The following is a 72089-nucleotide window of genomic DNA, read 5'->3' as shown; positions in this document are numbered from 1 at the left end:
GAAAACCAAAGGTTAAAGGAGAAACAACTCTAGCACGCAAACTAGTATCACACGTAAAGCGTGGGGACTAGTTTTGCAGAGTTGCTAGATGTCACCTTATATAGTCTTTCAAATCAGGGTTTCGCCTTGGTCACAAAGAAAACAATATTCATTGTTAGATGAAAACCTGATTTAGATTCAAGATAATATTCCTCAACCGTTAGATCGAAAACTTAGCTTGCTATACACAAATGAAATGGACTCTTCTAGGTTTGTTAATTGTACATAAACATGTACATTATTGGTTCAACAATAGTTAACCAAAAGGTTAGCCATAAGAGCATTTCATACCAAACATATTCTTCTTCACCATAACTAGTTCAAATGACTCAAATGAACTAGTTAGAGAGTTGTTCAATTGCAAGGAAATCTTATGTACTACATAAGACACAATTGAAGCAAAGATAATTTGATTCACTTGAATCGGTTCATGAACTTTATAGCCACGGTTTGCAATTTGCATTCCTTAGTCTTTGTAAGTTTAAGTTCAGAAATCATCTTCAGATATATAACCTTCTTAAGTTCGCACACTAAGTTCGTGGACTTAAGCAACCGGGCATAGTTTACAAACTCCAGCAGAAAATCTCGGCAAAGACTTTCCGTCGGTTCGCGGACTGGTACTCACGCAACTAGTTTGTCAACTCCAATGGAATTTCTCGAGATGAGAAGTTACGCAGTTCGCGGACTTGGTAACAAGCCATTCTTCCGGTTTCTCTTGATCAACAAAGTTCGCAAACTTTGGTTCAAGGGATAAGACTTATGCACATATGTGTTTCCACAACAATACCTATGTCCATCATTGGTTATGTAATCTAAACTCTCATTCCAACCATTGAAACATTCTTAGAGGACGTTATACAGTTGTTACACCATTTCTCGTCAAAGCAATTTTCCAAGTGATTGAAACATATCATGACCTTCGTCACTATGTAAAGATAAACATGGTCTAAGTGAAACGCTTACGAACACATATTTCGAGATATAGATAGGCGAGGTATACTTGGGTCGAAATACCAAATGTGTATAATCTAAATCTATGTATAGCATACGACTTTTTGTCTCAAGAAGTAGGAGATAGAGTAGATATACTTTTGAGTGACAGATAAGTTCAGGTCTTCACATACCTTTTTCTCGAAAAGTTCCACCGGTTCCTTGAGTAGTTCTTCTTCTTGTATGATGAATCTCCATGAAGTCCTTGAGCTCAACCACACTTTCTATCCTAATCCGAGACTTAGCTATAGTAGACTAGAAATCAAGACTTATAGTTTTGATCACTAACATTGACAAACATTCTTGAGATAGCAATGCATGCGAGTTAGACCGAGCAATTCTCTAACAATCTCCCCCTTTTTCAATTTTAGTGACAAGACTATCAATACATATGGAATACAAAAAAGATAAAGAAACTTTAGTAGCTCCTATTCCACATGTATAATCTTCAACATTCCTCGAAATCTTCGTCACTTCCAAGTACTCCAATGATCCCAAAGGTTGTAAGTTTAGCATCACCGTTGTTGAAGATCCATAACTATAACAATGAGAAAGCATCGGTCTCGATCATTGTTATATAGTGTCATTGTATTATTACACAGTGTCAAAGTCCAATTGTATCAAAACTTCAACAATAATACTATGGTGATATGTATCACTCCCCCTTAGTCAATACTCCATCTCACATGGAAACCACTCCTCCTTACACAATGATCCAAAAACCATATGTATTTGTAGTGTGAACTACATATTAATTCTCCCCTTTTTTGTCAATAAATTGGCAAAGGTACAAGAACGGGATCATAATGAAATTTCCGTAAGAGACATTTCATGACTAAAATAAAAAAATACATACCATCTACTTTACATGCAATCATATAGCCGAAGCTAATAGCATTCATCAAGGAGTTTAAAGATACAAGATAACTCCTTTAAAATTCCACAGCCGCACACTCCTCAAGATATGACCATTAAGCACAAGTTCAAAAGAACTAACCCCCACTTGATGTCATTTCCAAGGGAATAACAAGGGAGACCTTAATTTCAAAAGAAAATAAGGATTTCTATTGGAAACCAAAAAACCATGAGAATGATTTTCTATATCCAAAAACTCAATCAAATTAATCACAAGTAAACCCATGATTAATTTAATCGGAATACACAATGAAATTAAACACAAAAGTGATCAATTTAATTGATTATGCTCGACATAAGAGAACTTACGGAACATACGACTAACATACCCATTAGAAAATGAATAGGATAGTCGTTCATATACTCAACATAAGAGGAATCTATGGAGTAATAAAATACTCAACTATATTAATTACAAGAGAACCCATAATTAATCTAATTGTAATACACAACCAAACTAATTACAAAAGTAATCAATTTAATTGTCATTTGTTTTGCTCGACATAAAAAGACTTATGGAGCAATAACTAAATAACCAAACAATATGATTAATTTAGTTCGAAAATGCTCAATATAAAGTACCTTACGGAACAACCAACAAAGCTAATCAAAAATTACAACTTGGTTGTATCGTGCTCAACATAAGATACATTACGGAGCCTCACAATATTACATAAAATATGGATCAGTGAAGATCAATACAAAAATCACTTTTCAGTGAAGATCACTGATACAAATATGGATCAGTGAAGATCAATACTGTGGAATACATAAGGATTCATTCTATCTTTTATCACTATTTGCATAACGATTTTTAATAGACATAATCCTTGAATCACAAAAGATTTTAACCTATCTTCCATCAAAGAATTGACAATATAGGCTTAACTTTTGTATATGTCAAAAGTCTATTCATCCTTAAATCAATACATGAATACCGATCATGAACGACTTTACTTTTGACAAAATATGGGACAACATAGTTCACGGACGTAAACACCAATATCCCATAACAAATTGCAATATAACAAATCATAAAGATTAAATACTGCAAACCATCATCCTCCAAATATTTTTAGAATTTAATACCAATAAACCTAAAAAGAACAAGAAGATGAAAAATAATAGCTACGTGTAGTCAAAATCGTTGTTATCCAAGCACTAGTTATTCTTCCAACTAAACCAAAAAGAAGACATACTAGGCAACAAAAATTATACCTCAGTTTTTTAATAACCAAAGAAACTAAGCCTTATCAGCAACCAGAGATCGAACATGGACGAGTTCATCAGTTGCCTTCTTTGGTTCATCTTTCAGAAAAACAAGATTTCTTGTTGCAATCCCGAGATGTTCTCGTACTACTTCAAAGTCTTGAAGAAGATTTCCTACCAGTTGTGAAGACATCTGAACCGGTAAGTTGTTTTCATGATCAAATGCATGAAAGCATGTTATGGATACATCAATCAACTCACTGGTTTTGCCATGCTCGACTTCAACAATCTCGTTGCTTCCATCCATTATGCACAAAAATTCAATAGAATCTTCTGACCTTATGAAACCCAATATTTATAAGGTATTCCAAAAACCTTAGGAACCATGGAGTTCGTGTGGGTCTGGTACGTGTGCTTGCGGTCAAAGCACATGTGACACCAAGGAAAAAGGAGAAGCAAAGAAGTACAAGAGAGTGTTGTCAAGCGTCAGCCACTTAGTGAAGGGATGAAGAAAGATATAGAGAGAAAAAAAGCTTTAAGCAATAACTTAGTACACTCCTGCTAGCTTTCTCAAGATGAGCATCTTGAGAACAAATAACATCCTTTTTTGTTAAAAGAATGATGCAACCTTATGCAGTCATGGTGTACTAAGATGAGCATCTTGCTCATTAATATTCACTTCTTCTTTTCCTTTATCAAGGATATTTAGAGAGACATTACTTGTCATAGCTGAAGAAGTTTTATCAATAAAAGGGTTAGAAGTACCTGAGTCAACTGTTTTCCATGTTTCCTTGATACTCCGTTTGAGTCTGTTTACACTGATTTTTAGATCTGAGACTCGATTGTTGATATGTAAGAAGTCTTGAGCGGAAGTCTTGGATTTGAAGCTTTCTTCAGGGAGAGATGAGGAGCTCAACTTTTCTTTCTTTCTCCTATGCCTTTTTTTTCTTGCAGGGTCAGTCACCCTTTCGCCACTCTTCCTTCTTCCATTGTAGGCATTTTTTGTTTTGAACATACAATTAAGAAATGACTTATCACAGTACATTCCTTGAGTGTTTAAAATGCCTTTTCCAACAATGTGTGAAACCGGTTTAATGACTTCTTTAGACATCCAAGTAAGAATTTTATGAAGCTTTTCATTCCTCAACCGATAACGACATCTTTGCTCAGAGTGTCATTTATTCCCGCAGTAGTAGCAGTTAAAGGAATTATTTTTAACCGTCCTCTTTTGAGCAGGTTTAGAAGGAGCAGAATTCTTGTTTTTGGGACCATTGCAAGCTGCCAAAGGTTTTTCACATGGAGAAATATCACTAGCTTTAACAAAGTTGATCTTACTAGTTTTTGGAGCGTCTATTCCTTTATAGCCCAGACCACGTGTATCATGGTGTTATTTACATGCTCCAAGCATAGAACATAATTTTGTAGATCTAGAATTGAATCTACTCAAACTCTCTTTCAGTAATTTTACTTTGTTAAGAGCAGATGCAAGCTCAGTCTCCAAGGATTTTTCTTTGGCTAGAAGACTGCGCTCTTTGTCGCAAAAACGCTTTTGCTGAGAGTCATATCTTGCTTCAGTTTCTGCAAGTCTTTCTTTCAACACAGAGATTTCGAAAAAGATTATGACATTCAGATTTTTTTGTGCGTACATCTTCTTCACGATCTTTAACGATAGTTTGTAAGAGTTTATATCCACCATCATATCCTTTAAAGAGTTTTCTCAACTTTCTGTTTTCTTGACAAAGAGGACCCATGTATTTACTCAAGCAGGTTGTTGTTGACTTCTTTTCTTTCAAGGCACGATCAAACAACTTGATATATTGAGAGACTTCCTCATCAATACTTTTTCCTTCTTCTGAATCACTATCATATGAAATATCATCCAACTGTTCCTCAACAGATTTTTTCCAGTCGAAAGCATATTCAGTCAATGAACAAGTCTTTGAGTTTTTCTCAGAAGTTTCAACCCTTTGAGACTCACGTGAGTAGCTCTGAACTGGTGTTGCGTTATAAGAGATGTACTTATCGTCCATAGAGTCAGATCGCTATAAACACATATTTGTAAGGTCTTAAACGTGTTTGCCTGCTCTGATACCAATTGAAAAAGCGGGGGTGTAACAATACCACCCAATATTTCGCTTAGCAATCTGTATGGACAAACTCGAATATACTTTTAAGAGAATCAACAAGACTCAATCAATTAAAAGTCTATCAATGAGTTTATATATCTCTCTCTCTTGATTTGATTTCCTCAAACAGAAACTACGAGTACTAATCAAATACAAGAAATAACTTGGATGGTACCAAAAAGCAATATCCAAGGATCAATCAATGACAATCAACAACCAAAGGTTGGATTACTGTAATTGATGATCTAACACACAACCTGTATTATTTCAATTATAAAGATAAAAAAATATAATGCAGAAACTGAAATAACACAGACACCAGAAATTTTGTTAACAAGAAAACCCCAAATGCAGAAAAACCCGGGACCTAGTCCAGATTGACCACACACTGTATTAAGCCGCTACAGACACTAGCCCACTCCAAGCTAACTTCGGACTGGACTGTAGTTTAACCCCAATCAGTCTCCCACTGATCCAAGGTACAGTTGTACTCCCTACGCCTCTGATCCCAGCAAGATACTGCGCACTTGATTCCCTTAGCTGATCTCACCCACAACTAAGAGTTGCTACGACCCAAAATCGCAGGCTTTGACAATAAATAAATCTGCCTCACACAGACAAGTCTATGAAAGGATCAATCTGTCTCCCATAGAAAAACCCTACAGTTTTTGTTCCTTATTTTGATAATAATCAAGGTGAACAGGAAACAATTAATAATCTGGTCTTATATTCCCGAAGAACAGCCCTAGATAAATCAATCACCTCACAATAATCTTAATCGTATGGTAGCGAAACAAGATGTTGCGGAATCACAAACAATGAGACGAAGATGTTTGTGACTACTTTTTATATCTTGCCTATCGGAGAAATTAATCTCAAGCCAATCAATCTGATTGTACTCGTACGATAGAAGATGAAAGATCAGATCACACAACTACGATAAAAGTAGTATCGGTCTGGCTTCACAATCCCAATGAAGTATTTAAGTGAAGAAAACCAAAAGTTAAAGAAGAAACGATTCTAGCATGCAAACTAGTATCACACGTGAGGTGTGGGGATTAGTTTTGCACAGTTTCTAGATGTCCACTTATATAGTCTTTCAAATTAGGGTTTCGCCTTGGTCACAAAGCAAACAATATCCACCGTTAGATGAAAACCTGATTTAGATTCAAGCTAATATTTCTCAACCGTTAGATCGAAAACCTAGATTGTTATACGCAAATGAAATGCACGCTTCTATGTTTGTTAACCGTACCCAAACGTGTGCATTGTTGGTTCAACAATAGTTAACCAAAAGGTTAGCCATAAGAGCATTTCATACCAACCATATTCTTCTTCACCATAACTAGTTCAAATGACTCAAATGAACTAGTTAGAGAGTTGTTCAATTGCAAGGAAATATTATGTACTACCCAAGACACAATTGAAGCAAAGATGATTTGATTCACTTGAATCGGTTCACGAACTTTATAGCCACGGTTTGCAATTTGCATTCCTTAGTCTTTATAAGTTTAATTTCAGAAATCATCTTCAAATATATAACCTTCTTAAGTTCGCACACTAGGTTCGTGGACTTATTCAACCGAGAAGAGTTTACAAACTCCAGCATAAAATCTCGGCAAAGATTTTTCGCCGGTTCGCGGACTTGGTTCACGGACTGGTACTCGCGCAACTAGTTTGTCAACTCCAGCAAAATTTCTTGGATGAGAAGTTTGGCAGTTCGCGGACTGAGTTTGCGGAGTTGGCAACAAGCCATTCTTCCGGTTTCTCTTGATCAACAAAGTTCGCAAACTTTGGTTCAAGGGATAGGACTTATGCACATATGTGTTTCCACAACAATACTTATGTCCATCATTGGTTATGTAATCTAAACTCTCATTCCAACCATTTAAACATTCTTAGAAGATGTTATATAGTTATTACACCATTTCTCGTCAAAGCAATTTTCAAAGTGATTGAAACATATCATGACCTTCGTCACTATTTAAAGATAAACATGGTCGAAGCGAAACGCTTACCAACACATATTTCGAGATATAGATAGGCGAGGTATACTCGGATCGAAATACCAAATGTGTATAATCTAAATCTATATATATCGTACGACTTTTTCTCTCAATAAGTAGGAGATAAAGTAGATAGACTTTTGAGTGACAGATAAGTTCAAGTCTTCACATACCTTTTTGTCGAGAAGTTCCACCGGTTCCTTGTGTATTTCTTCTTCTTGTATGATGAATCGCAATGAAGTCCTTGAGCTCAACTACACTTTCTATCCTAGTCCAAGACTTAGCTATAGTAGACTAGAAATAAAGACTTATAGTTTTAATCACTAACATTGACAAACATGCTTGAGATAACAACGCATGCGAGTTCGACCGAGCAATGCTTTAACAGTTTCGGATGATGTTTCTTCGCATCAATATGGTACAAAGTAATCCAAGAAAATTTACCGACAATAGGTTTAGGACCAGGAGGTAGTTCTGCAAAACTTTGTTAACTTTGTACCAACCACCTCTTGGTTTTTTTAGGACCGCTACATCGCTTAACTTTTGTAGACAGATGACCTTGGGCTTTGGTTAATTCTCGACCGTAAAATATATTGGGATTGTTCTTTTCATCAGAATCTAATTTTTTTACCAACATAAGTTGACTGGTGTTTTCGTAGGTGGATTTCTATTTCTTTGACTGATAATATATTGAGAGTGAGACATGTCCATTGAGAAATTCAGAAAAGTTGAATAAGAATTGGAAAATAATTTAGTGGACAAAAATTCAAGACAAGAGTGAATTTTGATGTGAATTGAAAAGTTAAATGAGTATGGTATTTATAGGTACTGAAAATGTGACAGTATTTTGGCTGTTCGGATATAGCTGTTGTCGTAGAGAACTGAGACGGCTGTCTCGATTCGCAATGGTCGACTCTATTTCCTACGCTAAACTCTTTTTCTACTTTTCAAAACTGCCCATCCACCTGGCCTATCAAATTAGCTTATTTGATTTATCACATTAAACCTTTTTTTTAATCGAATATCCCATGGGACTTGCTTTAAATGAATCATATCTCTCCCCTTACTTGGAATGGGATTCAATCACATCTCTCCAGAAGTGATAGAGCCATAGAGGAATTTGTCCCGACAAATCACAAATCCGTGGGCCCCACTACTCAGGGAGATTAACAGGGGCCACTTGTTTGTGGCGGGTCCCACATAAATGTGAGAGAGCACTGGTTTTCCGGGACAAATTCCTCGGTGTATCTCAAATTTCTGATATCTCTCCCCTTACTTGGAATGGAATTCAAACTGGTCATTGAAAGGTTAGTTTTGGGTTTTAATTATTGGCATATCCATAAATGGGTTTTAAATATTGGCATATTGTTGGGACCTTAGTCCCATATTGCTTAGATCGGGCTTATTTGGGTAGTTTATAAGTCAATGGGATCCCTTAATTTCTAGACCGGTTTTAGAGTTGAGTTCTACCCATGGGCATATGACGACTTAGGGTCAGTACCCTAACATTTGGTATCAGGGCGAACCACCATGATACATTCCCGCTCCACGGAACGGGTGACCTATAGGATAAATTAAAGTGTGAGTGCACCTATGTATGGGCGTAGTTTCCACCACATTGAATACTGGTAGTTGAGTGGAGACGCCATAAAGGAAAGCTACCGTCGGGCCACTGTCAATGGAGTGGGCCAACAAGGACGTTGGGTCTGGAAGCATGGTAGGATGCTGGGACCTTAGTCCCGCATTGCTTAGATCGGGCTTACTTGGGTAGTTTATAAGGTTTTAAGTTGAGTTCTACCCATGGGCATATGACGAGTTAGGGTCGGTACCCTAACACATATCCCTAAAAAATGACAGAAAAATATTGTCATAACACAACAACTAGACGAGCAAATGGATAAAAATGGTGATGAACACCTCATGAATCGAAGATTCAGACCAAGATTTGTGCCAATTTAGCGCACCCAAATAGGTTTTATTTCATTTAATTTTCAGATGAGAAGAATAAGCTTCTCTTACACATTAAGTAGCCAATGATTTAACCCTAATCCTCCGCAATGGATGAAATGCACGTATCTTTAATTAGATGGATAGTTGACAACTAACAGAAATATGTTAAACACACTCTAATAATTATTACAGGAAGACTATTTGGAAAACCCCTACTCGGCACACTATGACATTGCCTTCCCCTGAAAAACATCCTTGTCCTCAAGGATGAACTTTGGATAGTGAGTGCGAATGTTGGAGAGATCTTCCCATGTAGCATTCTCTGGAAATGAGTTAGTCCATTGTGTCAACACTTGCCGGACCAACCTATTACCCTAGATAATTGTTCGGATTATTGGTGTTTGGTACTCATGTTTTCTCCAAAAGCAGTGTTTGTTCTAACATTTATGCAGCTTTGCTTTTGGTACCTGAAATTGACGTTGACTGTGTTTGACCATATTTTAATTTTATAAAATAAATTACATTGAATTTATAAATTTTCCCTTGGTATGGGCCTAAGATACGACGACTCTAATAAAGTCAAAGAACCTAAGGTCGTGATGTAACAAGACCCTTTACACACAATAGAAAGAAAGAAAAAAATAGAAGACGACAACCCTATATTTCTTATTCTCTTTCACACCGTCACGACATCTTCTTTTCATTTCAGCCCATTTGCTATTAGAACAGAGCCGAGAATCATCAAAGCCATCGCTTCATCGAGTTCGTGGCAATAAATCAAGAAAACAAATTTCGTTTCTAGGTGGTACCCACGAACTAGATAATCATAATAATACCGGGAGTCCAACTTTCACCAGTATAAGTCTCAAAACTGATCGAAGAAACCAATTGAAGTCCCATATTTTAACAACACTAAATCAGGTTTTCAAATCATCGATGAACCATTGTTTTAGGCACACCTTTCATGAATTGATGTTTATTTCAGATCTTGATTTTTGATGCCTGATTTTTGATGCCTGATTTGACCAATAGTTTTTATGATTTCACCAATAGTTTCTTTTGACAATGAAAGTGATACGACAACAACCCAATATCGCTTATTCTCTTAATTAAATTTACTTTATTTAGTTTGCATGAGTTTCCTAGTTTAAGTAAATTTCTTTTATTAGCATTTCTTGCTTAACAAGCAATCTTGTTAGATATAAATATCTTGCTTGAGTTTGTAACGAAACACAACTTTAATCAATACAACTCAGTTCTATTTCTTTCTTCTCTTTATCTTCAAAGCAGAGGTGGCTAACCCCCAATTCAAAGGGTTTTATCTAGGGTTCTTTACCTTTAATTTATGTTCTAACTAGTGTTTTGGTCAAGGACCCTAACACCTGGTTCAGGGAAGGTTAAGATAAGTCTCAAAATTCTATCAATTTTTTTTGTATGATGTCTTATACAGAGATTCTAAAACTCGTTCATGACAGCCTTATGGATATTTTAGAAAAACTTAATACTCTTGTCAGAAGTATTAATAACCATCATCTTCATGATGAAGAAGAACGCAATACGAAGAAATCTAAAGACAGCCAACTACGTGAGGAAGATCGAGTCAATAGGAGGTTGGACCTAGCTGAGCATACACAAAGCTTATCCACCACTCTCACAACCAACCTTACAAAAACTTTAACCACGCTTTGAGTAATTCTTTACGTTTGGTGTTTAGAGAATTTATTCCTCAGCTTAATCAACGTAATGGTGCTGCTCCTCCTCCACCACCTCCACCTCCTCCTGGTGGTAATGAAACTAATATTCGAGCTGGCTCAATTATTCTGAAATTTCCAACGTTTGATGGTGAGGACCCCGGTGGCTGGATTTTTAGCGCTGATCAATATTTTTACCTTGCATATGGTTGCTGATAATGTTAAAATCACCATTGCTTCAGCGCACCTTAAGGGTGATGCCAATGCTTGGTATCGCTGGAAAAAGACGCTGTTCTGAATACTTGGGGTGGAGTTCTGTTCTCTTGTTCGTGCTCGTTTCTCTCATATGAAATTCGTCGATGATAGAATGGCGATTAGCACAATTAAACAGAATGGTACGGTTCGTGATCACATACCTGAATTTGAACGTCGTTAAATTTTGTCGCAGACTTACCTGAGGATCACTTAATCAATTGTTTTATCTATTATTTGAAACCGGATATTGGTTCTGTTGTTAAATTACTTGAACCACAAACTTTACCTGCGGCTTTTACAAAAGCCATCAATCAAGAAGATGCCTTATTAGCAGTTAATTCTTCTACAAAACAACCTTATTGTCCTCCTCAGCTTAGACCTTCATCAACTCCTTCACCTAATCAGTTCAAGAGAAATACCTTACCTCCTGAAGCTAAAAGACTTTCTTCGGAAGAACAAAAAGAAAAAAGAGAGAAGTGTCTTTGCTTTAATTGTGATCAATTGTTTACGATTGGTCATTTATGCTTGAAGCCGAAATTATTGTTCTTAGATGGAGCTCCAGAGATGGTTGAACTTGATACATAAATAGTGAATGAAGAAACTCCGATGGTGCCTCAAACTAATTTAGAAGACGTAGCTGAAGCTACTATCTCGTTACATTCTCTAATGGGTTCTTCTTTCCCTAGAACTATGCACATTAAAGGTTTTTATAAGGCTCAGCCTCTTACAATTTCGATTGACTCAAGCTCGACTCATAATTTTCTTCATCCTGCACTAGCTAGACGATGTGGTTATTCCCTGCAAGCTAAAGATCATACATTATGTGTCACTGTTGGTGATGGTGGTCAGTTAAATATATTGGGTACTTGCTTTAATGTCCCAATTCAAATGCAAGATTACTCTTTTACAACTGATTTTCATGTCTTACATATTAGTGGTTGTGATTCTGTGTTGGGAGTATAGTGGTTACAAACGTTAGGACAAATTTCTTGGGATTTTGAAAAGTTGACTTGGGTTTCAACATTAATGGCACAGACATCCAATTATTGGGTCATAATACTCCTACTGTCATAATCTTGGATAGTGTGCCCATGCATCGTTTACTCAACCATGAATATTATGGTGTTTTTCTACAGTTTTCTGCAATAACTACTTCTTCATTGAGTGTTATAACGGCTCCAACACCTGAGATTCAACGGTTATCATCTCAGTTTGTTGATATTTTTAAAACTCCAACTTCGCTTCCACGAGGACGATTACATGATCGTCGAATTCCTTTGATACCATGATCAGATCCAGCTAATGTTCGTCCTTATCGTTATCCACACTTTCAGAGGATGAAATTGAAAAGATTGTATCTGAATTAAGCCAAGCTGGGTTTATTCGATCAAGTTCAAGTCCGTTTTCTTCTCTTATTTTGATGGTACGCAAGAAGGATGGTTCATGGCATATGTGTGTGGATTACCGATCTTTGAACAAAATTACAATTAAAGATAGATTTCTTATTCTAATGGTGGATGAACTATTAGATGAACTCCATGGTGCAATTATATTTACAAAGATTGGTCTTCGCTCTGGCTATCATCAGATTCGTCTTTACAAACCAGATATTCAAAAAACTGCGTTGCGAACACACGATGGTCACTATGAATTTTTGGTTATGCCATTTGGATTGTCAAATGCACCAGCTACATTCCAGAGTCTTATGAATCATATCTTTAGACCTTATCTGAGAAAGTTTGTTCTCGTCTTTTTTCGATGACATATTGATTTACAGTAAGAGTATGTCAGAACATTTGAAATACTTATCCATAGTGTTCGATATTTTGCGTAAAAATTATTTTTCTGTCAAGGAGTCCAAGTGTACTTCTGCACAATTATCAGTTGGTTATCTTGGCCATGTTATTTATTATGAAGGTGTTGCAGTCGAGAGTGACAAAATTCAAAGCATTCTTGATTGGCCAATTCCAACAATAATTAAAAGTTTGAGATGTTTTCTTGGTTTGGCAGGCTATTATCGCAAATTTGTTTAGGATTTTGGTAAGATATGTGCTCCATTAACTCAGTTGTTAAAAAAAGATTCATTTGTGTGGAATGATGGAGCTACTGCTACTTTTCGAGCACTACAATAAGCACTTACTACTATACCAGTCTTGATATTACCAGATTTTTCAAAAGAGTTTTGCTTAGAATGTGATGCTTCTGGTACGGGATTGGGAGATGTTTTAATGCAATCTGGTAGGCCAATTGCTTACCATAGCAAGGCCTTGGCAGGTAAGAACTTGAACTTATCTATTTATGATAAGGAAATGCTTGCTATAGTCTCTGCAGTGCAAAAGTGGAGACCATATTTACTTGGAAGACATTTTAAGATCTATGCAGATCACTGTAGCCGGAAATATTTTCTAAATCAACGAATATCTTTGATGGAATAACAATGATGGTTACCAAAATTGTCGGGTTAAGATTATGAGATCATTTTTCAACGAGGCAAAGAAAATGTTGCTGCTGATGCTTTGTCAAGAAATACATGCCTCATATTTTCTGCTATTTCTACTCCAGTTTTTTCAGGAGTCAATGAAATTATTCAGGAAAACAAGAATGATGAAGATTTATTAAACTCATTGAACTGATGCGCCACAATCCTAATCATAAGCCACATTATTCTTATAATGATGGCATTCTGCGTTACAAATGAAGGATTGTAGTATCTTCTACTTCTGAGTGGTGCACTAAACTTTTACATGAGTTTCATTCTACACATTTAGGAGGTCATTCAGGATATTTTCGCACTTACAAGCGCATTCAACAAAAATTTTATTGGAAGGGTTTAAAACATTCAATAAAGGAGTTTATTTCTCATTGTGAAGTTTGTTAGAAGAACAAATATGAAGTTGTCGCTCCTCCAGGATTGTTGCAACATCTACCAATACCTGCAGATGTTTGGATGGATATCTCGATGGATTTTATATATTGATTTCCACAATCTTATCGTAAGACTTATTTTTTGGTGGTTGTTGTATCGGTTATCAAAATATGCACACTTTATGGCTCTTGTGCATCCATACTCTGTCGCTGCTATTGCTGATATATTTGTTCAAGAAATTTTCCGTCTACATGGAATGCCAAGAACCATAATCAATGATCGCGACCCAATCTTCATGAGAAATTTTTGGGAAGCATATTTTTCTCTATAAAATACACAATTATGTCGCATCTCATCTTATCATCCACAAACAGATGGACAAACAGAGGTGACAAATCGAACACTTGAGTATTATTTACGTTATTTTGCTAGCTGGTAGGCTTCTAAAAGAAGCCTACGACTATGTCTAACTGCAAGTGCACAGTGTCGATATGCAACACAGGGCAAGCACAGGTCGATCCTCAGGGACAAGGTGGGTGTAAGTTGAAACTACAATTTAACTACTACTGATTCAAATTGAGAGTAACCAAAAGGGGGGGTTTGTGTCGATACGACAAAGATGTTGGCAGAGATTACAACAGTAAAATAAAGATGCAATAACAAAGATGTTAACACTGAGAATGGAGATACTAGGATTGTCAAATCCACCACTAACTCACACTATATATATTCAGCTAATTATACTACTCTTGTCCTTGTTACAGATAAGGGAGAAGTGTCAAGTCTACCACTTACCTTAGGTGTTTCACCAATGGATGATTCAATCACAACTAAAGTATCAATCCGGAGCACTAACTATCTAATTAAGCACAACTAGTCAAGGGATTAACAATAGTCTCTTAAGCATGAGTTGCAGCACAATCAACACAGTTTTTATTCTAACTACAATGGATGCCTGACATACACTGTGAGAGCAAAGTATTGAGCACTAAGATCAAATCTATCATACAACAGTTTAAGCATTCAAGAGCAATATAAATAACGTGAATAATATAGCAGAAAGCTAGGGCTTCATCTAAACCCTAGTGAACTATTTAGAACATCATAACATCATAAACATGAACTGATATTGAAAACAAAAATTGGAATTGAACTGGACCCTTGAGCTTGGCTAACCCAAGTCTCAATTGGTGCTCTGGCTAGCCCAGGCATACCCACAACAGCACAAAACACCTTCTATTTATACCCAAATTAATCAATTAGGGTTCCTACACAAAAATCCCCAAATCAGGGCAGTTAGGGTTTCGAAATCTTACAAAAAGCAAAATTGACATACCTAACTCTCTGAAATCACTCAATCTTCTTCGACCCATGCCTTTATTCCTTCTCCTGCGTCTACCCATGCTCTAATTACAACTCTATTTCAACCTATTCTACCAATTTCACATCTAGGGTTCATGAGATTGGTGAGGCGTGAAATTGGTGGAATAGAAGTCTATAGAGTTGGTGAAAGTGGTAGTGATGATGGGTTTTAGGGTTGGTGTGTTATGACGAAGGATGGTGGTGGTTGAGAGGCTGCAGACGGAGTTGGTGGTATTGGCAGCGACGGCATGGGAGGGAATGGGTGAAGAAGATGGAAGAAGAAAGTTTGGATCGATAGTTTTAGGGTTAAGGCATGTTTGGCTAATGGGTATAGAATTGGGTATTAGGGTGGTGAGCGGTTTCATCAAGTCTCGATGCTTCGCAAAGATGAGCCGTGGGATGCGGAAATGATAGATTGATCTAACGGCTACAAGTGAAGAGACTGGTACCGACCGTCGGATTTCTAATACAACGAAACTGACGACTCAAGATGGAGTTAGGTGTTGTAGTGTTAGACAGGAGCTTCAGACTTTGATGTACTGGCGATGCTGCGACCATTGGATTCAGATGTGGTCCAATCTGACGGCTGGCGAAGGAGACAGGTATGGATATTGGAAATGGGTTTGGGTGAGGGTTTTGGGCCTTGGGTATGCCAAGCCCATATCTTGTTTAAGAACAATTCTTCCTCTTCAAGCCCACTTCTAGCCTTTTGGTCTTGTGCACAACATTCTTCGCGGATTCCTTGCGTAATTCCTCCCGGATTTTCACTACTTTTCTGCTCTTTTCCGCTCCGCAATTCATCTAACTTTATTTACTACCTAAAAATGCAAAATTAATTAATAAAAATATTTATTCTTGAAAACAAAGAAAATACAGAATATGGGATAAAATGTAGAATTAATGCACAAAAGATGAGTTAAATGCTAAGAAAAATATATAGAAATATGCACTTTTTAGGACTCATCAAATACCCCCAAACCTGAATTTTACTTGTCCTCAAGTAAAACAAAACTAAGGAAATCCTACCTATACCACTGTCGCTGGTCTCTCGAATGCATTTAGCGTATGCACTAAGCCTTTTAAACCACTAAGTGTCCCTAGTGGACGAGTGAAGTCTCGTGAAGGTTTGCTTAGAACGTACCTACAAAGTTCTAGGACAAAATATAAGCTCAGATTCCATGAAATGTGACATGTGCAAGACAGTAGAAGCTCACAGCAAAATGGAGATGTCAATCTAGCTATCAAAGGCACAATCCTAGCACTGATAACAAATAAAGACATGTGATAAGAGTGTAAAGTGTATCTACACATGTGTAAAGAAAAATCGGATGTTATGACTACTAATCACCAAGAGATAGTTTCTCAGGCTAAGAACCAAGGTCGAAATCTAGCTAGCTGTCCGGACTTTACGAGAATTGTGAATGAGTTGGAGGTGTTTCACAATTACTTGCGTTGTACATCAATGGCATACACCCTCCTTGCTTATTACAATGAAACAACAAAAGATGACTCTTTACATGACTCTTATTTACATTGACTACTCTCTTTTATTTTTGGAACAAGAGAGGATGGAATTGATAAATACTTGATTAATTTTTTCATTTTTTTCATTCTTTTATTTTATTTTTATTTTTATTTTTTGTTTTTTTGATTTTTCTGAATTTTTCTGATATTTTTTTTTTTTAAAGAAATAACTTTGATCTTTACAACATAGTGACACTTTTGATACATGAACCAAAAAGAAAAACATAATTACATGACTCTTAGCAAGAGGTGGCCCTTATCGAATGCATCCGGTCAAATTCTATGGTGGCTTTTCTTAACGTATCCTCCAACTTCTATCCCAGCCAACCAAAGAAAAAGCTAGTCAAGTCTCATTCAGTATTCTAAAGTGATTGGCAATCTAACTTCCTATCAAACACCTTGAAGATCGAGGCTATACATGTATTGGTAGATCGTGCGTGTGCAAGTTTCTTATCACATGTGAATTGTGCTAGAATCAGGGTGCCTAAATATCTATACTAAGAATCCTTATGTTTACATACATGCACAAGAGTCAACATTTCAAGGTAAATGAGCTCCATTTTTATGATTTTTATGATTTTTTTAATTTTTTTTTTTTTTGGAATTTTTTAATTTTTTCAAAAAGAGTTCAAAAAGAAGGAGTTCTTGTTTTCAATTATGGCATATTATCAAAGTATCTACTTTTCACCCCCAAACCTAAACTAAACATTGTCCTCAATGTTTCAAAATATGAACAAAATTATAATACAACATATGAAGAGGATCATGTTGAGTAGAGAGAAAGGAAAGAGAATACCCGATTTCGGCGAAAGCAAGATTAGAACTCCGTTATTCAAGGAAAAAAAATCCAACATATTTCAGCCGAGATCATATTGGATTAGCAAAATATATACAAAAGGAACAAAAGGGTTTTAAGAAATTTTATCTACTGGATTATATACAAAAAATTCACCATACACTAACAATCTAAAGAGTTGAGGATCAACCCAAAAGACAAAGTGTAGAGGTTTCAACAGCTTTACACAAATATAACAGGAAATAAACGCAAGTGAAACTGTGAAACAAAATGAGCTACCCCCAAACCTGGATTTTTCAACAGATAAAATTTTGGATACAAAATCTCGCAGTTTTTGGGGTTCATCATGCACAAGGTCTAATTTGAAATGAACTTTGCTAGGGACGGGTACACATGCTAATTCCAACTGTGGTTCCTCAAAGATATTATACTTAGATGCAAAATGGTCCAAGAGGACTTGGGAAGCACACAGTTCCAAACCTAGATTAGGCATTCTCAGAAAAAATGGTTTTACAATATTGGTACAAACCAAATCTAGGTTGGGTGGAAGGCCATCAGATTGTGACTCATGTAGGAGAATAGGCACGTCATTATCAATCAAATCAAAATCTCCTAAATCATCTACACATGTCACATCATGCTCACAATCATCAATCAAATTAGCAAGTTCACAATCAGAATCATCAACATCATCAACAGATTTGTCCTCATGCATCGGCAATTCAATGGAAACATCATATGGAATACTAGAAGAGATATCATTCATTAAGGTCTGGGCAGAGAAGCCTAATGTATTTGAACCCAAAGGTTCCATAACATCATAAGTATAGACATGTTCTTCTAATATAACATCACAATTATTATCATCCTCAACAAAACAAGAGTGTCCTTCCCTAAAAACTATAGTGTTTCTATTCCACTCATTTACCTCTAGATTAGGTTCATGTTCAATATGACTATCATGAGTATGGTTAAAAACACTATTTTGATAATTAATTTCATTAGGGATAAAAATGCTGCTATGATCATTCAATGTATGCATTTCTAAACTAGCAGTGTTTTGTTTGAGGAGATTGATGTTTTCCATTATAGATTGCATACAAGGGCTCATGTGAAATTGTTCGTCCTCCCCTTGTGGTGATTGATACATGGGTGCATGGTCGTTAGGGTCTATAATGGTTGATCGCAACCTTGAAAAGGTTGATTATGGTCCCAATAACCACCATCATAATAATCTGTAGGTTCTACAAACCTTGGAATTTCTCCAGTCCGCCTAAATTCATGGAAAATATAGCAATTCGCAATAGTGTGGTCTAAGCCATCACATGCGGGACAAGGATAGATTTCAGGTTGCCTAGGAAAGTTAGATGTGACAGATTCCTCATGTGCTTGCTTTTCTAAAGCTGCGACTCGAGCTTCTAATTGATCCATAAGTGTAGATTGTGTGAGTGAGGCTCTAGCAGAATGTTCATTTTCACGTTGCGATGAATGATGCATGTATGAATAGTCATTAGGGTTCATGTATTGCGGCTCGGGACTTTGAAAATGTCCATAATAATTCCTATGACTATTGACATCATGGTCCGTGGAAGGTTCATAACGTGAAGTTTGTCCATATGCAAGTTCTCTAAGGGATTTGTTGTACTCCCCAACTGTAGAAAAATATCTATTCATGATTGGCTCAAAAGCTAAGTAAAGAATGTACAAAGCTCAGAATTTGGTTTTTAAAGGGTTTGGATTTTTGGTGGGAGCAAAAAAAAAAAATTTGGTTGTTAATGTGGGAGCAAAATAAAATTTGGTTTTAAAATTTGGGAGCAATTAAAAATTTTGGTTTTTGAATGGGAGAGAAAATATTTATTTATTTATTTATTTATTTTAAAAGAAAATAAAATTTGGTTTTTGAATGGGAGCAAGCCCACTGTTGGTTTTGTGTTTGCTTTGGCTCAGCTGGTTTGAAAACGTTTGGTGAAACTGAGTCCAAAATCTCGGCCTAGAATTTGGGTACTCGGCCCACTAACGAGTTAACCTAGCGTGATCGGTTACAAGCTCAGCTGGGTTTAAAAACCCATAATACAAAATACAAGTCCAAATTAAACAAGCTCACAAAAATTAAATAAAAGCCCACAAATTAAACAAACAAGCCCACAAAAATTAATTACAAACCCAACAGAAAATAAAAAGCCCAAAAATTGGCTTTAATATTACAAGCCCACAATTAAAAATTGGAAGCCCACAATTCGGGTTCTCTGAATAGGTTTACCTTTTTAGCACAACCCAGCTGCTCTGATATTGTTGCAAAAACCCAGTTGGGCTTTGGTTCTTTTCCTTGGTGGCGTCCCAGCAGAGGAAAAACTGGTTCAGAACAGTAGGTCCAACAGCAAATGAAGTGAAGCAGATGCAGATGCAAATGCTATGCAGTGAAATGCAAAAATAGCTAATAAAACTACTAGAGAAACAAACCCGAGTCCCCGGCAGCGGCGCCAAAAACTTGGTGGGCTTCTAAAAGAAGCCTACGACTATGTCTAACTGCAAGTGCACAGTGTCGATATGCAACACAGGGCAAGCACAGGTCGATCCTCAGGGACAAGGTGGGTGTAAGTTGAAACTACAATTTAACTACTACTGATTCAAATTGAGAGTAACCAAAAGGGGGGGTTTGTGTCGATACGACAAAGATGTTGGCAGAGATTACAACAGTAAAATAAAGATGCAATAACAAAGATGTTAACACTGAGAATGGAGATACTAGGATTGTCAAATCCACCACTAACTCACACTATATATATTCAGCTAATTATACTACTCTTGTCCTTGTTACAGATAAGGGAGAAGTGTCAAGTCTACCACTTACCTTAGGTGTTTCACCAATGGATGATTCAATCACAACTAAAGTATCAATCCGGAGCACTAACTATCTAATTAAGCACAACTAGTCAAGGGATTAACAATAGTCTCTTAAGCATGAGTTGCAGCACAATCAACACAGTTTTTATTCTAACTACAATGGATGCCTGACATACACTGTGAGAGCAAAGTATTGAGCACTAAGATCAAATCTATCATACAACAGTTTAAGCATTCAAGAGCAATATAAATAACGTGAATAATATAGCAGAAAGCTAGGGCTTCATCTAAACCCTAGTGAACTATTTAGAACATCATAACATCATAAACATGAACTGATATTGAAAACAAAAATTGGAATTGAACTGGACCCTTGAGCTTGGCTAACCCAAGTCTCAATTGGTGCTCTGGCTAGCCCAGGCATACCCACAACAGCACAAAACACCTTCTATTTATACCCAAATTAATCAATTAGGGTTCCTACACAAAAATCCCCAAATCAGGGCAGTTAGGGTTTCGAAATCTTACAAAAAGCAAAATTGACATACCTAACTCTCTGAAATCACTCAATCTTCTTCGACCCATGCCTTTATTCCTTCTCCTGCGTCTACCCATGCTCTAATTACAACTCTATTTCAACCTATTCTACCAATTTCACATCTAGGGTTCATGAGATTGGTGAGGCGTGAAATTGGTGGAATAGAAGTCTATAGAGTTGGTGAAAGTGGTAGTGATGATGGGTTTTAGGGTTGGTGTGTTATGACGAAGGATGGTGGTGGTTGAGAGGCTGCAGACGGAGTTGGTGGTATTGGCAGCGACGGCATGGGAGGGAATGGGTGAAGAAGATGGAAGAAGAAAGTTTGGATCAATAGTTTTAGGGTTAAGGCATGTTTGGCTAATGGGTATAGAATTGGGTATTAGGGTGGTGAGCGGTTTCATCAAGTCTCGATGCTTCGCAAAGATGAGCCGTGGGATGCGGAAATGATAGATTGATCTAACGGCTACAAGTGAAGAGACTGGTACCGACCGTCGGATTTCTAATACAACGAAACTGACGACTCAAGATGGAGTTAGGTGTTGTAGTGTTAGACAGGAGCTTCAGACTTTGATGTACTGGCGATGCTGCGACCATTGGATTCAGATGTGGTCCAATCTGACGGCTGAGAATGGAGGCGGTTTTGGTTATAGAAAATGGGTTTGGGTAAGGGTTTTGGGCCTTGGGTATGCCAAGCCCATATCTTCTTTAAGAACAATTCTTCCTTCTTGAGCCCATTCCTAGCTTTTTGGACGTGTGCTCCATTCTTTGCGGCTTCCTTGCGTAATTCTTCCCGGCTTTTCACTACTTTTCTGCTCTTTTCGCTCCGCGACTCATCCGAACTTCATTTATTACCTAAAAATGCAAAATTAATTAAGAAAAATATTTATTCTTGAAAACAATGAAAATACAGAATATGGGATAAAATGTAGAATTAATGCACAAAAGATGAGTTAAATGCCAACAAAAAGGGATAAATATATACATTATTTGGCACTCATCAAATACCCCCAAACCTGAATTTACTTGTCCTCAAGTAAAACAAAACTAAGGAAATCCTACCTATACCACTGTCGCTGGTCTCTCGAATGCATTTAGCGTATGCACTAAGCCTTTTAAACCACTAAGTGTCCCTAGTGGACGAGTGAAGTCTCGTGAAGGTTTGCTTAGAACGTACCTACAAAGTTCTAGGTCAAAATATAAGCTCATATTCCATCAAATGTGACATGTGCAAGTCAGTAGAAGCTCACAGCAAAATGGAGATGTCAATCTAGCTATCAAAGGCACAATCCTAGCACTGATAACAAATAAAGACATGTGATAAGAGTGTAAAGTGTATCTACACATGTGTAAAGAAAGATCGGATGTTATGACTACTAATCACCAAGAGATAGTTTCTCAGGCTAAGAACCAAGGTCGAAATCTAGCTAGCTGTCCGGACTTTACGAGAATTGTGAATGAGTTGGAGGTGTTTCACAATTACTCGCGTTGTACATCAATGGCATACACCCTCCTTGCTTATTACAATGAAACAACAAAAGATGACTCTTTACATGACTCTTATTTACATTGACTACTCTCTTTTATTTTTGGAACAAGAGAGGATGGAATTGATAAATACTTGATTAATTTTTTTTTTTTTTTAACAAGCAATACTTTTGATACATAAAAAAAAGAAACAAAAGGGGGGGGGTTTGTGTCGATTGAAATGGTTTCCTTGGGAAGAATGGTGGTATAAAGCCTTAGTTTGTGTCGACTCATCACTAGCATAAAGCCTTCTGAATGGAGCAAATGGTTTCCTTGGGAAGAATGGTGGTATAACAGAAGCCATCACTCAGCTATCAATATGTCACCTTATGAAGATTTGTACAATAGTGTTCGACCATTTATCTCGAGCTATTTACCCGGAACCACAACTGTCAATGTTGTTGATCTTAACTTGAGAGCTAGAGATCAAACACTCAAGATCCTTAAATTTCATCTTCAAGATTCTCAAGCTAGAATGAAGTCTTTTGCTGACAAACATCATACTGAGAGAAGTTTTGCAGTGAATGATTGAGTATTTCTTCGTCTGCAACCCTGTAGACAATTGACAGTGGCTAATCAACCATATTTTACACTTTCTCCTCGCTTTTATGGACCTTTTATAGTCCTTGAAAAAATAGGAGAAGTTGCATATAAGTGACAGTTACCTGCTGAGAGCCGTTTTCATCCAGTTTTTCATGTTTCACAGTTGAAATTGAAAATTGGATCTTCTGTTACTACTGAAGCAGATCTGCGTAATGTGGTTAACTATGAAAAGTGGGAACCTGAAGCTATACTAGAACGTAAGATGTTCAAGATGGGAAATCAAGCTGGAACTAATGGATTATACAATGGAATGATCGTTCGAAAGAAGATGCAACATGGGAGGATGCAGATGATATTCTCTTACGTTTTCCAGAAATTGAGGCTTGGGGACAAGCCATTTTTCAAGAAGGGTGGAATGATACAACATCAACCCAATATCACTTATTCCCTTAATTATATTTACTTTATAGCATTGCCTGCTTAACATGCAATCTTGTTAGCTATAAATATCTTGCTTGAGTTTGTAAAGAAACACATCTTTAATCAATACAACTCAGTTCTATTTATTTCTTCTCTTTATCTTCAAAGCAGAGGTGGCTAACCCCCAACTCAAAGGGTTTTATCTAGGGTTGTTTACCTTTAATTTGTGTTCTAACTAGTGTTTGGTCAAGGACCCTAACCGAAAGGGAATAGATTGATCTTCTTAAACAATTCCTAATGTATTATGATTTGATGACTTATCAAGTAATTGTGAAAACTTTGAGGTATAATACTGAAACCCTAGAATTTTTATGATGGTGACACAGGTGGTGAAAAAGATGAAGGAGGTGGTTGTGGTTGCACAGCGGAATAAGAGAATGTTGGTGATTCCGGTGAATGGGAAACTAATGCTTCTTTTCATTTACTAATTATTTTCATTTTCATCCGACACGTGTAATCATCTTAAAAGCCATTGAGGTTATTATGTAAATACTATTTAAGTGAAGGGTAAACAGTAAATTCATTTTATTTAGCAATAAAAAGTTAGATTTAATGGAGTCAAATGAAGTCAACGTTAATTCCAAGTACCAAACGCAAAGCTGGACAAGTGTTAGACCAAACACTACTTCTGGACAAAACATGAGTATCAAACACCAAATAACCCGAATTGTTCTGGTGCCCAAAATGTTTTCAAGTAGCATGATAATCTGACCCTTATGATCAACCACTGGAAGAGATGGAGATGGGGTGTGTTTCTGACCATTGTGCTTCTTAAGTTGGGATACATGAAATACTGGATGAATACGTGAATGTGATGGCAAATCCAACCAGTAAGCCACTTTTCCAATACACTGAAGGACTGGGAAAGTACCATAAAACTTGGATGAGAGCTTAAAATTCTTTCTCAAGGATAGAGAAGACTGACTATATGGTTGGATCTTAAGGTAAACCAGGACTCCCACTTCAAAAGATCTATCTTTTCTTGACTTGTCAGCATACAATTTTGTCCTCTCGTGAGCTTTATGAAGGGTTTCTTTGAAAATAACAAGTAGAGAAGCTCTTTGCTTAAAGTAAGTCTCAACTGCAGCAACTGAAGTGGTAGTAGCAAAAGGAAAATCTAGGTGAGGAGGTACATACCCATAAAGTGCTTGAAAACGAGAAATATTTAAGCTTCTGTGATAGCTGGTATTATACCACCACTCTGCAAGATCTAAGAAGTCACTCCATTTTCTTGGTTTATGGCCAATAATGCATCTCAAATAGTTTTCCACACAAACATTAACCTTCTCAGTTTGGCCATCTGTTTGGGGATGATATGATGTACTGGGGTTAAGGTTAGTACCCAAAGCTTTGAATAAATCCTGCCAGATTTTACTGGTAAAAACCTTATCCCTATGAGACATAATAGAGGAAGGTAATCCATGTATTTTGAGCACTTGATCTAGAAATGCATGAGCTATAGAAACAACTGTGTAGGGGTGCTGGAGAGCCAGGAAATTAGCATATTTAGTCAACATGTCCACAACCATCAAGATGACACTCTTCCTGTTACTTACAGGGGGACCTTCTATAAAGTCCATTGTAATGTGTTGCCATGCATGCTCAGGTATTGGCAGTGGTTGGAGCAGTCCATCAAAGTTTGTGTGATTAGTTTTGTTCCTATGAAAAACATCACATTGTGATACAAAGGAAACTATGTCTCTATGCATGCCTATCCAATAAAAGTGACTTATGTCCCTCACAGAAGTAGCTTGAATGCCTGAATGGCCCCCAATGGCAGATGCATGTAAAGAATTCAGAAGTTTGTGTCTGACTTGACCACCTTCACCTATGTAGAGCTTATTTTTGTATCTCAGAATTCCATCTTTGAGTGTGTAGTTAGGAAGGCCATCAGGGGTGAGAAGGAGCTGGGATATTAGTTGGTTGGCCCTTGCATCATTTGCATAGCTATGTTGAACTTCTTGCACCCAAGTTGGTGTAGACATGACTAAGAAGTGGCAATTAGCAGAATCTGAAGTTTTTCTAGAGAGTGCATCAACAACCGCATTTTCAGTGCCCTTCTTGTATTGAATGTCATAATCAAATCCCAACAATTCATGAGCTATATTTGTTGTAATGAAGTGGTAACTTTTTCTTCAATAAAGTACTTGATACTCTGATGATCAGTTTTGATGATGAATTTTGTGCCATGTAGATAGTGCTTCCATCTCTGGACAGCTGTAACAATAGCTAGAAACTCCTTCTCATAAGTAGATAGTGCTGGAGCTCTAGGACCCAATGGTTTGCTGAAGTAAGAAATGGGTTTGTTCTCTTGAAGTAGAACAACTCCAATGCAAATGTCACTAGCATCACTTTCAAAAACAAATGGTTTAGTCAAGTCTGGCAAAGCTAAGACAAGTGTAGTGCTCATGGCTTGTTTAAGTGTCTCAAAGGAAGTTGTAACAGCTGAACTCCAGTGAAATGAATTTTTCTTAAGAAGTTTAATGAGAGGTTTCCTGATAAATCCATAATGTTGCACATATTTTCTATAGTAGCCAGTGAGACCAAGAAAGCATCTCAGTTCCTTGATATTCTTAGGTAGTGGCCAAGATTGCATACAAGCAATTTTAGTTGGGTTAGCACAAACCCCTTCAGCTATGACTATGTGGCCCAGATAATCCAATGAAGGTTGTACAAACCAACATTTAGATATCTTAGCAAAGAGTTGATGTTGTCTGAGTAAATAAAAAAACATCCTAAGATGTTCCAAGTGTTCACTCGTGCGGTGACTGTAAACGAGGATATCATCAAAGAAGATCAACACAAATTTTCTTAAATATGGTTGAAAAACTTTATTCATCAGTGCTTGGAATGTAGCAGGTGCATTGGTGAGGCCAAATGGCGTGACTTTAGTAACTCATTTACAATGGGTGTAGGAAACTTGTCTTTGATAGTAATGCTATTGAGTTTCCTATAATCTACACAAAACCTCCAAGAATTGTCCTTCTTTTAAACCAAAAATATGGGAGAAGAAAATGGACTGTATCTAGGATGAATTATCCCAGTTTGAAGCATTTCCTTAATTAGTTGTTCAACAACTCCTTTTTGTACACATGGACATGTATATGCTCTTTGATTGACAGGTGTTGAGAGAGGTTGTAAGGGAATTGTATGATCTAGATTCCTTTCTGGTGGAAGTTGACTGGGTTCTTGAAAAATATCATTGAGTTCTTGTAATAAGGGAAGTAAAATGTCAGGAGTTGGAGGGGGCGTGGAGACTTGATATATGGAGAATAATTGGGCTACCATGCCATGTGAATTGTTGTAGAAAAACTTTTTGACTGCTTCTCCGCTCATCCTTAGGAATGAGTGTTTAGGAGTAGTTCCCTGCAAGGTGATTTTCTTGTTTTTGTATTGAAAATAAATATCGAGTTTTGCAAATTTGAAAAGCACATCACCTAGTTTCTTGAGGCAATCTTCTCCCAACACAATGTCACAACCTCCCAATGGTAAATTCTCAAATCCTTCACAAATGTGTGTCCATGCATGTTCCATTGGAGTTTAGAACAAATACCTGAACTTACTGTTTTTTCTCCATTAGCAACAATGAGCATCATAAGTGGAGTTGGTGCAATGGAATATTGAAGTGAAGAAGCTAAATCACTATCAATGAAGCTGGTGGTGCTACCCGTTTCAATAAGGATAAAAACTGTTTTCTTGTTGAGGATACCAGGAATTCTGATTGTGTCACCAGTGACAGTACTTGTGAGAGCATGTAGACATATTTCAACATCAGATTGTACTGAATATTCAGTTGCTTCTTCAAAAATTTCCTCTTCTTCTTTAGTATCATGTGACTCAGGAGTATCCATGCGAATCATGCAAAGATTTCGCTTCCCTTTACACAAATGGCATAGTTTATATACAACATCACAATTATAACACAACCCTTGAGCTCTTCCTTTGTTCACCTCCTCTTGAGATAGTCTTTTAATTATTGAAGTTAAAGGGTTAAACTTTTTTGTAGGAGTGAAAAAATATTTTGGAGTTATAGGTGTAGATTTAGGTGAAGTGAAAATTGGTTTTGGGGACAAAGGTGCAGGAGAGTATGGTCGATATGAGTTGTAAGAGGTGGTGAAGGATTTGGTAAATGGCTTAGTGGCTGCATTGGCTAGGTGAAGTTATTTTCTTGTAATCTATCCAATGAAAAAACATCAGCTAGAGTGTGTGGGTGAAACATAGATACAGATTTGTCTATTTCATCCTTCAACCCATTAAGGAAACTCATAACGAAATAGGTTTCACTGAGAGATGGGTCCATTGCGTCACATTAATACCTTTAGTGACTCAAAATCTTCATAATAATCATCCACATAAGAGGTTTGGACTAATTTATTGAAACTACCAACAAAATTTTATTCTACAGGATTTTCAAATCTAGCACAGAGATGGTGGGACAAATCTTGCCATATAATTCTAGGTCGATTAACTTGAAAATTTAAAAATCATTTTTCAGCCTTACCCTCAAGATAGATGACTGCAATGTCTACCTTCCTGTGTTCTTCAATGTCATTAAGCTGAAAGTATCACTCACTTTTCTGTATCCAACCTCTAGGATTATCTCCATCGAATCTTGGGAAATCGAGCTTTGGAATACGATGATGGTGATGAGGGAAACCATGTTGAGGTTGTAGAATAAAACCCTGATCATCCATATCAAAAGTATGAGACCCATTTGCATATTCAGGATTTGGTTGTTTTTGGTGTTGGTAAGGTTGTCTGAACAACTTGATGAGATTTCGATTGTTCTCGTGTAAGGTACTATTGAGATTTGTTGTAAGTGAATCGAACTTAGTATTTAGTTCAGAGGATAAGGTATCGAAATAAGACTGAAGTTTTGATTGTGAAGCTTCCAATTGAATTGCATCTTCCTGAACCTCCTTTAAAGTCATGGTAGATATTTTTTTGATGAATTTCGAACGGCTTTGATGCCAATTGTTGTGATAACACAACAACTAGACGAGCAAATGGATAAAAATGGTGATGAACACTTCCCGAATCGAAGATTCAGGCCAAGATTTGTGCCAAATTAGCGCAGCCAAATAGGTTTTGTTTCATTTAATTCTCAGATGAAAAGAACAAGCTTCTCTTACACATTAAGAGCATCTCCAAGAGAAGGTGCAAAAAATCCTATGTGGATTTTTAATTTAGTCATTTTATTTATGGGGTCTACACATAGAGTAAATATAGGACCTCATGTATAAAATACCATCTCCAACAGTGAGAATTTTAGCCCTTAGAATTAAAAGAAAATTAGTTAAAAACATGACGTGGAGGTGCAACCGGAGGTGTAGATGACACTTTCTTGAACACCTTCAAATTTGATAATTGGTCCCTCCTAACTTGTAGGACCCTACTGTTGGAGATGAATTTATGCCAAACGGGGGCCTAAAATCCTATGTGTCACTGAGAATAAATAAATCTACCCTCTGTTGGGGATGTTCTAAGTAGCTAATAACCCTAATCCTCCATAATGGATGGAATGCATGTGTCCTTAATCAGACGGAAAGTTGACAACTAAGTGAAATATGTTAAGAGAGAGGATCCATACACATTCTTAGTTGGACACTATCATACATGGTTTGCGTCATTTTTTCCGCATAATCCAAATGACAATGAATTTGAGTCTAATATTTATATGATACATTCTTCTTATAAGGATCTACATTCCTACCAAAAATGAGCACAATTCGAGATGTATAACACCACCATCTATCCCTTTAAATATTAACCGTTAAAAATTAACGGTCGAAATTAAGATCGGTAAATGATGAGGTTTGGTATTTTGAATTACGCTCATTTTTTTGTAGGAATATAAAGTCTTATAGAAATATTAGAAGGTACATGTCATCGAAATATTAAATTTAAATTGGTTGTCGTTTCAATTTTGCATTGAAAATGTCGCAAATCATGCATGATAGTGTCCATCAAATAGTGTCCATGGATCCTCACTCGTATGTTAAACACCCTCTAATAATTATTATAGGCATACTATTTGCACAGCCCCCTCCTCGGCACACTGTGACAAAAAAGTCTTTTATCACCTACGAAATCATATTCCAGTTCCTCAAAGTGTGGAGACATTTTCACCTGATACTGCATCATTAGCTTTATCTATCAGGTTCTAAGGCAGCAGAGCAGAGCAGATCGATCTAATCTAATTTTCAGAGGCATCTTCATTCTTTTCCTTTCGATTTCACCGCTGTTTCTACACAAACCCAAGGTAGGGGGGGCTTCTTTCAATCTTCTGAATGATAACCATCAGGCAATTTGGTAAATGATTATGTGGGATGTTTTAATAACCATGAATTTAACAGTAAAATGATCCCTGACTTTGGCGACTTTGTACAGTTTAAATCTTATATCTTCTCTGTGTTCAATCCTTGCATTTGTTCTGTGATTAATTTCGAATTTTAAGAATGGTTTTATGAAAGATTGAAAATTGCTATGCAGCTATTAAGTTTGATTTTCATCCTAATACAAAATTCTTAAACTAACCCTTTTAGCTGTTTGAGAAAATGACCCAACGAGAGATACGTATTTGAGAACTCCACAGGCAGCTGGAATTTTCTTGCCTATTTGGAGAACATAGCCAAAGGCCCAAAGTGGTGTTGTTGATGCTTGCCCTAAATTAGTTTTGTTCATGCTTTTTTGTGTGTTAATGCTTTGCTGATTTCCTAAGTCCCAACGAGATTGAAAATTTTGAGAATTTTATTATGCAACTTTGATTTTCTTGCCAACATTGCTGACATTGCCTGAAGGGAATTTGGTTTGGAATTTTCAGGAACTTTGTTAGTTATTGAAAAATATTAAACCTTGGTGACATGAGTCTAGCTACTTATTTTGAAAAGAATCCATTCCCATGCAGTATTTTGCTTTGGTCTCCACTTTGGTTTGACAGTATAATTACTTGCTACCTAGTTATCAATGTAATACTCTTGCGTTTTTTGAAGGTATCCATAAGTTTCGTGACGTGACACAGGAAGCTTTGGTTTGACTAATCAGTGTTGTACTTTATCAATATCAAAAGGTGTTTGGGTAACATGGGATTGGATCTCTTGTAATTGTACTGTTTTCTAATAGCTTTTGTATTTAGTCTTTTTTTCTTAAAAAAATAACTTGATACGACATTATATCGGATTATATAAATGGGACTCTTTTCCTGTGCATGAAAAGCTAGTTGAATACTTTGAGTTCTTCTCATATTTTTATGAGATGAGTTCTTTGTTCTTATTTTGTATTCACGTCGGCACCGGCAGCATCACCTTCCACTTTGGCTAGTGATTTAACTCCCTCTTTTAGGAATGAATGCATTTACTCTTGGTGTGTACACTGTACTTCAAGTTGGTACTTTGCTTTTGAAGCAGTCTTTTGGTAAGGTTACTGCATCGCTGCCCATGACTTTTGTGAATTTGTTGTGGTTTAGAAATGATCTATTAATCGAGAATCCATTTGTGATTGCTGCCAGTATGCTCTTTAAGTATTTTGGATTTTCCCTATTAATTAGCTTACAGATCTACTGGGTCAACTGAGCATGATAGGAAGTTATAGACCCTCTTGATCGTATCAGAAACTTAATTCAAAACTGGGTTATGGATTTTAAGGCTGACATCTCTTCAAGTCTACATTTTAGCTTAAATTTTCTTTTGAATTCTTTAACCGAGTTTTGGAAATTGTCGGCATTTGGATTTGACTTTACAAATGTTTGGTTTCCTGTTGTATTCAATTTTTCTTTGCATGTTGTTTTTGTACCTTAGCTTATATGGGCTTCTGCCGAACAAAAATTGTATCTTTTAAATGACTTCATAAGAAAGTTTATGTAACTGTCATTTATTTATTTTCGTACTGGTACTAAGAAATTGTAACAATTTTCTTTCTTTGGCTTTGCTGGAGCTACGGCAAGTCTTTTATTTTATTTTCCTTGTTTCCATTCTTTCCAAGAGCATACTGTTGCCTGATTTCTGAAGTATGCCCCTCCATCTTTGTGCTTCTTTATATGCATTTTAATCTACCTCGAAACTAATTTAACTTAAGTATTGAACTGTCTACATGAGCCTCATGTACTAATAGTACGTCAAAACCTTGTACAGAAAATTGAATTTGGTTTTGTTTTACTCCTGTATTAGCATAATTACTTCCTTATAGACTGATATATGTATTCACTTTTGGTTAAGCATCAATCCTACTTACGCCTCAAACTCTTTTGTTTGGTTTTAGACCTCTACCATTTACCTGTAGTGGTTTAGTCTCTTGACGTAAGTGCATTTTTGTAACCTCGGATGCTGTTCATATAATCATTTTATTTTATTCTATATAAGTGTTTTGTAGTTTCAGTCTTCGAGCGACGTAGCAGGGGCTTTTTCCTTGCTAATTTTTGAAATTTATTCCATTAGAGAGGGAGATTCCTGGGCCGTCACGTCAGTGATATCCCTTACTGAAGATTTTCAGTTTGTAGTAGTAGTAGCAATGCTTGAACAAAACCCTAGTGTTTTCAGTTGATTATCATGATTGATTATAGCTGTGCAATTCATGGAAACGAATAGTGTTAATTTGGCTTATTTCCTGGCTGTTTGTTTAGGCTACCATCAGTCTTCTATGATGCAAGCAGTCATCTAGTTCTATGTTCAATGAGAGTTTTTATTTAGCTTGCATAATTGATATCTGCAATCCTTTGAGGATTTCTTTCCCTTTCTCTATTCTAAGTGAATTGATTTGAGTATTTGTTAAAATATCAGATAAAATTTTGATGGAAGGATTGGTGAATGCACGAATCATCACCCCATATTCTCCACATTCTACAACTTCCAGACATTACTCTCCTGTGCTTCGTGCTATTTCTCAGCCTTTATTTAAAAGTCATCTTAGGCTGACGGGTCGATTTAAATCGTTAACTCCAATTGGTATATCAATGCAACCTGTGGAGGCTTCATCTATTTCTCACTTTGATAATACTCTACCTTCCAAAGGTTCGGTTTTAATTCCAACAAACCTGAGTATATCATAAGTACTTTTATTTGATTTGAAAATATTGTATGGGTTTTCTACTAGATTTTGTTTAATCGTCGTCGTGCATTATGATATGGACATTTGGGTTTGTTGTTGGGTACAGAAGTTCTTGAGATATGGCGAAATGCCGATGCTGTATGCTTCGATGTGGATAGTACTGTCTGCTTGGATGAAGGAATTGATGAAATTGCAGAGTTTTGTGGAGCTGGAAAAGCTGTTGCTGAGTGGACGGCTAGGTTTGTGTTCATGTAGTTTTTTTAAGGGAAATGTTTTAGATTATGATGAAAAGTTAATGCTGATATTTGAATGTATTTTAATATTTTTCATCTTTGTATCTGTTGGTAGGGCTATGGGTGGATCTGTTCCTTTTGAAGAAGCTCTTGCTGCTCGACTTTCTCTGTTTCGTCCTTCTTTGACACAACTACAGGAGTATCTAGAGAAAAGACCTCCCAAGTACATTTCTCCCTCTTATCTAAGTGTATTTCATTTGGTTAAGTGCTTCTTTCTCTGCATTTGTTTTGTTGTATGTTGGAAAAATGAATTTCCTCCTAGAAGTTGAACTTTTCTGGCTTGTTTCGACTTTCTCCACTCCTTAAGTTGCTTCCTAGTATATCGGCATCATGCCTAATTGGTAAACAGAAGTAGCCTAACATTAGTGGATGTTAAGGCTTTGGAAAGCGATTGACTGTTAAAATTTACGCTAGTGGAATCTGGATCTCTTTTTAAAAAATCTAAGTTAAGAATATAATCTTTTTAGTGTACCTTACTGGGCAGTTATAAATGTTACTGAATTTTATACTTCAACTTTTGCATGCTTCTAGCTTACTTAGTGCAGGGGTCTTATACAAGCAATTCTACATAATATGCTAGTCTCACATAGGAAGCACTCATAGCTTCATTAGGCTTCAAGATTCCGTGATAGCATATAAAGCTGAGATGTTCAACTTTTCAGCGAAACTGGTGTTAAGGGCGCGATTGTAACAAACTCTATGCAAGCATGTGTTCAGGTGTCTACAAGCATGTTCGACTCTCCCTTGTTTTTATTATGTATTCTGTTTTGTAGGATATCTCCTGGAATTGATGAGCTTATCAAGACTCTAAAAGCTAAGAACACCGATGTCTTCCTGATTTCAGGAGGCTTTCGTCAAATGATCCATGTATAACACTTAATTTGACTCTCATAAACCTCTTGTCTTGTCACTTTGTTTCTTAAATTTCCCGCAGAATCACATTTATTTCCCAACTAACACTTTTTTCTGACTAACATTGAAGCCGGTGGCATTAGTCCTTGGAATCCCTGTAGAAAATATTTTTGCTAATCAGCTGTTGTTCGGAAGTTCTGGGGAGTTTGTGGGGTTTGACGAGAATGAACCTACCTCGAGAAGTGGTGGAAAAGCCACAGCCGTCGAAAATTTAAGAAAGGTAAAAATCCCCCATACTATTCGATTGTATGTCTCAGGTTGTTAAATTGTTCCACGGCTATATATTTGATCTCCTAATTTTGCAGTCACATCAATACAAGAAAATGGTCATGATTGGAGACGGGGCAACTGATCTTGAGGTAAGGAAATTCGTGTTATTCTAACAGTTGATCCTTTATTTTTCTGCGTATGTTAGCATGAACATGAAAAGCAGTTTGTATTTCAGCTGGAGCGATTACAAATTTTTGTGACATGCATGTGTTGTGGTTTGCGAAATTAGTGAACGTTCTCGGCGTATATTAGTTAGACAGCATAGTTGTTTTTACTTATAAGAGTTGGTAATCATACTGTGTAAATTGTACATCTTTTTAGGCTCGCAAACCAGGTGGTGCAGACATGTTTATTTGCTATGGCGGAGTGCAACACAGAGAGGCAGTTGCAGCAAAGGCTGATTGGCTAGTTTTTCATTTCCGTGATTTGATCAAGTCCTTGGAGTAGTGTGTAGTAGAAGAATTCACTATTTCCCCTATAATTCATTTTTCTAAAAGATTGTACAAGTTCCATTAGAATTTTATTGTTTGATATGATTTTAACATTATAGCTTTCCTCTCTTACAGTTTGATTTGTTAAACAGCTCAGATTGTGGATTATAAATAAAGATCGGGTGTTTCAAGTCTTATGATTTTATTTTAAAACTAGCATCTTCTTTCCCCCAGTTCATATTAAAATTCTTCTTCTTGCAAAAAAGCCACACTGTGCTAAATAAGATTTCAAACCTGGGATTGTAGAGAATTTAGAAAATACTACTTATTCCGTTTCTAGAAAAGAGTTACTACCACATTTTTCAATTCGATATGTTTTTAAAACATTACGAATGAATTTCAAGACATTAAATCAAATACAACTATCATTAAAGGTTAAACAAGGATAGAAGGCCACTTTGCACTTTAATCATTCACAGCAGCATGGTGCGGACTAGTTTGTTCCACATCTAAGCACTCTTTTTTTCTCCATCTGAAGATTTTTTCCTGGCATGAACCGGTGATGAGAGTGGAATCAACCCCTTAAGAGTTGTAATTAGACCGAAAACCATGAAAGGTACATAAAGACTCATAAGCGTAGAAGGCCTTGAGGACATGACCATATCGAAGAAAATTGCAACCTACAAAGGAAAAAAAGAAAAGAAAAAAGTCAACCTCAAATGCTTTTGTTAGTTTGATTCGTTGCAGGTAACCCTGAACCCTGAATATTAACGTTAACATAGTTGAGCCGTAATACATACCATGACCGTGACCGTAGAGACGCCATATATCAAGCAGGTCGTTCTGACCCAGGATTTTTTAGTGAGCAGCCCGTAGAAATTGGCGATACAAAGAGGCCACTTGACGAGGAGCTCAAGCCAGACGATACCCACGTAGAAATGAGGTTTCTCCAGTTTCAGGTAATCTCCGTACCATGTGTAGAAATGAAACAGTAAATTCCCATAAGAACTAGTAGCAGGCAGAAACATGTACAAATCCAGGAGTGGAGCTTTAATCACCATCAATGGAAAGTAAATCAACAGGATCCCATTGATGAATTTTTCAAGACTCATCTCTTCTCTCTCTATGGTCTCTTCTCTGTATTACGATGTACTTAGATCTACTATTTTCTTATACTAGGATCGATCATTGACAGCTACTATAAAACTAGGATCGTAAACGACTATCATAAGAAAATATTACGAGAAAAAAAGTGTTGACTCAATCGGAGCCGTTCATACTTGCTTAGTGGCAAACGTTGACAAACGGAATGGTTGATAATAACTTGATATTTTGGTTGCGTGCGAGTCAATAATATCCTCGAAATTTTATATTCCGGAGAAGACCGGGGATGGCATCTGAGACTTTTCTGCGTCTGTGAGGGTTTTCGACAAGGCTTTGGACAGGGGTGAGCATTTTATCTGTAATCCGCCGATTTAACCGGAACCAATCGAATTTGTGAGGATGGATGTCCGGACCGTTCGTTAATGGGTTGGACGCGGATGAGATTTTTGAAATTCAATGGATTACGGATTGAGTCCGGATGTAACCTTGAAAATCCGTTGGATATCCATATCCGTTAGATTAAGGGCATTTATATAGTTTCTAGAAAATATATAAATAGTTTTGGAATTTTTAAGGTGTTTGCTTGGATTGTTGTCCATGCCACTTCTATATTTATATACATATATAAAATGTGTAGGTTATATAAGAAGTCAACTGTATTGGTTTTATTTTTCATTATAAATTTTAACTAACACAAATCCATTGGATTATCCGCACCCAATCCGTTTATCCGTGCATCCATTGGATGTTGGATTGGATGCGGATGCCAAATTTGAAATCCGTAGTTGATTGGACTGGATACGGATAAGGCTGCACAAGAACCGGTTGAGATGACCTGGACCGGCCTGGAACCGAAAATACCGGATCGGAACCGAACCGGTAACGGGACAAAAGATTAAGAACCGGCTTAGGCCGGTACATGGACCGGTTCTTGGGGGAATATCTGCCTGTACCGGACCTATTGTACCGGCTAACAAGAGCCATCGATTAGAGTTTCATAGATTAATTTTAACCATCTACTCTAGGGTTGGTACAAGAGTTTATAAGAAAGTTTCACTCTTTAACTTCTTCTATTTCATCTCAATCTCTCACCTGAAGCTGAAGAACAGCAACAACGACACAAGTTAATCAAACCAATCCATCCCTTCTTCTTCACCACCACCATCTTATTTTTCTTCTTCGCCAACCAACTGAAGAGAGTTACTGCTTCTTCTTCTTCTTCAATCAACAAGTCAAGAATTTTTGTTGAAAACTAATTAAGAAATTAAGATGATTGCTGCCAATGATCAAGATAAGGATTTGAATGGGTTGTTGATATTGATGGTCTGTGATAAGAAATTGGTTTGAAACTGTTAAGTTTAATACATTGTTGATGTTAATACAAGATGTGAAGAAGAGATGGAGATCTGAGAAATACAAGATGTTGATGTTGTTCAAATCTAGGTTAGAGAATGGGAAAGTGGTGGATCTGTTTGCAGATTAAGGTTTGTGGTTTTTCAAACCAATCCCATCGTGGGTAATCGATCAATGTATACAACCACCAAATCACGACAGTACTGCATTTGTTTATCTCCTTCCCTGCTGATTTCACTTTCGAAAGTTAATTTCATCTATCTCAGTTAAGGTTTTGAGCTAATTATATTAATTTCAATTTCAATTCCTGAATCTCCAATTTCTAATTGAAATTTGATTTCATTAATTTCAGATTCATAGATCTTGAGCTAATGATATTAGGTTTCACAGGGTTAACAGGAAGGAATTAGATGGAGGAACAGTTGAAGAGTAATTGAAGTGGGAGTTTATTTTTGTTTCAAATTAAAGGCAGGGATAATGTTTATAATTTTTGTTCAGTATGCAAATTAGTGTGATTATAATGATTTTTGCAAATCAGTTGAGGATGAATTTTAATATTTTTTCATTGTAATTTGGTTTGTTCAATTTGTAATTACTATCAATGAAGATATAAGAAAAGAGATAGGGTAAAAACCCGGTACCTGAGTGGAACCGGTCAGTCTTACCGATACAGGTCCAAGTCCAGGTACAGGTACAGGGACCGGTCCTCAAAATGAGGTACCGGTCAACACCAGGTACAAGAACCGGTTCTAACAGAAAACCGGACCGTACCGGCTCAGGTGCATCCTTAGATACGGATGAGGTAAAAACCAGTCCATACCGGCCCATGCTCACCCCTAGCTTTGGAAGGGGGAGCAGTGACGTAGCCGAAGACATTTCTCAAATGGGCCACAGATTTACGTAATAAAAGTTCTTGTTCCGGATTTTCTTTTTGTCTTTTTCATTAACTTTTTAAGTAATATCAAAGCGGCGATCATATTTTAAGAGGAGCGGAAATCATACGTGCGCTGTATTCGGTGTAGTTTTATCGGCCCCATATTAATTTATAATTTTGACCCATCATAGACATGATTTTTTTTCTTTCTTATATTTTCCCCTACAAGCAGAGCCGGTCCTGTATCTAGAAGGGCCCTGTGTGAAAAATTTCATAGGGCCTTTATAATGTCATATATATTTTTTTGATAATATTTTGATGACTGTAAGCAAAAAATGTCGGTTGTTTGTATAATTGTAGACAATGGAGCACTTGATAAAAAGCTAAGTCAAACGGAAGCAATAACTCTTTTGCTTAGTGTCCATTTACAAGAACAAAAATACCAGAAGGGAATTCAAAACATATAAAAGAACCGGTCGAGTCAAGCTCCGCGACTCGGCGATCAACTCAGTAACCTATCTCGTTATTAATGCAGCTCAATTAGCTCCGCATGTTTCCAGATCTGTTTAATTAGTTACCGTTATTGAAATTAAATGCAACCTAATGATACTACTCGTCATTGAAACAGTTTTCTTTTAATTTCTAGTGTTTCTCCTTTTAAGATTCTCTCTTTAGTTTCCCAAAACTTTCTCACCCGTCTCTGTCTCTATGTGTTGCATGCTTTAAAGTTACTTGAATTTTCTTGTCTTGGTTAAGACTTTGGTAGTGTTCAATGGCGTTTTTCCCAGTCCAAGAGAGTTTAATCGAATCAATTGCAACTTCGGCAACTCCGTCACCTAGATTAAATGAGATGCAAAATCAATTTGATAACAATACCTATTGTTCAAAAGAAAATGGCAGCACCGTTATGGCAAGGTATACACGTTTCCAATCAAGTCGAACACGTAGAAAGAAAAGATTCAAATTTCGTTCTGTAAATTGGTGCTGGATTGAGTTATTTATCATCATCAATATTCTAAACACTCAGACAAAGAAAACTTTCTCTCAGCATTCCAATCCCATGGCTTTTGAAGATATCAACAATCTTGCCAACCAATTTGACTCAGCCTCAATTGAATCTTCGGATGACATAAGAGAAGTTATCAACATTTCTCAAATCAACCCCACCCTTGTTCTTCAAGGCCAAAGTAATAGCATTATTGGCAAAGTCATATCCAGTAACAATATGAGCCGAAGCTCTGCTGAAAAACACGTTAGGTTACTATGGGGCAACAAAATTGGTTCTTTTGAAATAAGAAAGAAATGCAGAAACATTTTCACTGTCAAGTTTGAAACTAAGGAGGAATGGAGATGGGTGTTATCTGAATCTCCGTGGTGTTTGGATGGATTCCCGTGGATCATCAAACCATGGAATCTAACCCTGAACTACAGAGATATGTCTTTCGACAAACAGAAATTTTTGGTAATTTTCAAAGACCTTCCTCAGGAATTTATGAATGTTTTCGTTGCTAATGAAATGGGGAAAATTCTTGGGAATGTGTTGGAATTGGATCCAAAATATGCAAAACCAGTTGAGACTAATGATGTTGGTGCTCTCGTTAAAATTGATATTGCAAAGCCGCTGATCAGAGGAGTCTTAAGCCAGAATGCTGTTGATTGTACTCAGTGGATCCCCTTCTACTATCAAAAACAACCACATCAACTTTTTCCTTCGTGATTCATTATCGACCATGACAATGACAACTTCAAGAATAAGGCTAAGGAGGTGAGGGAGTTATCTCAGAAGTTGTGCAGATTCCTTTACAATATTCTATACAGCATGACAACAAATGAGTATTGGAATCTTAATGAGGCTCCCACAAGAATCTCTCCAAAAAAGAGCAACAAAAGCAGGAGAGCCAACCATGGTCTTATTTGTTAGTCCTGAGGATGGTCAATACTGCAACTCTGTTTACTCTGAACATAATGGAAATAAGGATAACTCTAATGCTTTCTCTGCCAGTCAGAGAGGAGAAAGTAGTAGGAGGGGAGTCATAAGAAGGTTCAAGAGAACTAGAGAGGCAGAAAGCTCCAGAGATGGATCCAATAACATGACTGAACCAATTGAAGAAGAAGAAGAGAATGACCACCAGCTGAATGCTCGAGGAGTTGGTGACTGGGACAAGCACATTGCAAACTACCAAGGACCAGAGGCAGGACAAGGAAATTCAATGATAACTATTCATAACTCACACTCTCTTTTTACTTTACATTTCCTGCACATATATAGAAAAATTAAGAACTACCCTCATTATATCATAGAGATGAGAATCCTTAGCTGGAACTTACAAGGTCTTGGCAACAAACTAACTAGAGATCATCTAAATAATTATATTTTCAACCACATCCCAGATATCATATTTTTATTTGAAACCAAATCCACAAACAAAAAAAGAAAATTTCCTGCTAAAACATATGAGATATCCTAATATTTGGTGCAACGAGAATAGAATTAAAGTTGGTGGTCTTGCTTTATTATGGAAATATGGTATTGACCTTGAGTTCATACGTTCTTCAAATTACATGGTCAACATTATTATAAAGAACAATGAAACTAATGTTGAATGGTTCCTTACCTGTTTGTATAGTTCTTCTTGTGACAATGAAAGGAAGTTACAATAGAGGTTTATACATGAAATGGGTGAAAATATGAATCTACCTTCGGTTATAATAGGTGATTTCAGCTCAACTCTCTACAGTTATGAGAGGCAAAGTTATTCAATACATCCAACTCAGTCTCACCCAATCATAACCAACACAGTCTCTGAACTGGGACTTATACCCATCCCATTCACTGGTAGCCCTTTCACATGGTCAAACCACAAAAATCATCTCAGCCAAGTTAGAACAAGACTAGACAAAGCCTTATGTATATCTACCTGGATGATCATTTTCCCCAATGCAATCATAAATAACCTCCTCCCTTGTGGTTCAGATCATGCACCCATTTTTCTAAACACAAACCCTCAAAATGAAAACCTCAGCAAACCATTTAGATTTTATGAACACTGGCTCTCAAACATCACCTACAAATAGGAAATCAGGAGAAGATGGAGTTGTTCAAAAAAGGGTTCTGAAGCTTTCAAATTCGCAAACAAATTAAGAGAAGCTAAAAGGGGTCTGAAAATCTGGAGAATCAAAGAATATGGAGATACTGATAATAGAATAAAATATACTCAGGTCCAACTGCAAAAAATCATCAGTTATCCTCAAATAAATATGGAAGAGCACCAAAGATGTCAACAACAACTGAAAGCTCTATATGAAGTAAAAAACATAACTGCCTACCAACAGTCAAGAGAGAATGCTATAAAATACCAAGATAGAAACTCAAAAATCTTTCATGCTCAAGCCAACTACAAGAGAAGATGTAATCAAATTCACTCATTAAAGACAAATAATGGTGATTGGAAGAATACAAGGGAAGACATATCAAGAATACTGTTGGAGCATTTTCAAGAGATAACTACCACTTCAAATCCTGAGGAGGATGAAGAGATTATGATCCTTATAAACCCATGCATCTCTACAGAAGAAAACAATAGGATGAGTGAGGTTCCATATTCTCAGGAAATCAAAAGAAATGTGTTTCAGATAAAAGTTTGGTCTGCCCCAGGACCAGATGGGTTCTAAGCAGGTTTCTACCAGCAAAACTGGGAGATAGTTGGCAATGATGTCATCCAGATGGTGCAGAAATTCTTTAGAAATGGTAAACATCTAAAAGAACTAAATCACACCTTTCAAACTCTCATACCAAAGCATAACTGTCTTCAAACCCCTTCTGATTTCAGACCTATAAGTTTATGCAACATCTCATATAAAATCATCTCCAAAATCCTCACAAATACACTAAAACCAATTCTTCATAAAATCATTTCCCTTTGGCAAGCAACATATGTTCCTGGCAGAAATATTATGGATAACACCATCACTGCCCATGAGATTATACAATATATGAAGAATACAAGAGCCTAGCATGGAGCCGTTGCTGTGAAGTTGGACATGTCAAAAGCATTTGACATAATGGAATGGAGCTTCATCATAAATTTTATGCAGAGGCTTAGATTTTGTGATAAATGGTGTCATCTAGTTAATCAATGCATCTCAACTACCACAATATCAATTCTTCTCAATGGCTCCCCTATAGAAACAATGGTTCCATCAAGAGGGCTGAGACAAGGTGATAGTCTATCTCCATATATCTTCATAATATGCATGGAAGGATTAATCAGAATGATTCATACTGAAGTGGAAAGAAAGGAAATTTGTCCCATTTACCCTGCTAGATATGGTCCTCCAGTTTCTCACTTATTCTTTGCAGATAAATGCATTCTATTTTCTACTGCCAAAAGACAATCCATAGAAAACTTAAAAAAAAGATCATTCATAATTTTGTAAAGCCTCAAGTCAGATGGTTAATCTCAACAAGTCAAGTCTGCACTTCAGCAAGAGATTAGATGAAGGAATTAAGGATGACATCAGTGAAATGATGGGTATGAAGACTATGCCATTGGATGAGAAGTATCTGGGTATTGATCTGTTCATTGGTAGAAGGAAAACTAAATGCTTCAATAATATTCAAGAAAAGATGGGAAAAAGAATTCAACAGTGGCAAGCTGGAATGGTGAATCAAGCAGGCAGAAGCACACAAATTCAATCAGTCACCAACTCAATGACTCAATTCCAGATGGGGTGTTTTATTCCCCCACAACAAACTATAAATCAACTAGAAGCAGTTCAAAGAAAATATTGGTGGAATAATAGTAATGGTAAAGGTTACTACTTCATTTCTTGGGGTGTTGTTTCAATTCCAAAAAGATGGGGAGGCTTAGGTTTTAAAAATCTGAAAATCTTCAATGAAGCTATCATCACAAAGCCAGATTGGAGATTAATTCAGGAGAAATACAAAAAATGGGACATTATTCTTGAATCAAAATACTTCAGGAGAGACAATATCATTCAAGAATACATTTTAGACAAGGTAACTGCTATATGGAAAAGCATTTGCAAAGGCATTGAATGGATTAAAAAGTTTCATATATGGATGATTGGAGATGGAAGATCAGTTTATGCCTTCAGAGACAACTGGATTCAGGGCTATACAACTTAGCAAATTCAAGAAAATTTCCATCATAATGAAGATATTCCTCACCACATGAAGGTTGATGATTTCATTGATATGAATACCAGAAATTGGAATGTTGGTCTGCTGCAAAGATACTTCACCCAAGATCAGATGGAAATAATCTTAAACATAAAACCTTCCATCTAGCATGAAGACAGTATTCAGTGGTCCCTCACCATCAATGCCATGTTTACTGTAAATTGTACATATAAAGCTATTATCTGTCATTACAACCAAAGCCTCAACAACAAAGAAGGGGAAGCCAAATTCTGGCTAGGACTATGGCATCTCAAGATTCCTCACAAATGTCAGCTATTTCTTTGGAAAGTTGCTCAAGACATCCTCCCTGTTAACTAAATATTGAACAGATTAAATGAAAGACAAGAAAACAGTTGTTTAAGATGCCAAGAAGCTGATGAAACCATTACACATATGCTAGTCCATTGCTATTGTGCAATAAGGGTTTGGCAAGTCATTTCTCCGGAAATTGCTCAAGAAATCAACAACATCCAAGATATTCAGCATTGGTTAAAGTCCTGGGATAATAGGAACTCAAGAATCAACTTTGGTAAACAGGACAACGTAAACCTCATTGTGATCACAATGTGGTTTATATGGAAGTCTAGGTGTGGCATGGTCTTTGAAGGCAAAATATGCTCTGTTAACAACATGAAAAATATAACCATTTCTTTTTGCAATGAAAATAAAATCACAACCAACAGAAACTTGAATCAGATTCAAGTTTTAACCAATAGTAACAGGGCAGTGGAGAATATGAGACTATACCTAAATAGCTGGATTCCTCCTCACAAAGGAAAGATGAAAATTAATATTGATGCTTTTGTTTTACCTGGTAATCATATTGTTGGAATTGCACTAATCATTAGAGATTTTACAAGTCAATTTTTGGAGGCATGGACATTGGTAGAGAGAGTTACTCAGGCAGAAGCTGTTGCTGCTCTTAAAGCTCTTCAATGGATTTCTCAACTTCAAATTCAGAATGTCATTATGGAATGTGATAACAAAAAAGTTATGGGTAACATTAATGGCCCGAGTCATATATCTCCCTGGGAAGACAGTAACCTCATCAAAGAATGTAGGCATCTGGTGCATTGTTTAGGTAGTGTTGTGGTGTGTTTTAGGAGTAGAAAGTGTAATCAAGTGACAGATCTTCTTTCCAGGTTTGCTAGGATTAATAACTGTACTAGGAAATGGAATGTGCATCTTCCAGACCGTGTTAGTGTCAAGCTTGAAGCTGAAAAAACTCTCATGTAACTCTTAATTTTTCTTCAGGATTTCAATGAAAATCTTTAGGTTTTTCTTTCAAAAAAAGAAAAAAGAAAAAAAAAAGAATTCAAAACATATAACCATGGCACATGGTTATACCAATATTTATAAGTAATGGGTGGTGATAATATGATAAAGATGCAAGTATAATAGTTCAGGGGCTCATAAATAACAAAAACAACTCTATGGCATATTAGAAGAAACTTAATATGGGGCTCCAAACTTTGGTTTTTAGAGGCTCACAAGATGATAAAATAGAGAGTTATGAAATAATAATCAACAAAACCCCTTAACCTATTAATTTTGTTAATGGTAATATCCACCATTAGTTAGTGCTAATAATTAGATTATCTAAATTAACTATGATTAGTAATTAAATTAGACTAATTTATAGTTAGGGTTTTAAGATCAAAATTAAAACCTAATATTATTTTTTAATTCAACATACAGTTGGGAATCTCCAACTTTCCCAACCGTAACTAACATATACGGTTGGGACTCCCAACCTTAACAAAATCCAGGTTAAAATACGGTTCGGAAACTTTTCCGACCGTAACCGTGAAAAAGTTCAGGTTAAAATACGGTTGGGAGTTCATATTTTCCCAACCGTATAATTATTTTACGGTAGGGAAAACCAATATTTCCCAACCGTAAGTAATTCTGAAACTATTTAAATCCCTAATTTGATCAAATCCTATCTATTCATGCGATCAAAATCAACAAAAAAAAGGTGGGTTTTCGATTCTTACCTAATTGAAGTAATTATTTGAGGAGAATCGACAAAGTATAATTAACTAACTGAAGTTGCGGAGGAAATCGTCGTTTAAGAACAACCAAAAAGAAAAAAAGGAAGAACAAAAAGAAGAGACGATGGAGAAAAAGAAGAGGATTAGGTTTAGGTTTAGTTTTTGGCTTTAGGTTAATTATTTAAGAATATTTTATTTTTTATTATACGTTAAATATCCCCAACCAAGGGTCTCGCGTTCGATCCTTATAGCAACAATTTTTTTTAAATGTTGAATTGGACTAGGCTTGGAGAGAAGTGTGGGGAAAAAGGGCCCTTGACAGAGCTTGGACCTGTGCAGTCGCACGGCCTTAGGCCCGGCTCTACCCACAAAAACGGTAAATTTCTAAAAATTAAGACTAATTTAGTCAATTTATAAAATTAAGTGGAGTTTATCGACCCCACTTTATTTTAGAAATTCCCTCCATCACTAAAGGAGAGGTTAAACGTAATTTAAGGAAAGAGGGTGCATAATTACACTTGTTTGGGGGAAAACAGGGACGGAGCCAAGAATCACGGGATATGGGTGTAAAAATTCCCACAATTTTCTATTCATGCCACCAAAAACTTTAAAGGTGCAAAAATGCAAAATCAGGCTTATTTGTTAAAAAAAAATTCTTATAGGACCTAAAATGGGATTTGGAACCAGCTGGGCAGGAGTGCAAGTGCACACCCTTACTATGGGCTAGCTCCGCCCCTGGGTGCAAAATAGACTTGGAGATCATTTCATATCAAAAACAACAAATAAAACAAAAACAACAAATAAAATTATTGCTGGAGACCATTTCATACCATTTCTCACCCTTTTATTACACACTCTTAGAATACAATGGAGTTTATTTGCTACAAGATGTGATTTTTTGTACAAACCAGAATCACTCTTATATTACTGATGATGCTTAGAACTAAAGAAGAGAAAAGACAGAAAAAACTCGGTATCATTATTGGCAGCAAAACAAAAGTACTTATAGAAAGATGATGTCCCTTCATGACATTTGTTAATCTCTAGAAGACATTAATTTGAAAGGTAACACCTCCTGGTGGTGTCTGATTCTTCATGTATTCTTTTAGAAGTATCAGGAGCATAAACATTCTCTTCATTAAAAGATTTATTCATATGCTCAAAGAATTCAACATCTATTGATTCAATGATATCATGTAAATCTAATTTCAGAAATCTATAAGCAGTACTATTCTTAGCATAACCAATAAATACACATTTATAAGTCTTATTTCCTAATTTCATCATTGCTGGATTTGGTTTTCTTACATAAGTAAGACATCCCCATACCTTCAACCGTTTAAGATTAGGTGCTCGATTGAACCACAATTCGTACGGATTTTTGTCAATCTTTTTAATAGGGACCCTATTAAGGATATAACATGCACTAAGAAGTGCCTCACCCCATCAACAATCGGTCAATCCAGAACTTATCAACATACAAGTAACCATATTTACTAAAGTTCCATTTTTCCTTTCTGCAACACAATTTTATTCTGGTGAATAGGGTGGTGTATATTCATGGATTATTCCATTTGACTCACAAAATTTCTCTAATTCCGTATCTTTATATTCACCCCCTCTATCGGAAAGTAGAACTTTAATTTTACGATTTAATTGATTTTCAACTTCTACCTTGAATATTCGAAACTTACTTATTGCTTCATCTTTACTTTTCATTAAGTATACATAAGCATATTTCGAATAATCATCGATGAATGTTACAAAGTATTTGTTTCCTCCACATGAAACTTTACTATGTAAGTCATCCACGTCTAAATGTACAAGACCAAGAAGTTCTCCTGATGATTTGGTTACTGACTTATGTGACTTACAAGTGATCTTCCCTTGAACACATATTTCACATTTTTCAGAGTGTTCAATATTGCATTTAGGAATAAGACCTAATTTAATCATAGGTTTAATAGAATTATAATTCACATGTCCTAATCTACCATGCCATAAAGGAAATGACTCAACAATATAATCAGAAACCGATTTTATTAAATTCATCTTAAACATACCATTAAATGAGTATCCCTTGCCAATAAAAACATTGTTCTTGGACATTATTACATTGTTCGACTTAATACTAATCTCAACTCCACCCTTATTAAAATGATCTCCAGAAATTGAATTTTTGGACATGTCTGGAACATGTAAGACATTAATCAAAGTTAAAATTTTCCCTAAAGTAAATTTCAGATCAACAATTCCAATACCCAATACTTTAGAACGATTATTATTGCCTATCCTGACTTCTCTGTTGTTGCACTCTTTGTAAGTGTGAAGACTTATCTTTGAAAATATGGATCATGGCTCCAGTATCATACCACCATCCAGAGTCGTCGTCGTTAATTTGTATATAATTAACTTCCTTAATAGTACAGATAATCTTTGATGAATTTTCAGATTCAATAGCAATAATATTAACTTGACTCTTCTTGTCTTTATCGTCTTTAATACGAATCCTACAATCACGAGCATAATGACCAGGGTTTTTACAGTAAAAGCAATCTCCCTTAGGCTTCTTAAAAATTTCAGTCTTATTTTCTTTGAAATTAGACTTCCTTTTCTTTTTGTTCTTGGATGATTTCCTGTTCATCTTTCTTATCCCTCTTACGAGATTCTTCCTCAATCCGTAAGTGACGAATAAGAGATTCCATAGTGTAAGTTTTTTCTTCATGCTTCAATTTCTTCTTGTAGCCATTCCAACTTGGTGGTAATTTCGCAATTATAACACCAACTTGAAATGCTTCATTAAGTATAATTGCAGCATCTTTGAGTTTACTGACTAGGAGGTCAATCTCATATGCTTGGGTAACAATAGAAGATGAATCATTCATTTTAAAGTCAATATAATTGCTAATTAAGAATTTTTAATTACTTGCTTCTTCTTGGCGATACTTTTTGTCCAGAGAATCCCACAAAGCTTTTGCACCTTCAATGGTACGATGAGCACTATAAACAACATCTAGAAGTGCATTCATAATATGTCCTCGACAGAGAAAATCTTCGGTTTTGCGCTTTTGCCTCAATTCCTTCAATTCCTTCTTGAGAGCCTCGTTATCACCTTCCTTGTCTTCTGTAATTGCTTCAAGATCATCAACAATGATATAGCTCAGATTGATTGTAGTGAGAAAGAACAAGATAGTTTCTTGCCATCAATTAAAGTTGCATCCATTGAAGCGTTCAAGACGATTGAGGTCTTGATTCATGAATTGCAGGGATCGAACAGTCCTAGTGAGTGATAAATCTTGAATGATAGACATACTTACAACTGTTGAGTAATTGGGTTCCAGATAATCACTCTAAGGCACGAAAAGCGCTATCTTTTAAGTATGTTTTCCCCCAACTGATCACAAGGGTTCTCTGAAATACACACTCTCAGGATACAATGGAGTTTAATTGCTACAAGATGTGATTTCTTGTACAAACCAGAATCACTCTTATATTACTGATGATGCTTAGAACTAAAGAAGAGAAAAGATAGAAAAAACTTGATATCATTATTGGCAGCAAAACATAAGTACTTATAGAGAGATGATGTCCCTTCATGGCATCTGTTGATCTCTAACATACATTAATTTGAAAGGTAACATCTCATGGTGGTGTCTGTTGGACATGTCCATTAGGGTTATGTCTCTTGGACGTAACTGAATATTGCTCTTCTGAAGGGAAAGTAATCTATATTCAGTAGACATGTTTATCCCACAACATAGTTCATCAAATTTCACTCAAAATTGACTTTTGTTTTGCCCCAAACGGACACCTGAGCATAAGGTTATGCCAATTTAAAGTTTGATATAGATTTATGGTTTTTCTTGTTTTAAGAAAATCTCCAACAAAAACTCCACAATTACATTCACTTGAAACCCATTGGTTCATCAGCCCCAAACGTTTTCAGTATGCTTTTGCTCATATATTGACATCTAGATTAGAAGGGTATTTTCATGAATTAAATGGACAATAAAAAACTCTAATTGACAAAACTTCTCCACTGCATAGTTTATTACATACGACTAGAAAGAGATCATTCATATTTAGCATCAGTAATTTTAAAGGATACAAGATTACAATGGACTCGAGTACTTAAAAAACTAAGTTAAGAGGAGTAGTGAGAGAGATTGAAACACTTAAAAATATGAAAACTACATTGATAATCTTTCTGCATATTTTACAATAGAAAACTAACTTTTATATAGGCAGTAACTCAAAATCCTAGAATACTTTCATTCATGTGGGATTTCCATAATAGCACAGAGAGGAGTGAGAGAGAGAGATTCAAACACTCAAAAACATAAAAACTTCATTGATAATCTTTCTGCATATTTTTTACAATAGAAAACTAACCTTTATATATGCAGTAACTCAAAACCCTAGAGTACTCTCATTATCTCACTACTAAAAAAATCTTAATTTGTAGGAATTAAGTCACACATTTGAATGTGTTTAGTATTTTTATAAAGACTAGGACACTTAATAAACAATTATTCAAATTTCAAAATATTCAAAGATCAAACAGAATTATCCTAAATCTAATATATATTTGAATTATAATTCCAACACCCTCCCGTGATTCAAATATTCTTCTTAAAATTTTATTATCTATCATCATTACCATGAATTAAAAAACATCAAGCATCACCATTATTAACATCATCATTATTAACAACATCTGTTATCATTTTCCATCTTCATTGGTATCATCATTGTTAGCAGATCAACCTCAACATCATTTCAACCAACACAACGTATTATGCTAATCGATAATCTGCATCTTCATCATCATAGCATAACATTTTTCTTCATCACAACAATCTTTTTTTCCTCTTAGAATCAATATTTGCACTCACAATAAACAAAAATGAGAACCCTTTTTCCGTAGCAATTTTCCTTCTGAAAATAACCTTTTTTTCCACTATATAAAACAAATCATTGTTTTTTTTAAACAAATTTTCTTGTAACTTTCCCTCAACTCAACTCTCTGCCCCAGCTTTGATACCATGTGTGATTTTCACAATAACACAGAGAGGAGTGAGAGAGAGATTGAAACACTTAAAAATATAAAAACTACATCATAATCTTTCTGCATATTTTACAATAGAAAACTAACCTTTATACAAGCACTAACTCAAGATCCTAGAATACTCTCATTATCCCACTACTAACAAAATCCTAATTTGTAGGAATTAAGTCACACATTTAAATGTTTTTAGTATTTTCCTAAAGACTAGAACACTTAACAAACAATTATTCAAATTTCAAAATATTCAAAGATCAAATAGAATTATCCTAAATCTAATATTTGAATTATAATTCCAACAAAACCATTCTTTCAATTTAATGGTGTCAATCCATGTTCCAGATTTTGAAGAATTTAATATAAACATAAATATATAACTCGTCACTAAAATAGAGTCATAACAGATCTTCAGATTTACTATGTTAATTTTTGTATAAAGAAAATCCATATTATCTTCCATCTTCTATCACAGTAGAACTTAAGCGTAAAGAGAACAAAAGAAAATGCAAATGCATCCACTTTCGAGCAACACATAAATTAATACAGTGAGAGGATAAATCATTATGGTGAGTATCTTGTTGTTGGTGTTGGTGGTGATGTTGTGGAACCACCACTTGCTTCTGCCATGACTTTGTTGCCGCCGTCGATGATAAAAGATGAGGGAACTATAATTGTTTTAGGGTTAGGCTTTCTTTCTTTCTTTCCTTGTGGAGGCACACACAGCTGCACGAGAAGAAAACAATACTAATTATAAGGGTTAGAGGTATATCCTTATGGTTTGAATTCAATCTTATTATTAGATATAACAGTTGTAACATTTTCTAAGGTTTGCCTATTATGTGCGTCAAGCATCAGGTATGTCGGTTTTACACTTGCTGCCTCCTATTAGATAGTGGATTTGGTACATGCATATTCTCAATACCAATGGTCATTCATCGGTTTGATGTATTGCAGGACAAGGATATCTTTTCCCTGTACGGTCGGAAACAAAATTTTAATGGACTACAAGCATTTATTTATGCTTAGTGACTATTAAATGTTTTTCCAATATAAAGCCACCAATTACAAGCTTTAGGACTTGATGATACTTGGCTAGAAAATTTGTGATGAATTGAAACAATAAGCCTTTGGTAATAACATTAGACGGACTTCAAAAATTTCGGGAAAACCCAATCAAAGCGAATCTCTAGTATTATCAAAGTCAGTGTCAATAAAATAAGAAGTTCAGAGTTTCTTTTTTCTTTTTTTACTCATAAAAGATTATATATAGTTACAGAAGTTATAGATTATATAGTTACAGAAACCATATAAGTCAAATTATATACTCATAAGAGTTTCCCAATTATTTAAGATTTGTGCAGAGCTAAAAACTTTGTCGCAACTCCAAAGAGCTATATTCCGTTTGATTAAAACAATGGTTTAACTCCAAAGAGCTATAGTCTGTTTGATCAAAATAATGGTTTCGGCTGCAGACTTATGGTGCCCTCCAAATACCTGATTATTCCTTTCTAATGTAAACTTGTTAGGATAAATGCAATTCATAGATTTCAAGGGATACGAAGGGAAGAAAGAGATACGAATCAGAAGAATAAAAGTAGAACAAGAAAAAATAATTTTATAGAAAGAAGATATTTGTTAAACTTTCGATTAATAATAATGTTTGTTCCTTAGAACTACAAGCAAGCATATAAATATATAAACGAAATACTAAGAATAGGATCAGGATTCCTAAATTAAACAAACTCTTAAAAAAAATACTATGAAAAGCAAATAAGTAGACTTTGATATACAAGTCATTGATAGTCTTAAAATAAAGAAGAAAAAAAAGAAGAAGAAAAAAAAGATTGTCGGAGATGTTCTGCACCAGTCCCCTCTTCTTAAAAAAAAAACTTGTCCTCAAGTTGACAAATAAAAATCATTTTAATCAATATGCACATTGAAGATGTTAGAGATATTCCAACTTGAAGGAAGATCCACAACATAAGCATTATCACTTATCTTTTTCAAGATTTTGGAAGGTCCATACTTCTTCATTTTTGTTTTTTTGTAAGTACCAGCTGGAAAACGCTCTATTCGAAGATATATCATTACTAATTCTCCCTCTTCAAAAGTTTTTAGTCGTCTGTGTTGATCAACAACTGTTTTGTACTTAGCAATAGAATGTTCAAGCCTAGTTTTCAACTATTGATGAAGCTGAGAAGCTTTGTCTACTAACTGATCATCCTTTGCATAAGATTTTGATGGTTTGGGTAGACTACCAAATCTAATATATGGTTTGGTACCTTGGAATAGACAATTGCAAGTGGTGACTTACCAGTAGAATGATTCACGGATGTGTTGAAAGCAAATTCAATATGAGGAAGAAAAGTTTCCCATTGCTTATCTTTAGTATCAACAATCTTAGCACGTATTAAATTCCCTAAAGATCTATTGACAATTTCAGTTTGTCCATCAGTCTGTGGATGTTCCGTAGTACTATATTGAAACTTAGTTCCTAATGGCATCCATAGAGATTTACAAAAGTAACTGAGAAATGTAGTATCACTATCTGAAGTGATAGATTTACGTACTCCATGCAAATGAACTACTTCCTTGAAAAATAAGTAAGCCACATGTGAAGCATATGTAGTCTTCTTACAGGCCACAAAATGTTCCATTTTAGAATACCTATCAACAACAACCATTACAGAGTCATTGATTTTAGAAGTATGTGGTAATCCAATGATGAAGTCTATACTCACATTAACCTAAGGAGCTTCAGGAACTGGTAAAGGGGTGTAAAGACCAGTGTTTTGAATAGTACCCTCAGAACATTGACGAAACATGCACTTTTGAACAAATTTCTGCACGTCTCTCTTCAAAGAAGGACAATGATAACGTTCTTCAACTAAAGAAATAGTTTTATCACGACCAAAATGTCCACCAAGACCACTATCATGTAGTTCATGAATTAAATGAAGTCGTAAAGAGCCTTGTGGAATGCAAATACGACTACCTTTGAATAGAAATCCATCTTGAATACGAAAGTCAGGGACTCCGGTGGTAATACGTCCACATTGTTCCCATACTGTTTTAAAATCATCATCTTCAACATACAAATCTTTGATATAGTCAAAATCTATGCTCTCATTGCAAAGAATGACAAGAAAGTGAGCATGTATACTCAAAGCATCAACAACCTGATTCAATTTACCACTTTTATGTCTGATAGAGAAAGTATATTGATTGATTGTAGACAACCATCTATCATGCATACGATTGAATTTAGCTGAGGCCTGTAAAAATTTTAAAGCTTGGTTGTCAGTGTTGACAACAAACTTACTATGAACTAGATATGGATTCCAATGTTTTGAAAAAGAGCATATAATTCAAGTTCACAGGTAGACCACTTTTTTTTAGCATCTGAATTCTTTTCACTGTGAAAAGAAACTGAATGACCACCTTGAGATACCACGACACCAATTCCCACAATATAAGCATCACTATCAACTTCAGATGGTTTAGTAAAGTCCGGAATTGCAAGCACTAAAGCACTACATAACTTCTCTTTAAGAAGATTAAAACTATTATATGCTTCTTCATTCTACGTAAACTTCTCTTGTTTCAACAATCAGTAATTCCAACAGCTATAGAACTAAAATTGTGAATAAAACGTCTATAAAAAGATGACAAACCATGAAAACTTCTAACATCTTTAATACATGTTGAAGTAGGCCATTCAGATATGACTTAAAATTTTGAGCAATCAACTTTAATCCTTTGATCAGAAATGATATATCCTAAAACGATGACCTTGTTGGAGATAAAAGTACACCTCTTAATATTAACATAGAGTGCATTATCAGCGAGATCTTGATTGCCGTGCTTTAAACAGAATCACAATTCCAGATTTCCAATTCCTATATTGGATGATATGATTGATATGCTTGTGGTTTTAAAGGTGTTTTTAAACTTGATTTACGTAGTGGATATCACCAGATTCGTATTAGAGAAGGTGATGAGAGGAAAGCAACTTTTAAAACACGTGAAGGTTTATATGAGTGGGTTGTTATGCATTTGAGTTGTCTAATGCTCCTAGTACTTTCATGAGATTAATGAATCATGCACTGCAACCTTTCCTTGGTAAATTCATCATTGTTTATTTTGATGATATTTTGATTTGTAGTCGAAGTGAAGAAGATCATTTCTTTCATCTTCAACAAGTATTTCAATACACATTCTCCATCCTGCATCTCTTTTATCAACTAGAAAATCTGGACTAGTACAAGGACTTTTACTTAGTTTGATCAAACCCTTCTCTAACAAATCATCCACTTGACCTTGTAAAATCTCATGTTCTGTAGGACTTAACCCATAATGAGCATGATTTGGAAGAAATACACCTGGAAAGAAGTCAACGTGATGTTGCAAGTCTCGTAAAGAGGTAATGATCTAGGTAGTTCATCAGGAAATAAAGCATGAAACTGTTTGAGCAACGGTTGCATTTTCTCCCGAATTTCTATCATTGGTTTAGAGTCTTCATGTGAACTAAGAGTATGCGTCTGTAGTTTTTTTTAACTACGGTAGCTACTAAAGCACTTGTTTTGCCATCACTATGCTCCTTATAAACAGAAGAATATTTAGAAGGAATCAACACCTTTTACCCTCCTTAAACAAAGTATATGTGTGCTCATAGCAATTACGGACATCACGAATATCGTATTTCCAAGGTCTTCATAAAAGAAGATATGTTGTTGTCATGTTAATCACATCACAATGAACTGAATCTTCATATCCTGGAAAAGAAAAATGCACAAGACATTGATGCGCAATATCTTGAGATGAAAAACTATAAACCCAACCAACAGAGTATGGGTTAGGATGTTGAGTGACTGGTAAACCCAACTTCTCAATCACATGACTAGCAATATAATTGTCCATATTCCCATTGTCAATAATCATGTCACACAACTTCCCTCCTATAATGCACTTAGATTTGAAAATATTGTTCTTTCTGAATATGATTATTCATTCAATAAATATGGATTCCTAAATAATTCTCTGCATAAGTTGCATGTACATTATCATCATCCTCATAAAATATTTCATCCTCTTTTGTCCCTTCAAACTCCTTATTAGGATCATTCACAAGGCCACTAAATTTGAGAGTATTTTCATCATTATTTTGATTGTTTGTTACTAATCCATGAATTCGCTGGCACTCTGATGATATATGTCCTGGATGTTGGAATTTGTTACACTTTTCTCCATGGAATTTTGAGTATGGGTTTGCCTGTTTTGTCAGGGGTGGAAATTGTGGTTGGTTTCTAGTAGGAAAAAGAGCATTAAATGGACTGTTTGGATAAGTAGTCAGAGACTATTGTTGATTATTGGCTGAAAGATCTGCTGGGATGGGTAGAATCACTATAGTAATGTGTAAAAAAAGTGATTGAGTGTATAAAATGTTGGTTGTTTGTTGTTGAGGACGGGAAGAAAAATAACTTGTATCTTCAGAATAATAATGAGCATCATTGTCAGAATTATTGTAAAGCAAAGTAGTTTTGTAGTTACCTTGGAAGAGGTTATTATGTCTAGGTTTTTGAGTCTTTGGAGAACGGAAGAGACGACGTTCAACCTTTAAATCTTGTTGAATTTCTTCCACCATTGTGTAAACAGATTGCTTCATCCCATGTTGAATTACCCTATTTAATCCTTCAATAAACCTAGCTACGGGTTGTTCCTTGGATTCATGGAGTTGATTTCTTGCTACCAAGTTATATAATTCAGATACATAATCCTCTACTAATCTTGCATCTTGTTTACAAGATTGTAATTTAACAAACAATTGTTGTTTATAATCTCCTGATAAAAACTTATCTTTTTATAAATTTTCTCATCCATTCCCAAGTAAGTACAGGTAGTTTGTCATACTTAAAACGATCTTTACACAACTTTTCCCACCAAGCAGCTGCGCCTCCTTTGAGTTTGTAAGCTACAAGATTCACTTTGGAATGGTCAGGTACTTCCATAAATTCAAAGAAAGCTTCATCTTCATAGAACCAATACAATAAGAGCTAGCACTATGATGCCCTCCATCCCTTACCTATCCCTCAAATGTAGGGAAGGGATAGCACAAGGAAGGCAACCTCACTATGGTGCCCTTTCTTCCCTTCCCTACACGATACGGAAACTCAGTAGCCGTATGAATAGTGTCATACGGCTACTCAGTTGCCGTTTTTTTTTTTCCAATAAGAATATATTTGTTTAGGTAATAAAAGATATTTTAGAGTAAAAAACGATATATAATAGGTAAAAAGGAGATATAATAAGTAAAAAAAGAGTTTTAGTAAAAAAAAAGAGTGAAAAAGAAAAGTTTTAAGATAAAACTTAAAAACCAGATACGGAAACTCAGTAGTCGTGTAAAATGCTACGTCTACTGAGTAACCGTAAAGTGTAAATTCATACGGCAACTGAGTAGCCGTGTGATTTCCCTTCCCTACAAGCGGGATCAGATGTGATCCTCCATGTAGGGAAAGGGGTGGATATCCCTACACATGTAGGGATATGGAAGACCATAGTAGATGGTTTTTGGAGATTTTGAGAGATAGTGAGGGAAGGGATGAAGAGCACCATAGTGCTAGCTCCAAGTCTTCAATTTTGAAAGTTTCATTGAAGTTTGGAATATCATCTTTAAGTTTATACTCTAGAAGGGTTCCATAAGGGTTTTGCCCAGATTTGAGACGTTTATCCCCCTTCATATTCTCTAGTTCATCTTCAAGAGTATCATCTTCATCGCTATCAAACTTAAGAGTTGAGATCTTCTTATTAGGGGTGTTGAGAAAACTTTCATATCGTTTCTTATTTTTCATATGCTGTAATATCTCTTTAGGGATATGAGTTTCATGAAAGAAAGAATGTTTATTTTTTTCTTTAGAGATATATTTGGATTTTGATGAATTTCTTCACCCTCAGATTTATCTTTCCCATCAAAACTTACTTCATCTTCAAGTTTCATATGTTTGTTAAAACGAACGAAAAAATTTATCAATTTTTTCTTCAAACAGATCAATCTTCTTATTAGTTGTCTCTGCTGACTTTAATTGCTATTTCCTTTATGAGTTCATCTTTCAGTGTCGTACCTAGTAGTTAGGAAACATAGGCAGCCATCTAGGACCCCCAATAATGTTTTTTTTTCCCTTTTTCTTTTGTTTATACTAATTCCTATGAATTTCACTCATTGGAGAAAAAATATGAAACTTTGGTGTACAATAATTTTTACAAAATCCTAGGAAGGTCTGGAAGACGAGCCCAATTAACAACATGAGTAATCTTAGCAGCAGAGGTTTGAAATCAGGTTTCCAGCGTTGAATGGAAAGAAAATGACCAAGGATGAACCAAGGGCCATTAAAGAGCACTGTTTTGAAATCAGGCAAATCATAAAAGAGAAATAAGAAATAGTCAAAATCCTAAGTCAAGCATAATAACAGAACCAGAGAATTGTCAGAGCTGAAGAACTTCTTCATGAAGAAAAGAAAAACCAACTTTTTTCTCAAAAATGAAAAGACTAGGGTACCCAAATACACCACAATCTTTAATTTATCGACATATAAGTCCTCTTGCCGAAAGTGATTGTCTATGGACAAAGTCGAGACAATACTACAAATCGGTATTCACACTTTATGTGATCGTCTATGGATACGAGATCGAGATAATATAATAATCAAACTGTGATTACTTGATAGTAGGTTTGGACCTAACCAAACTTTATAGGATCACTATAAAGTAATACAGAGTTAATGTTTGTGTAATTTACTTTAAGTTATAATAACAACAATAATAATTGCGGAAATAAAAGTAAATGACACAGCAAGATTTAGTTATCGAGGAAACCGCAAATACAGAAAAACCCCGCGACCTAGTCCATAATTGAATACTTTCAAAATTAAGCCATTATACACAATCTAAACCAACTTCGTATAGTTGAGACCAAGCAACTAAACCTAGTTCACTTAGTTTCTTCAGTATCCCTGCGTTTCCAACATTCAATAAGTGCACGCACTGGAACTGAAAATGCAGGGGTCTAACAACCATACCCAACAATTCGTTTGGTAATCTGAGATGACTTACTCCAATACACTTTCTAGAGAATCAACTAGACAGTCAGACTCAATCTAGAATAAAGTGTATCAAAGAGTGTAATATCTCGATCTCTCGATTTAATTCTTACTCAATCAAATAGAAATCTGTGAGTCTAATTAAATACAAGAGAGATAACTTGGATGATACCAAAGACCAATATCCAACTGTCAATCAATGTAAATCAACAACCAAAGGTTGGATATTCTAATTGATTGATCTAACGCACAACCTGTGATATTTCAATTATATAAAAAAATATAATGCGGAAAAGAAATAACACAGACACCAGAATTTTGTTAACGAGGAAACCGCAAATGCAGAAAAATCCCGGGACCTAGTCCAGTTTGAACACCGCACTGTATTAAGCCGCTACAGACACAATCCTACTACCAACTAACTTCAGACTGGACTTTAGTTGAACCCTAATCAATCTCACACTGATTCAAGGTACAGTTGCGCTCCTTACGTCTCTGATCCTAGCAGGATGCTACGCACTTGATTCCCTTAGTTGATCTCACCCATAACCAAGAGTTGCTACGACCAAAAGTCGAAGACTTGATTAACAAATCTGTCTCACACATAAAAGTCTATAGGATTTAATAAATCTGTCTCTCACAGAAATACCCAAGAGTTTTTGTGCCGTCTTTTGATAAATCAAGGTGAACATGAACCAATTGATAAACCGGATTTATATTCCCGAAGAACAACCTAGTATTATCAATCACCTCAGAATAATATAAATCGTACGATGGAGAAACTGGATATTGTGGAATCACAAACGATGAGACGAAAGATATTTGTGATTACTTTTCTATCTTGCCTATCGGAGAAATAAATCTCAAGCCAATTTTTACAATTGTACTCGTACGATAGAAACAACAAGATCAGATCACACAACTACAAGAGAAGTACTATCGGTCTGGCTTCACAATCCAAATGAAGTCTTCAAGTCGTTAACCTACAAGGTTTAGGAAAACCTAAGGTTAAAGGAGAATCGACTCTAGCAATACAACCAGTATCACACAGGAGGTGTGGGGATTAGGTTTCTCAGTTGTTAGAGTTCTCCTTTATATAGTTTTTCAAATCAGGGTTCTCAATCCAAGTTACCTTGGTAACAAAGCATTCAATATTCACCATTAGATGAAAAACCTGATTCAACTAACTTTCAACCGTTAGATCAAACTAATAATATAGCTTGTTACACACAAATGAAATGTAACCTCATTTAGGTTTATGTAATCGTATCCAAACGTGTACCCTCATGTTGTTTCAAATAGTTAACCGAGGTTAGCCATATGCTTACTCTCATATTAACCTTATTCATCTTATCCATAACTAGTTGAAATGACTCAAATGGAACTAGTTAAAGAGTTGTTCAATTGTATAAAGAACACAATTGAAACCAAATCGGTTTGATTCACTAGAATCAATCATGAACATTATATCCACGGTTTGCAAAGATTGCATTCCTTAAGATTTAAATGTTTAAGTTCATGAACAGACCGATTTGACAAAATAACCAGCTTAAGTATGCGTACTTAAGCAACCGGATTTGAGTTTGTTAGTTTACAAACTCAGCAGAAATTCTCGGTTCGAAAACTTCCGCCAGTATGCGTACGGGTACGCATACTTAAGGTGACTAGTTTAGGAGTTTGTACTTCCCAAACTCAGCAGATATTTTCGGTTCAAAAACTTCCTCTAGTATGCGTATGGGTACGCATACTTAAGGTGACTAGTTTAGGAGTTTGTAATTCCTAAACACAACAAATATTTTTGGGTCGAAAACTTCTACCAGTATGCGTACGGTTACGCATACTTATGTTGTCTCCTTCACAAACTTTGTATACACACATATGCATACACTTGGTTCCCGGTTTATGGATTTATACACTAATGTGCAAACACACTATATATGCTTATATCCAAAGATGGTTATATCATCAACTCTGAATTTCAATCATTCAAACTTTCTTAGAGGACGTTATATAGTTGTTGTTCACAAACTATTTTTCGTCAAAGCGATTTTCAAGTTATTGAAATTATCATAATGAAACATTCCAAGGTAACATAAAATGATTGTATCACAAAAACCATGTTAGATGTAACTCGACAATTTTCATATGATGTTATTTGGACTTTCGTCACGAATGTAAGATGAACATGGCTAAAGCGAAAGGTTGACAACAGATATTTCGAGAAATATATAAGTGAGATAAACTCAGCTCGAAATCCCAAACGTGCATAATAGAAAACTATATTGTAACACGACTTATGTCTCAATATAGGATATAAAGAAGAAATAGACTTTCCAAGTGATAGATGAGTTTAAGTCTACACATACCTTTTGTTGATGAAGTTCCACAAGCTCCTCTTAGTAGTTCTTCGTCTTCAAATGATGAACGCCGAGAGATCTAAGCTCAACTACACTATCTATGTCCTAGTCCGAGACATCTATAAATAGGCTATAAATCAAGACATAGAGTTTTGATCACTAACATTGACAAACATGCTTGAGATAGCAACGCATGCGAGTTCGACCGAGCAATGATCTAACAATCTCCCCTTTTGTCAATTTTAATGACAAAACTATCAAGACATATGGATTACAAAATAAATAAAAAAATTGAAGCTTCATCCACATGCTTGATCTCCTTGGCATCTTCAACACGACTCGAAATATTCATCACTTCCATGTACTCCAATGATCCCAAAGGTTGTAAGTTTAGCATCATGGTTGTTGAGGATCCGTAGATATAACAATGAGAAAACAAATCATCTCAATCATTGTTATACAGTGTCATAATATTATTACACAGCATCAAAGTTCAATTGTATCACAACTTTGACAACAATACTATGGTGATATGTATCACTCCCTCTTAGTCAATATTTTATCTCAACATGAAAACCACTCCCCCTTATATAATGATCCGTAAACCATATGTATTTGTAGTATGAAACTACACATTAATTCTCCCCCTTTTTGTCAATAAAAATTGGCAAAGATACGAAAATTAGTGGGATCTTAATGAAATTTCCACGGAGATACTTCATGATCAAAGGTGTATTAACATACCAACAAATTTAGATGCAATCATAAAGCCGAAGCTAAATGCATTCATCAAGGAGTCTATAAAGATACAAGATGACCCCTAAAATATTCCACAGTCGCACTCCCCACAAAGATTTGGCGATTAAGCACAAGTTCAAAAGAACTCTCCCCCATAAAATGTCATTCCCAAGGAACAACAAGGCGACCTTGCTTTTACAAGAAAAGAAGAATTTCTTTTTGGATAACTCCAATCACATGAAAACATAAATTTGCATCCAAAATATTCAAGTAAATATCAGTTTCCATGTTTTGTAATATTTCTCTCTTGTCCAAAAATAAAAGAGAGTAGTCAATGTAAATAAGAGTCATGTAAAGAGTCATTTTTTGTTTTATTAAGCAAGGAAGGGTGCATGCCATTGATGTACAACGCGAGTGATTGTGAAATACCTCCTACTCATTCACAATTCTCGTAAAGTCCGGACAGCTAGCTAGATTTCGACCTCGGTTCTTAGCCTGAGAAACTATCTCTTGGTGATTAGTAGTCATAACATCCGATCTTTCTTTACACATGTGTAGATACACTTTACACTCTTATCACATGTCTTTAGTTGTTATCAGTGCTAGGATTGTGCCCTTGACAGCTAGATTGACATATTCCTCTGCTGTGAGCTTAAACTGTCATGCACATGTCACATTTCATGAAATCTGAGCTCATATTTTGTCCTAGAACTTTGTAGGTACGTTCTAAGCAAACCTTCACGAGACTTAACTCGTCCACTAGGGACACTTAGTGGTTTAAAAGGCTTAGTGCATACGCTAAATGCATTCGAGAAACCAGCGACAGTGGTATAGTTAGGATTTCCTTAGTTTTGTTTTACTTGAGGACAAGTAAAATTCAGGTTTGGGGGTATTTGATGAGTGCCAAATATTGTATATATTTATCCCTTTTTGTTGGCATTTAACTCATATGTTGTGCATTAATTCTACATTTTATCCCATATTCTGCATTTTCATTGTTTTCAAGAATAAATATTTTTCTTAATTAATTTTGCATTTTTAGGTACCAAATAAAGTTTGGATGACTTGCGGAGCGGAAAAGAGCAGAAAAGTAGTGAAAAGCCGGAAGAAATTACGCAAGGAAGCCGCGAAGAATGGTGCGCATAAGCCCAAAAGACTAGAAATGGGCTCAAGAAGGAAGAATTGCTCTTAAAGAAGATATGGGCTTGGCATACCCAAGGCACAAAACCCTTACCCAAACCCATTTTCTATATCCATACCCGCCTCCATTCTCAGCCGTTAGATGGGACTACATCTAAATCCTACGGTCGCTCCTTCATAGAGCATCAAAATCTGAAGTCTCTGCCAAACACCACAGCGCTTAAATTCCAAGCCTTCAGATTAGATTGTAGTTGAATCCAACGATCGCTTCTATGCCTGTGCATCAAAATTAGATACTCCCGATCTACACTACAGTACCTAACATCATCTAACACCGTTGACTTCGTTGTGTTTCAAAATCCAACGGTCGCAGCGATTCATCTCTCATCTCATCGTTAGATCTACCAACCATCTTCGCATCACGCAGCTCAGAGTCACAGAACATCAAAATTTGATGCAGCCGCTCAACACTCTAAAAACCTAATACCCATACCTCCAAATCGACCACTTCTTCTTCTTCTTTTCTTTCTTTCTTCTTCACCCATCCCTGTTGCAGAACCACCACCACCTACCCTGCCACTGCCATCGCCACCACCTACTCCATAGCCACCTAAACACCACCAAACACCTAACCCTTCATCATTAGCACACTCTACACCTCCCTCAACAACCAATTTCACCTCCTCTCACGCCACAGAAATCCTAGGTGTGAAATAGGTGAAATAGGATGATGAGATGGAGATAATCAGAGGCATGGAGAGGAGCAGGAGACTAAGGAGAAGAATGGGTCGAAGTCAGTAGCGTGTAATCGCATCAATTTGGGTAAGAATTTACCAAACCCTAGTTCTGTCAATTTGGGGGTTTTTACATAAATCCTAATTAGGTTGAGATAGAGCATGGAGAAGATAAAGTGGGTGATATAGGGTAGGTAATTGAACCTAACTGTGATTTTCTGTCACATTAGGTAGAACCCTAATGTCTACTGTTTTGGGAATTTTTGGGTGAAAAGGGTGTAAACCCTAATTATGTAATTGGGTATAAAAGGGGATATTGGGTGAGTGTTGGAATCATGCCTGGATTAGCCAGTGTGTCCAGAACTGTGAGTTCTATAAAAAATTCCATTTTATGCTCTGTTTTTATCCATTGTTCTTCACTGTTTTGCTATCCATGTTTTTCCATATTCTGTGTATTGTTCAGTTTCTCCATTTGATGTAATGTGCTGTTGCTATCCATGTTATGTTTCATGTCTCCTGTTATGTTATGTTTCTGTAATATTTGTATCATGTTCTGTACTGTTTCTGTTATGTATGTTCTGAATCCCAAATGCTAGGACTAGATGAAATTATGAACCAGCTTAGATAGTCTTCATCATGTGCAGCTCATGTTCAGTGTTGCTAAGCCCTTAGACTAGTTGTGCTTTAATCAGACAATTAGCACTTTGGTAATTATCTTAGCTGTGAGTAGAATATCCCTTAGGTTAATGGTGGATTCAACATCCTAGTGTTCTTTCATCACTCTTGTTTACTGTCTCCCTTCATTGATGTTTTCTCAATTGTTCACTGTTAGTTCACTGTTATGTTTAGTGTTTAATGTTTAATTCCTCAAATGTTAAGTTTGTTCACTGTTAGTGGTGGAAGTTTAGGTTAAAATTCATGTAAATTGAGCTGATTGAGAAATGGAGGAATTTAGTGTCCACTGTTGCTTGTGATTGATTGTGCTGTTAAAAGACAGTCAATGCTAGGAGTAAAACAGTTGGACAAGCTTTTTCTCCTTCCATTCCATTTATGTATGCCCTGGAACATAGGCAGGCTAGAACCTCCACCTAGCTCCATAGGGACAAGGATTTAACCAAAAACAGCCACTGCCTAGCATCTTTCCTGTTCTTCTTTGTTATCTATCTGTTTTTGTGGCTTCTTATCACTGTTTTATAGCTGTTTTTATAACTGTTTTGTGCCCTGTTCTTCCTTTGCCTTTGGCCCTTGGCCATTGCCTTTGATTTATCACTGCCATGCCATTGTAAATTTGCATCCTTTTGCCCTGTGTTGCTTCCATGTATATACCATTGTCACTTTTCCAGTCACTGTCATCACCTAGTAGTTTCTTTGCTGTTTTAGTTTACTTGTTCATTGTTTCACATTTTATCACTTTCACTGTCACCTTCTCATTTTCACTTTGTTCCATTTTGTTTTGCTTTAGTTCTTTGTTTAGTTTCATTGTTCTGTCACCTTCTCATAATACTTTTGTTCTGTTTGCTTTTGTTCATTGTTTTGCTTTTGATGTGTTCACTGTCACCTTCTCACAACACTTTTGTTACTTCAGTTTCAAGTTCTGTCACTTAAAAGCCCATTTGTTCTCTTGCTTGTCTAAAGCCTAGTTCATAGCTCAGAAGCCTAGCTCAAGCTAAGGCCCAGATTCATTACAAAGCCCAGTTCAGTCTTGGGTTAATCTAGAAGCCCATTGACACTCAAAGCCCAGTGCACTTCAAAGGCCAAGCCTAGTGCACTTCAAGACCAACTGAGCCCAAGCTCAGTTCACTTCATTGTCAAACAAGCCTATAATCCAAAGGTACCCAAAGACCAAAAGGCTTCATAGTTAACCAATAACAATTTAGGAGCCCAAAATAGCTAGAAAACTCCAAAACACTCCCAGTCTCTGTGGATCGACCCGTACTTGCACGAGCTACAACTGACGACCATGCACTTGCGGTATAACCATGTAGGATTCTTATTCTCTTATTTCATACATCTTTAAGAGCCTACCAGAGATCGACCAATCCTGCGGAATATACAAGGATTCATTCTATCTTCCATCACTATTCGCATAATGACATATAACAGACTTAATCCCTGTGAACAAAAGTTCTATCCTTTCTCTTATCAAACTAGTGAAATAAAAGGCTTTAACTTTTGTTTGTCAAAAATTCATTCTATCTTTTATCAATATATTCATATCAACATAATAGAGATAACTTTTGAACAAGTATGGGACAATCATAGTTCACGGACACAAACACACATATCCCATAACAATTTGCAATATATAAAATCATAAAGATTAAAATTGCAAACATTATCTTCCAAAAAGAAATTAGAATTTAATAAATCTAAAACATGAAGATGAAAAAGTTTGGAACTAGCTATGTTTAATCACAATAATGGTTATTCCAAATCCTCGTTATTCTTCTAAACAAAAACAAGAACAAAAATTCTCATAAGAAGATTTACTAGACATAATAAACAAAAACCATATTAAAGCCAGCATTAAGAAGCAAGATAAACTACTCATCATCTTCATCATCGGAGACCATGAAAGTGGAGCGAAACTTGTTCATGTCCTCCTTGATTTCGGGAAACTTGGTAGCAATCACAAGTAATTGTTTTTGTACACAATTAACTTTGGTATTCATTTTATGAACACCCTTGTAAATTTGGCGAAGAAGCTTCAAAGAAGAACCACTCGAGCCATCAATTGTGTCGTACTTTTGTCTCTTGCAATCATTTTCCTTCATCCGATTGAAGGTACATGGTCGAACAAGTTTAGGAGTTCCAATGGAGTTTCCAATAGGCTTGATGGAGAGATTGTAACAAATACGCTCAATCAAGCAAGGGTATCCTAACTTCTTTTTGGAAGATCTCATAGCCAGCATTAGATAAACAATAAATCCACATATGTTAAGACATTTAGTTTCCGTCACAAGGAAATAAACCAATTCCGTGAACTCACGACTCCAACGAGAATTCTAAGTCGTGGAGGGACAAAGGTTAGATATACCAAGTTTTCCAAAGGTCATCAAGGGAAAGCTAAAATGATTAGTAGGAAATTTCTCTTCATTCCAATCAATGCTTCTACCACAAAGGCTAAGAGAGATGGTTTCATATGATGGTCTTACATCACTTGGTCTAGGAAGACGAACATTACCCAAAGGAATTTTGGTAATCTTTGAGATTAATTCTCTATTAACAAGAATCCTTTTTCTATTAACCATGGTCTTGAATTCCGTGTTTTCAATATCAACATCATAAATTTGGCATAGAAGATTCTAGTAAGAGTATCAAAACCTTCACCAAGACCATCATAGATATTCCAAGCTTAAACTTTTCAAAACAAATCAAATCCTCCTTATAACCTGTTATGGTCCAACACCAAACACAATGGATATCAGACCAAAAACTTAGAGAACCAAGATAAAACCCTCTGAGTTTGGGGTTAGCCACCTCTATGAAGATGATTAAGAGAGAAAGGTTTAAGAAAAATGGTTTTTTCTATTAATTGATGGTCAAAACAACTCTTGGACATGCTATTTATAGCTTCAAATCCTTGGTAAACAAGAAAGAACTAGAGTTTAATAACTATCTAAACTAGGAACCAAAACAGGGCTAAATATAGTAGTTCTAAATAAGGAAATATGTGTATTATGGTGTTGGTGTCATAACATCCCACCCTCCTGGAAAATGAACTTGTCCTGAAGTCTCCAACTCTGGAAATCGAGCAATAATGTCAGCTGCATCTTCCCAAGTCGCATCATCTCTAGAACGATCTTTCCAATGAATGAGCCATTTAGTTCTTGCAATATTATCCTTATTATAAATATTACGCTCCAGTATAGAATAGGGTTCCCATTTATCATAATCAACCATGCTGGGAATAATTGCCTCAACTTGAATAGTAGATCCAAGTTTCAACTTAAGTTGAGAAACATGGAAAACTGGATGGATATGACAGGTAGTTGGTAGTTCCAACTTATATGTAACATCTCCAATTTTTTCTATGATGCGAAAAGGACCGTAAAATCTAGGAGAAAGTTTTGAAAAAAATTGATTTGCAACTGTAATTTGTCGATATGGTTGCAAGCGAATATAAACCCAATCGTTAACTTCAAAACTTCGTTCTAGTCTATTGGAATATGCATATTTCTTCATTCTGACTTGAGCATCATGTAAGTGAGATTTCAAGAGCTTCAAAGTATGATCTCTTGCCTGTAAATTAACATCCACATCATGAACTGATGTTGATCCCGATACATAGGAAATAATTTTTGGAGGAGGCCTGCTATATAGAGCTTGATTTGGATACATTTGAATTGTTGTATGAAAGCTTGTGTCATACCACCATTCATCCCATGGTAACCATTTTGTCCAATCCTTTGGTTTCACCCCAGCAAAAAATCTTAAGTAATACTCCAAAGTACGATTTGTAACTTCTGTTTGACCATCCGACTGTGGGTGATAACCTGAATTTCGACATAATTGAGTTTCCTGTAATGAGAAATATGCATCCCAAAAATTACTCATAAATATTGGATTCCTATAACTGACAATGCTTCTTGGCATACCATGGAGTCGTACTACTTCACGTACGAATACTTCTAATGACGGCCCACAGGTGTGAAGTGAAATTCTGAAAGCAGCTTTGAACACCAGGAAGAAGAAGATACCACCACAATTATTCCTTTAAAATGAAGGATGTCGTTAGTGTAAGAATAGTTGCGTTTATAAGCAGGATTGTTACGCAAGTTACCAATGAGAGCTCCGTACTCGGTATCATTATGGCATTCCTGGGAAATTTCTTGGACTCCGGTGAAAATAGGTGCCGAAAACATAGCAAATTTAAGTCCCGTAGTTCGAGATAATGCATTACTGCAATATTTTCTTTGCCATGTCTGAAAATTATCTCGTAATCGTATACCAATAGCTTAGAAAGCCATTTTCTGTCTCCATAGATGATAGCTTCTAATCTAAGAATTATTTGAGACTCCGATTATCAGTAAAGATCTTAAAATGTCTTCCCATTAAATATGGCCTCCATTTCTGAACAGCAGAAACAATGACCATCATCTCCTTGTCATAAATAGAAATATTTAAGTTCTTGCCTATAATAGGTTTGTTGTAATATGCGATTGGTCGACCAGATTACATTAAAACCGCGCCTAGACCACCACCTGAAGCATCACATTCTAGAGAAAACTCTTTTGAAAAATCAGGGAGCACTAGAAAAGGTGTTGTAGTGAGTGCCTGTTGTAACGATTTAAACGAAGCAGTAGCTGTGTCATTCCAAACAAAAGAATATTTCTTCAAAAGTTGAGTTAAGGGATGACTTATCTTCCCAAAATCCTTCACAAATTTTCGGTAATAACCTGCTAGACCTAAGAATGCTCGTAATTCCTTGATTGTAGTTGGGATATGCCATGAAAGGATGATTTGAATCTTATCATTCTCTACTGAGACCCCTTCAAAAGAAATGACATGTCCAAGGTAACCAACAGAGGACTGAGCAAACAGTTTATTAGATCGTAAAATCCCAAAACTGTTGACAAATGCTCAATATGTTCAATAAGATTTTTACTGAAGATAAATATATCATAAAAAAAAGCACGAACCTGCGCAAATAGGGTCTGAATATGTGGTTCATAAATCTTTGAAATGTAGCTGGCACATTCGAAAGACCAAATGGCATGACCATGAATTCGTAATGCCATCATGGGTATGAAAGGCAGTCTTATGGATATCAGGTTCAAAGAGTCTTATCTGATGATAACCAGAGCGCAAATCTAGCTTTTAAAAGACACAAGCTCCATGTATTTCATCAAGTAGTTCGTCCACTATAGGAATTGGAAATCGATCTTTGATAGTAATCTTGTTCAATGCACGGTAATCCACACACATATGCCAAGTCCCATCTTTCTTTCGAACCATCAAAATTGGAGAAGAAAAAGGACTAGAACTTGGTCGAATGACTCTAGCTTGTTGCAATTCAGAAATTATCTTCTCGATCTCATTTTTCTGAAAGTGTGGATATCGATAAGGTCGAATATTGACAGGTGAAAAATCCGGTAGCAAAGGAATATGATGGCCATACATTCTTAATGGAGTCAGTGAAACAGGAGTCTCAAAAATATATGAATATTCAACTAACAATTGTTGAATCTCAGGTGGTATATTTGAAGAAGTAATGGCTACAGAAGCATTAATTGCAAATAATTGGAACAAAACCCCAAATTTCTCTTTGTGTAATAAACGCTGCATATGATTGTTGTCCAGGAGCATTACAGTTGGAGAGTTATTACCAACCAAAATAATCTCATCACTTCCAATAGAAAACTTCATGGTTAAGGCAAGAAAATCCCAAGAAATTTCACCCAACATACGCAACCATTGGATACCCAAAACAACATCACAACCACTTATTGGTAAAATATGAAAATCAGTAGTAGAATTGGAACGTTAAAACAGGTACCTTGAGTACTGAGCTGACCTCCGCCACCAACTGTCAAACGTAATACAACATCATCTGATAGACTTTTATAACCACACTTTTTTGCCAGATTTGGATGAAGAAAATTATGCTTAGATCCTGAATCTATAAGAATTGTCAGGGCTTGACCCTTTGTAGAACCTGAGATATGCATTGTTCTAGGAAAAGGAGAACCCATTAGCGAATGTAATGAAATTTTGGCTCTGTTTCTTCTACAAAAAGGGACTGAGGCTCCTTGGTAACATCTGCATCAACTTTTTCTTCATCAACAACAACCGTATTTGGTGATCCATCCAAGATCAATAATCTAGGCTTTAAGCACAAATGACCAGGTGTAAACAACTGATCACAATTAAAACAAAGGCCCTTCCCTCGTTTCTCTTTTTGTTCTTCCCAAGAAAGTCGTTTAGCACCAGGATGTAAGTTTGGTTTTCTAAACTGAGTAGCAGCATCAGTTGGTGTAGACCTGAGCTGTGGAGGACGATAAGGTTTGGGAGTAGAATTGGTGGCTAGCAAAGGATCTTTCTGATTTATTTCCTTTGTGAAAGCCGCAATCAAGGTTCGAAGTTCAAGCAGTTTAACCACAGAACCAATATCCGGTTTCAAGGAATGAATAAAACAATTGATTAAGTGATCTTCAGGCAAGTCAGTGACAAAATTTAACAAGCGTTCAAACTCATGTATGTGTCCCCGTACCGTACCTTTCTGTTTAATCGTGTTAACTTCTATTCTAGCATCAACAAATTTCGCAGGAGAAAAAAACGAGCACGCACAAGAGAGCAAAACTCTTCCCAAGTAGTCACATTAACTGTTGTTCGTTTCCATCGATACCAAGCATTGGAATCACCCTTGAGATGAGCGGAAGCAATGGAAAGTTTTAAATTGTCAGTAACAACGTGCAAACTAAAATACTAGTCCGTACTAAAAATCCAACCACCCGGATCATTACCATCAAAAGTAGGAAACTTTAGAATGATTGAACTAGCCCTAATATTAGTTTCATTACCACCAGGAGGAGGTGTAGGTGGTGGAGGTGGTGGAGGAGCAACGGTCCTATTACGTTGATCCTGTCGAGGATAGAATTCTCTAAACACCGCACGTAAAGTGGTTCCCAAAGATGTAGTTAAAGCTTCTGTAAGATCTGCTGTAAGAGTGTTGGAAAGCTCTTTTGTATGCTCAGATAAATCCAATTTCCTTAAAGCACGATCGTCTTCACGAAGTTGTTTTTCTTCAGCTTTCTTCCGTTCACGAGCTTTTTCATCATGAGTATGATTGTTGTTAATAGTATTGACAAGAGTATCAATTTTGGTTGTAACTCCATTGATGCTTTGTTGCAGGAGGGACAAATCCTCTGTGTATGTCATCGTGAAAAGAATTTTTTTGTTTTTTTGTAGAATTTAGGGTTTGAGCAAAACCTGATCTGATCCAGGTGTTATGGTCCAACACCAAACACAATGCATATCATACCAAAAACTTAGAGAACCAGGATAAAACCCTTTGAGTTGGGGGTTAACCACCTCTATGAAGATGATTAAGAGAGAAAGGTTTAAGAAAAAGGGTTTGTTCTGTTAATTGATGATCAAAACAACTCTTGGCCAGGCTATATATAGCTTTTCAAAGCCTTGGTAAACAAGAAAGAACTAGAGTTTAATAACTATCTAAACTAGGAACCAAAACAGGGCTAAATATATTAGTTCTAAATAAGGAAATACGTGTAGTATGGTGTTGGTGTCACAACATAACCACCAGAAAAATATAATTTCTTTTCTAGGATAAATCCATTAGATGAAATCCTTTCAAAAACTCTAGCACAAGAATCATCGACAAATCTAATCCTAAGAGAATCTTGATCTATAAGAGGATTCATGCTAGAAGAAGAAGAACCCAAATTCTTTGAAATTCTTTTTGAAACCTTGAAATTCATCAAGAGAACAAGAAATTGGAAGGAAAAACAAGAGGAAATCACTTACTTGGAATGAACATTGACCAACCCTTTTGCTTGTTTTTCTCCAAGGACGTTTTAATGGAGAAAATACATGAACCCTAGATGTTCACATACGCGGACTGAATGGGAGGAATAAGAAGGTACGCGTACTCCTTCTTTATATGTCCACTAATGGGCTTGGACCCGTTTATGAACCGCGACCTACGAAAGGAATGTAGGATTTTCTTTGATGTTCGCACATCAAGGTTGAGCAACCCGTGAAAACACAATATGTGTGAGGAGACAAATGCAGTAAAAAGATTATTCGAATATCCTACAAGGACAGAATAACATTTTTAACCCAACTATACCCAAATCAAACATTTC

The 72089-nt window shown here is 36.0% G+C and overlaps 2 protein-coding genes across 3 annotated transcripts; one reads left to right on the top strand and one right to left on the bottom strand.

Annotated features, from left to right (window-relative positions):
- The first annotated feature begins 29702 nt into the window (after positions 1-29702).
- LOC113271719 (phosphoserine phosphatase, chloroplastic-like) lies at positions 29703-34803 on the top strand. 2 transcript variants are annotated; one of them, XM_026521626.1, is made up of 9 exons: positions 29703-29920; positions 30651-30727; positions 32433-32663; positions 32807-32939; positions 33049-33156; positions 33767-33860; positions 33976-34125; positions 34211-34264; positions 34497-34803. In XM_026521626.1, exons 3-9 carry the CDS (start codon positions 32444-32446, stop codon positions 34620-34622), a joined length of 885 nt encoding a protein of 294 aa, XP_026377411.1. In that variant the 5' UTR covers positions 29703-29920; positions 30651-30727; positions 32433-32443; the 3' UTR covers positions 34623-34803. The 2 variants fall into 2 exon arrangements, with proteins under 2 accessions (XP_026377411.1, XP_026377410.1); XM_026521625.1 differs by lacking the exon at positions 30651-30727.
- Positions 34804-34906: 103 nt separating this feature from the next.
- LOC113271720 lies at positions 34907-35803 on the bottom strand. Its single transcript, XM_026521627.1, has 2 exons — positions 35407-35803; positions 34907-35286 (listed from the first exon to the last, which is right to left on the bottom strand). The coding sequence occupies exons 1-2, from the start codon at positions 35716-35718 to the stop codon at positions 35116-35118; spliced, it is 483 nt and encodes a 160-aa protein (XP_026377412.1). The 5' UTR covers positions 35719-35803; the 3' UTR covers positions 34907-35115.
- Between the last annotated feature and the right edge of the window lie 36286 nt (positions 35804-72089).

This window comes from Papaver somniferum, chromosome 4 (assembly GCF_003573695.1).
Source record: "Papaver somniferum cultivar HN1 chromosome 4, ASM357369v1, whole genome shotgun sequence".
Classification (NCBI taxonomy): Eukaryota; Viridiplantae; Streptophyta; class Magnoliopsida; order Ranunculales; family Papaveraceae; genus Papaver; species Papaver somniferum.
The sequence above is the reverse complement of the archived record's forward strand: the minus strand, read 5'-3'. Positions and strand labels throughout refer to the sequence as shown.

What these genes read in the sequence shown, in the direction of transcription:
- LOC113271719 (XM_026521625.1), top strand. Translation starts at nt 32,444, where the DNA reads ATGGAAGGATTGGTGAATGCACGAATCATCACCCCATATTCTCCACAT. An exon ending in CTAGAGAAAAGACCTCCCAA is followed by an intron (nt 33,157 to 33,766) that starts GTACATTTCTCC and finishes TCTGTTTTGTAG; the next exon opens with GATATCTCCTGGAATTGATG. An exon ending in ACGGGGCAACTGATCTTGAG is followed by an intron (nt 34,265 to 34,496) that starts GTAAGGAAATTC and finishes ACATCTTTTTAG; the next exon opens with GCTCGCAAACCAGGTGGTGC.
- LOC113271720 (XM_026521627.1), bottom strand. Translation starts at nt 35,718, where the DNA reads ATGAGTCTTGAAAAATTCATCAATGGGATCCTGTTGATTTACTTTCCA. An exon ending in TCTCTACGGTCACGGTCATG is followed by an intron (nt 35,287 to 35,406) that starts GTATGTATTACG and finishes TTTCCTTTGTAG; the next exon opens with GTTGCAATTTTCTTCGATAT.